Source organism: Theropithecus gelada, chromosome 2 (assembly GCF_003255815.1).
Source record: "Theropithecus gelada isolate Dixy chromosome 2, Tgel_1.0, whole genome shotgun sequence".
Classification (NCBI taxonomy): domain Eukaryota; kingdom Metazoa; phylum Chordata; class Mammalia; order Primates; family Cercopithecidae; genus Theropithecus; species Theropithecus gelada.
The window spans coordinates 51067165-51139253 of NC_037669.1; positions in this window are offsets into that span (position 1 = coordinate 51067165).

A 72089-nucleotide genomic window follows, 5' to 3' on the forward strand; every position below is an offset into this window, starting at 1 on the left:
ACTATATATGTGGATTGCATTAAAAAAGATCTGATGCCCAGAAGAGAAGAGGGACCTTCGCTGGTCTGTGCTATTCAAACTTTCCTCCAAATCCTGTGCTTAGCTCCAGGCCTTCCCCAGGAATAGACCAAGAGTGTCCAGAGAAGGTAGTCAGGGATGTGCGGGGATTGATAATCTCATGGAGGGGCTAACGTAGTGAGGCCTGCTCAGCACAGAGAAGTAAAGTCTCGAGACTCCAGTGCCCATCTCTGATCTCCACCAGGGCAAAGGGAACAGGCAAGAGACCTCAACAAATGTTTGACAGAGATGAAAAGCGAATGGAAGGAAGTTCAATGGGACAGAGGAACTATAATCCCAAGTACATGTGAAGGAGGGTTCCAAAGAGGACCGGTTCCCCAACAGGCCCCAGGAGCCTCAGGACGTGGAAGCCCCAGATCCAGCAGACAATGGGAGTGGGGAGCGAGGAAAAGTTGAAGGTCTCTGCACTGAAATAATCTACCTGTTCCCCAACACCTGCAAGAGACCCCAGGAGCCAGATCCCCATCTATGCTCACTGCCACCCCCCTGGCCTCATCTCCTTGGAGCAGGTGACAGGGAGGGGCTCAGGACCTGAGGTGACAGCAGACAAGGCATTGAAAAGAGGAGCTTAATTACAGTGCAGCACAAAGATGGTCAGACACTTGTACCCTTTCCGCGCCCCACACTGACATCAGCAGGACAACTTCCACACAGGGAACTGAAAGATCTTTCTTCAGGAAAACTGAAGAGTCTCAGAGAAAAACCAGAGAAAAACCTCCACATACTGATATTTGGAAGATGCCCAACAAAATGATCAGTCCCTTGAGAGGAAACTCACCAGAGGATAAAGCCCACCAGAACCTCAAATATTCATCTTTGGAGTGCCTCATTCTCAGATTCACCAGATGGCCACAACTCCCAATGAGAAACAGAGAGACCAGACTCCAGACAATGAAATTGATAATAATAGCTTTCATTTGCTAGGTTCACCCTCTGTGCCAAGCACTGTCCTGAGGGTTTTGCATGGATTATTTCACCTAATTCTCACAATCCTATGAGGTCAGTATTATCATAAGCCCACTTTAGAGATGATGTTCAGAAAGATTAAGTAACTTTTTTTCATTTTTTTATATATATATTTTTTAATAGAAACAGGGTCTCACTACGTTGCCCAGGCTAGTCTCAAACGTCTGAGCTTAAGCAATCCTCCTGCCTTGGCCTCCCAAAGTCCTGGAGTTACAGGCGTGAGCCACCGTACCCTACCTTTGTTTATTTACTTTTTTGTTAAGTAACTTTCTGAGATGACACAGCAAGTTCATTAATGACACAGTGAGTTCAAGTTCAAGTTATGTAGAACTTGACTCCAGTCTGTCTGACTCAAAAGTCCATGCTCCTTCTCACTGGGCTCATCTCACAGACTGCAGACCTCAATGCCATGAGTTGCCTGGGAGGCCATTATTACAGGAAGGTTGTCTGGGGAGTGTAGAAACACAGCCTGGGAGGGGGTGGGGGTTCTAGTCTTAGGTTCCCCTGACTGAGACCAAACTACCCCAGAGCGGAGTGCATGGCTGAACCTGCTTTTCTTTTTTTCCATATGATTAGTTTTTTGCAGGGATTGGGGCAGTAAAGAAAAAAATCCAATCCAGAAAAGGCAGCTAAAGGATGAGTGGCACTTTTGTCAGCTTCGTAGGGATCGGGGACAAGAGTTGGGCTTTACCAAAGGGGAGGACACTGAAACAAAGCCCATACTTTGGAATGCAGTCCTGCATTCAGAACCGCAGAAGCAAGTGTGAACAGGAAGTTGGCGAGTCCAGCCTCCAGTCATCTGGACACCCACAAAATCTCAATCTGTGAAATTGCGTTGAGGTGATGCCAAATTCTAGTGTTCACTAGGATACTGATAGAAGCAAACAAAAATATTATCTGAAAGAGAATACCTACAGTCCTAGGCCTTGAGTTATTTTGGCAAGCAATTTTGCATATAAAATATCCACCACATAGCTAAACATATCCAAGCAAATGAAGAGACAAGACAGCATGAATAAAACCAGCAAAGTCAACAGACAATAGAAATAGACACACAGAGGCTCTGAATATTGGGATGATCAAGAACAGTCTTTAAAATTTCTATGTTTATAAGTCCCAGGAGACAACAGAAAAGACTGATAATTTCAGCAGAGAATTGAAAACTATATTTTTAAAAAATGAATGGCAGATTTGAGCTAAATAGAACTAAATTTCCCAATTTCAAAATATAATCACTGAAATCAAAAACACAGTGAATGGGTTAACGGTGGATTAGACACAGCTAAAGAGAGAATTAAGTTAGATGATAGATTAAAAGAAAATGTCCAAAATGCAGCAAAGTGAGATAAAACTATGAGAGGAAAACGAATGAGGGAATTCGAGAACACAGTAAAAGGTCTAAATAAGTTTCACTGGAATCCAGTAGAAGCTATGAGATAGAGGGGCAATATATGATGATAAAATAGCTGCGAACTGTCCAAAGGTGATGAAAAAAATCAATCTATAGATTCAAGAATTCCAACAAATCCAAAGCACAATTTTTTTAAAGCCTACACAAATATTTCAAAGTAAAACTGCAGAAAACCAGAGACTAAGACAAAGTCTTAAAAACAGGCAAGAAGTACCCAAAACTTACTTGCAAAAAGTAACAATTAGAATGAGCACTAGCTTTTCCACAAGAAATCCAAAATACAGAGGACAATAGAATGATAATACCAATGTGCCAAAGAAAATAACCACCAACCTAAGAACTTCATAATCAGAGAAAATATCTTTCAAGAACAAAGATGAATAAAGGCATGTTCAGATACATTTTTAAATTACAGAATTGTCACTAGCAGACATGAACTAAAGGAAATACTAATAGGTTTTCTTCAAGCAGAAAGGAAATAATTTCAGATGTAATTTCATCAGTTCAATTTTTTTAAAGAAGGGTAGTAATAAAAATAACACGCTGTGGTGGGAATGCGTAAGACTTCCAGCTATGGTTGTGTGAGGATGTGAGCAAAGGCTCTCTGCTCGAAGAGCTGGATAAAACCGACAGACCAACCATTTAGGCATGCTGAAAACAGGCTACATACATACAGCCGTCTGAGATCTGTTATGCTTGAAAACCTACTGATATTCAAATAGTAGCAGGGTAAGACTGTGACCATAGTGCCTAGGGCTGTTCTCAGTCCCCCATTGACAGAGGCTCCTCTAGGGTATGAGAACCAGAAATGAGGCTGCCATGGTTAAAGGTGGCTCGTTCAATGTGGAGCAGTGTGTGATGGCCACTCAGTGAAAGCGATAATCTCAGAATGGGGAAACAGGCGGGCCAATAGCTCTACTATTCTGAGCTGTCATTGTGACTGGGGCAAAGAGAGTCCCAGCAGCATGTGTGAAATAAAGAATGGAGAAGGCTCAAGCTATGCACGCGTATTGGCCAACCCTGAGTCTATGCACAGTTGTCTAAGAGACATGACAGTGCCCAGAAGAAAGTGAAAACCACAGCAGGCTTGAAAACATCCTGAACTTTGAATGCACTCTTTCCCCCACACACATACATCAGCAGAAGACAAAAGCCATACTGGCTCAAAGTGTTTGAGTGCAACCTCTGCACGATAATTTTAAGCTACCCAGACACAAGGATGACCTTTTTATTCTTGTTTGTACTCTTAAGCCTGATTTCCTAGGGATCATCCCTGTGTCTGGGTAGCTTATTGCACTCTTGTGCAATAATTGAAATGAAAAAAGAAATCACTAGAAGGGTTCAACAGCAGATTTGAGATAGAAGAAATAATTCTTAAACTTGAAGAAAGATCAGTAGAAATTATTCAATCTGAAAAACTAAGAGTTAAAAAGACTGAAAATCATAAAAAGAGCCTCAGAGACCTGTGACACAATATGAAGCACACAAATATATGTGTAAAGGGAGTCCCAAAAATACACAGAGAGAAAGAGGCAGAAAGAATTTTTTAACATATTGATATATTGGCTGAAACTTCCTAAATTTAATTTAAATATTTTTAATTACACATTCAAGAAGCTCAACAAACCCCAAGATGAAAATATACAAAGACGTATGCACATAAGCATACCACAGTAAAACGGTTTAAAGCTAAGTGAAAATCTTAGTAGCAGCAAAAGAAAACAGACTCATGTATAGGGGAGCAACAGTAAAATTAATTTTCCTGACTTCTCACTAGAAACAATGGACACCATAAGGCAGTGCGATAACACATTCCAAGTGATGACAGGAAAAGACCATCAACCAAAATTACTGTACCCAAAAAAACTATCCTCCAAACATTAATGCAAAATACAAACATTCCCAGAAAAACAAAAACTGAGAGAATCTATTGCTAACTGGCTTACCTTAGAAGTTCTCTAAGAAGTCTACCGAGCTAAAGAGAAATGACTTCAGAGAATTACTAAAATCCGTAGAAAGAAATGAAAAACACCAGAAAAGGTAAATAAAGGCATACATAAAAGATATTGCAGGTTTCATTCCAGACCACTGCAATAAAGCAAATATCACAATAAAGCAAATTACACAAAATTTTTGGTTTTCCAGTGCATATAAAAGTTATGTTTACATTATACCTTTATACTGTAGTCTATTAAGTGTGCAATACGATTATGTCTACAAATGTACACGCCTTAATTTAAAAATACTTTTATCACTAAAAAATGCTTTAAAAAAAACCATCTGAGTTTTCAGAAGTCATAATCTTTTTGCTGGTGGAGGATCTTGCCTCAATATGATGGCTACTAACGGATCAGGGTGTTGGTTGCTAAAGGAAGGGTGGTTGCGACAATTTCTGAAAATAAGACAACAGTGAAGCTTGCTGCATTGATTGACTCTTTCACTAAAGATTTCTCTGTACCACGTGGTGCCATTTGATAGCATTTTACCCACAGTAGAAATTCTTTCAAAATTGAAGTTAATCCTTTTAAACCCTGCCACTGCCTTAATCAACCAAGTTTATGTATTAGTCTAAATGCTTTGTTGCCATTTCAACAATGTTCACAGCATCTTCACATGGAGTAGTTTCCATTTTAAGAAACCACTTTATTTGATCGTCATAAGAAGCAACTTCTCATCAGTTAAAATTGTATTATGGGATTGTGGCAGTTCCGTCACATCCTCAGGCTCCACTTCTAATTCTAGTTCTCTTGCTGTTTCCACCACAACTGCAATGACTTCCTCTACTGGAGTCTTGAACTGCTCAAAGCTATCCATCAAGGTTGGAATAAACTTCTTTCAAATTCCTGTTAATGTTGGTATTTTGACCTGCACCCATGATTTATGAATGTTCTTAATGGCATCTAGAATGGCGAATTCTTTCCAGAAAGTTTTCAACTTACTTTGCCCAGATCCATCAGAGGAATCACTATCTATACCAGCTATAGCCTTATGAAATGTATTTCTTAACTAGGAAGACTTGAAAATCAAAATTACTTCTTGATCCATGGGCTGCAAAATGAATGTATTAGCAGGCATAAAAATAATATTAATCTACTTATACATCTCTATCAGATCTCTTGGGTGACCAAGTGCATTGTCAATAAACAGTAATATTTTGAAAAGAATATTTTCTGCTGAGCAGTAGGTCTCAACAGTGGGCTTAAAATATTCAGTAAGTCATGCTGTAACAAATGTGCTGTCATCCAGGCTTTGTGGTTCCATTTCTAGAGCACAGGCAGAGTAGATTTAGCATAATTAACAACATAATTAGTAAGAGCCCTAGATTTTTGGAATGGTAAGTGAACATTGGTTTCAACTTAAAATCACCAGCTTCATTAGCCCCTCACAAGAGAGTCAGCCTGTGCTTTGATGCTTTGAAGCCAGGCATTGACTTCTCTCTAGCTATGAAAGTCCTAGATGGCATTTTCTACTAATAGAAGTATGTTTTATCTCCATTGAAAATCTGTTGTTTAGTGTAGCTACTTTTATCAATTACCACAGCTGGATCTTCTCAATAACTTGCTTCAGCTTCTACATCAGCACTTGCTGCTTCACCTTGCACTTCTGCTATGAAGATGGCTTCTTTCCTCAAACCTCATGAGCCAATCCCTGCTAGATTCAAACTTTCCTTCTGCAGCTTCCTTACGTCTCTCAGCCTTCATAGAATTGAAGAGAGCTAGGGCCTTTCTCTGGATTAGGCTTTGGTTTAAGGAAGTGTTGTGGCTGGTTTGATCTTCTATCCAGACCACTCAAGTTTTCTCCATATTAGCAGAAAGGCTGCTTCACTTTTTTATCATGCATATGTTCGCTGGAGCAGAACTTTCAATTTCCTTCAAGAACTTTTCCTTTGCATTCACAACTTGCCTGACTGGTGCAAGAGGCCTAGCTTTTGGCTTATCTTGGCTTTCAACATACCTTCCTCACTAAGCTTAATCATTACTAGTTTTTGATTTAAAGTGAAAGATGTACAACTCTTCCTTTCACTTGAACACTCTCAGGCCATTGTAGGATTATTAATTAGTATAACTTTAATATTGTTGTGTCTCAGGGAATAGGGAAGCCAGAAGAGAGAGAGAAACACAGAATGGGTGGTTGGGGGAGCAGTCAGAATACACATATTTATCAATTAAGTTCACTGTATTATATGAGCATAGTTTGTGGCACTCCAAAACAATTACAATAGTAACATCAAAGATCACCGATTGCAGTCACCATAACAGATAAAATAACGAAAAAGTCTGAAATATTGTGAGAATTACCAAAATGTGACACAGAGACATGAAGTGAACACATGCTGCTGGAAAAATGGTGCCAATAGACTTGCTCAACACAGTGTTGCCAGTAACCTCCAATTTGTCAAAAAACGCAGGATCTCCAAAGTGCAATAAAACAAGGTATACCTGCACGTTAATTAATATAAAAGACTATAAATACATATATCGCCTTTCTTTAACATCTTTAAAATACACAGTATTGCATAAAGCAATTATTGCAACACTGTATTGTTCACTTTATAACATATATGAATATAATAGGTTTTGAAATATTAGCACAAAGGAGAGAGATGGAAATAGAGCTATGCTGGAACAAAGAGTTTATATTTTTACTAGTATTAATAATAATATGAAGTAGACAGGAGATTGCTGCTGGCAAGATGGCTGAATAGGAACAGCTCTGGTCTTCATCTCCCAGTGAGATCAATGCAGAAGGCAGGTGATTTCTCCATTTCCAACTGAGGTACCCAGTTCATCTCATTGGAACTGGTTAGACAGTGGGTACAGCCCATGGAGGGCAAGCCAAAGCAGGGTGAGGCATCACCTCACCAGGGAAGCACAAGGGTTCAGGGAACTTCCTCCTCTAGCCAAGGGAAGTGGTGAAGGACTGTACCATGAGGAACAGGGCACTTTGGCCCAGATACTACGTTTTTCCCATGGTCTTTGCAACCCTCAGACCAGGAGATTCCCTCTGGTGCCTATACCACCAGGGCCCTGGGTTTCAAGCACAAAACTGGGCAGCCATTTGGGCAGACACCAAGCTAGCTGCAAGAGATTTTTTTTTTTTTTTCATACCCCAGTGATGCCTGGAACACCAGTGAGACAGAACTGTTCACTCCCCTGGAAAGGGGGCTGAAGCAGGGAGCCAAGTGGTCTAACTCAGCAGATCCCACCCCCACGGAGCCCAGGAAGCTAAGATCCACTAGCTTGAAATTCTCACTGCCAGCACAGCAGTCTGAGGTCAACCTGGGATGCTTGAGCTTGGTGGGGGGAGGGGCGTCCACCATTACTGAGGCTTGAGTAGGTGGCTTTACCCTCACAGTGTAAACAAAGCCTCTGGGAAGTTCCAACTGGGCAGAGCCCTCCACAGCTCAGCAAAGTTGCTGTAGCCAGACTGCCTCTCTAGATTCCTCCTCTCTGTGCAGGGCATCTCCGAAAAAAAGGCAGCAGGCCCAGTCAGATAAAACCCCCATCTCCCTGGGACAGAGCACCTGGGGGAAAGGACACCTGTGGGCGCAGCTTCAGCAGACTTAAACATCCCTGCTGGATGGCTCTGAAGAGAGCAGTAGATCTCCCAGCATAGCATTCAAGTTCTGTTAAGGGCCAGACTGCCTCCTCAAGTGCGTCCCTGACCCCCATGTCTCCCAGCAGGGACCAACAGACACCTCATACAGGAGAGCTCCAGCTAGCGTCTGGTGGGTGCCCCTCTGGGATGAAGCTTCCAGAGGAAGGAACAGGCAGCAATCTTTGCTGTTCTGCAGCCTCCGCTGGTGATACCCAGGCAAACAGGGTCTGGAGTGGACCCCCAGAAAACTCCAGCCTCCAGAAAACTCCAGCAGACCTGCAGCAGAGGGGCTGACTGTTCGAAGGAAAACTAACAAACAGAAAGGAACAGCATCAATATCAACAAAAAGGACTTCCACCCAGAGACCCCAGCCAAAGGTCACCAACATCAAAGACCAAAGGTAGATAAATCTACAAAGATGAGGAGAAACCAGTGCAAAAAGGCTAAAAATTCCAAAAACCAGAATGCCTCTTCTCCTCCAAAGGATCACAACTGCTTGCCAGCAGTGGAACAAAACTGGACGGAGAATGAGTTTGATGAATTGACAGAAGTAGGCTTCAGAAGGTGGGTAATAACAAACTCCTCCAAACTAAAGGAGCATGTTCTAACCCAATGCAAAGAAGCTAAGAACCTTGAAAAAAATGTTAGAGTAATTGCTAACCAGAATAACCAGTTTAGAGAAGAACACAGATGACCTGATGGAGCTGAAAAACACAGCATGAGAACTTCGGGAAACATACACAAGTATCAATAGCTGAATCGATCAAGCAGAAGAAAGGATATCAGAGATTGAAGATCAACTTAACAAAATAAAGTGAGAAGACAAGATTAGAGAAAAAAGAATGAAAAGGAACAATCAAAGCCTCCAAGAAATATGGGACTATGTTAAAAGACCAAATATATGTTTGATAGGTATACCTGAAAGTGACGGGGAGAATGGAACCAAGTTGGAAAATGCTTTTCAGGATATTATCCAGGAGAACTTGCCCCACCTAGCAAGACAGCCCAACATTCAAATTCAGGACATACAGAGACCACCACAAAGATACTCCTCGAGAAGAGCAACCCCAAGACACATAATCATCAGATTCACGAAGGTTGAAAATTCACCTAGGTTGAAAATGTTACGGGCAGCCAGAGAGAAAGTTGGGGTTACCCACAAAGGGAAACCCATCAGACTAACAGTGGATCTCTCAGCAGAAACCCTACAAGCCAGAAGAGAGTGGGGGCCAATATTCAACATTCTTAAAGAATTTTCAACCCAGAATTTCATATTCAGCCAAACTAAGCTTCATAAGTGAAGGAGAAATAAAATCCTTTACAGACAAGCAAATGCTGAGAGATTTTGCCACCACCAGGCCTGCCTTACAAGAGCTCCTGAAGGACGCACTAAACATGGAAAGGAAAAACTGATACCAGCCACTGCAAAAACATACCAAATTGTAAAGACCATTGACACTATGAAGAAACTGCATTAACTAACTGGCAAAATAACCAGCTAGCATCATAATGACAAAATCAAATTCACACAAAACAATATTAACTTTAAATGTAAATGGGCTAAATGTCCCCATTAAAAGACACAGACAGGCAGATTGGATAAAGAGTCAAGACCCATCACTGTGCTGTATTCAGGAGACCCATCTCACCTGCAAAGACACACATAGGCTCAAAATAAAGGGATGGAGGAAGATGTACCAAGCAAATTGAAAGCAAAAAAAAGCAAGGGTTGCAATCCTAGCTCTCTGATAAAACAGACTTTAAACCAACAAAAATCAAAAGAGACAAAGAAAGGTATTACATAATGGTAAAGGAATCAATGCAACAAGAAGAGCTAACTATCCTAAATATATATGCACCCAATACAAGAGCACCCAGATTCAAAACGCAAGTTCTTAAAGACCTACAAAGAGACTTAGACTTCCACACAATAATAGTTAGAGATTTCAACACTTCACTGTCAATACTAGACAGATCAGTGAGACAGAAAATTAACAAGGATTTCAGAACTTGAACTCAGCTCTGGGCCAAGCAGATCTAATATACATCTACAGAACTCTCCACCCCACATCAACAGAATATACATTCTTCTCGGGACTACATTGCACTTATTCTAAAATTGACCACATAATTGGAAGTAAAACACTCCTCAGCAAATGCAAAAGAATGGAAATCATAACAAACATTCTCTTAGACCACAGTGCAATTAAATTGGAACTCATGATTAAGAAACTCACTCACAACCACACAACTACATGGAAACTGAACAACCTGCTCCTGAATGACTACTGGGTAAATAACAAAATTAAGGCAGAAATAAATAAGTTCTTTGAAACCAATGACAACAAAGACGCAACGTACCAGAATCTCTCGGACACATTTAAAGCAGTGTTTAAAGGGAAATTTATAGCACTAAATGCCCACGAGAGAAAGCAGGAAAGATCTAAAATTGACGCCCTAACATCACAATGAAAAGAACTAGAGAAGCAAGAGCAAACATAAAAATAAATATAAATAAAAATAAATAATTTTTAAAAAGGAATTTTGGAACATCAAGAAGGAAAAGAAAGAATGAAAGTACGGGTAAATACAGTAGATGTTCTTTCTCTTCTTGAGTTTTCAAAATTTTGTTGGAGATTGAAACAAAACTTTTAAAATTATCTGATGTAGTTCTCAATGTATGCAGAACAAATATTTAAGACAATTAAATTATAAATGTGAGAGGGCAAAGGAATGTGAAGAGAAATAGGTTTCTGCACTTTACTCAAATTGGTAAAATGTCAATACTAGTAGGCTCTGATAAGTTATGTATGTACCATATAATATCTATAGTAACCACAAAAAAATCTATACAAAGAGATATACACAAATACACTGTAGATAAATCAAAATGTGATTATAATAATTGTTTAAGTAACCACAGGAAATGAGGGAAAAAATGGAGAAATAGAAACAGAGGGAAAAAATAGAAAATAAAATGGCAGACATAGCCCTTACCTGGCAATAATTACATTAAATTTAAATGGCATTATATTAAATGTAAATTAAAAGACAGATTGGCAGGGTAGATACAAATATTATCCAACTATATGCTTTCTACAAGAAACAGATTTGCCTAACATACAACATTGCATCTACAAGTACAAAATGTTTGTTTTTTACAAACACAGACAAAGCATTGATAAAAAAATATTGATCATATCTTAAGCTGCAGAGCAACTTTTAACACAGGTCAAAGATTTGAAATCACCTAGAATACATTCTGTGACCAAAATACAATTAAGGTAGAAATCAATAATTTGGGAGGGAGGCAGGGAATAATATATTTCTACCTTAATTGTATTGTAAATTCTACTTTTTTGAAATTAAAAAATACACTTGCAAATAACCAATAGATCAAACAAGGAATCACAATAAAATTGGAAAATATATTTAACTGAAAGGTAATGAAAATGACTAAAGCTAATGCAATGATTAATGGTTAATGCTTCTAGTATTCATAAAGAAGAAAGGCTGAAAAGAAATCAGTGACACATCACAAGAAGTTAGAAAAGGATAATAAACCCAAAGAAAGTAAGAGAAGGAAAATAATGAAGAAAATACCAGAAATTAATAAAACAGAAAACATAGCAAAGATGATCAATAATGCCAAAAGTTTATTTTTTTGAAGAAAGCAATAAGGTCAATAAACTCTTTACAAAATTGATCAAGAAAATGAGAGAGTGAATACACAAATTATTAATAATGGGAATTAAAAAGAGGATATTTCTACAGATCCTATAGACACTTAAAAATAATAACATGATGTTACAATTTTATGCCTGTAAATTTGAAAATTAGGTAAAATGGACAAATTTTTCTTTAAAATGCAATGTATCAAATGGAGACAAGAAGAAATAGAAGTGTCATTTAATTATTTTCAAATTTTCATCTGTATTTAAATATTTTTCTTGAAGAAAATAAATATACTGGCAAATTCTACAAAAACCATGAAGAAACAAAGTAATTTTCTACAAATTTTCCAGAAAATAGAAAATAGAAAAAGCAATAAACTCCCCCTTTAGTTTTATGAGATCAGTATAATCTTGATGTCCAAATCCTAGCCTCAACAAGGGAATCATAAGAAAGAAAACTACAGCCCAATCTTATTTACGAACAAAGAAGCAAAAATCTTAAAATAATAGCAATGAAAATTGAGTGATATGGTCTCTTTCACATGTTATTCTTTTCATATAAAAAAGATTCTTTTAAAATTAAAATGATGCTTAGCTCCAGGGTCATACAAAAACAGGCTATCTGCAAGATTTGACCCACTAGTCATGGTTTGCCAACTCTTGACCTAAATAAAAGGAGAGAACACCATGTTCAAGAGTTTACACCTAAGTAATCTAAAGAATCAATCAATGCAATTCCAATAAAAAATACAACAGGTTATTTTGTGAAACTGATAAAATAATTTTAAATTTTGTATGAATATATAAGAGGCTAAGAATAGCCAAGCTCAATATAAAAATTGATCACAAAGTTTTTGTAATTAACACAATGTGCTCTTGGCACAAGAATAGATAAATAGATCAGTACAACAGCATAGAAAGTTTAGAAACAGCCCCAGCCATATTTGAACATTTGAGTTATGACAAAGGAGACTCTTCTGGGCAATAGGGAAGGGATGGTCTCTTCAATACAGGAGAAAAAGGAAACCTGACCCCTACCTCACATCATATACAAAAATATAAATTCAGGAGAATCGTAGACCTAAATATGAAAGGTGAAGTAATGTAGCTGCTAAACACTACTATGAGGCATTATCTTTGTGAGTTCTACTTCCTGCATAATAACATGAGATGTCCTATGGACCACAACCGGAATGACTGGTGAAAAAAAAAAAAATTTTAACTATCATTTAATGTATCTGAAAGTAATGCTAAGGGTGTACAGCTCATTAATAAACATTTTTTTAAAATACACTAAAATTCAGGAAGAACAGCAAGAGTCTGTTGGGTTTAAACCCACAGTAACTGATACAACAAAAAGACAAAATATCACTTTATTCTTCCTCTCATCCAGCTCAGTGAGACAGAAACTTTATTCCATATGAGTACAGCCAAGAACACAGGGTTTCCTCTCTTTCCAGCTCCTAGTCAGGAGGTAGCTTCCCAAGAGGAGCACAATGTCAGCATTTCTCATCCTGCCCACAGCTGCCTGTTGCTGACTCTATGTTCCAGGCAAGTTCAGCCAGGCAGTGAGGGCTCCCTTCTTCTACCCGGCCCAACTCATGGCATGGAGGTTCTACCTTGGGCACAGATCCACAGAGACTACTGGAGACCCAATCACTCTTGCCCCACTGAGGGAACAAGGATTCCACAGAGAGAGGCAAGCTGAGGAGACCTGAGGCTGTTTCCCCTATATGCTGAGCACTCAGTTCCTAAATCTGGTGTGTCATTCAGAGAAAAGTTTACCATTGCCACACTTCCAGCACTAGAGCTTTGCTTCAGAGATTTTTGCCTGGAGGAAGAAGCAGAATATAGAACAGAGAGCTCCAAATTTCTCCCCAAAGGAACTGACTTCATTTGCAACCAAATGTGGACAAGTTAAGCCTAAGAGCCCTCTCAAAAACATTGCAGGTTGTGGTGAAAGGCAATTGGGAGGGAATTGATGGGTTCATTGGAGATACAGGCTAAACTATAAACAGCTATTTTACTGGAGAGAATCAAGGAAAGAGACAGCTGGAAAGAGCCCTCCTGGGGGTCACAACAGATCTCAAACACTGACCCCAGGAGCTATCTGTTCGAAGGAGTCTGGCTTTGACGGGATCAGTCTTTAAAGAAATGTATGTAGTGTTGAAAACAATAGGGCAATCAGCCACCAATTAGTGGAACTTAACAGATGAGTGTGGTCAGAGAAAGAGGGCACTGCAAAAACCACTGTCATCTCAGGGTGACTGGGCATTCCCAAGGATGTACCCTCTAAGAGCAATACCAGAGGCTTCATGCAGGAAAATCAACTTAACTAAAATAATCCAGCAAGTCACAAAAAAGTAAACAAGTAAATAAGTTCCAAAAGGAAGGACTAATTTATCCATAGTTGCTACATTATTTACAATGTCTACTTTTCAACAACAAAAAACTTAAGAGACATACAAGGAAACAAGAAAGTATGACTTATACACCAGAAGGTAAAAAAGCAAGCGAAAGAAACTGCCTGTGAGAGAAATCGTATGTTTGATTTAACACACAAAGACTTAAAAGTGGTAAATGTAAATATGTTCAAATAACTTTAAGGAAATCTTGATTAAAGGAGTAAAGGAACATATGATGACAAAGCCACATGAAGCAGAGATATTAATAAACAGATAGAAATTATTTTTTAAAGAATCGATGGAAATTTGGAGTTAAAAGTACAATAACTGAGATTTTTAAAAATTAACTAGAGGAGCTCAACATTGTATTTGACCTGGCAGAAGAATTAGTGAATTTGAAGAAAAGTTGATAGAGCTTATGAAATCTAAGAGCAGAGAGAAAAAAATGATGAAAAATGAACAGAGCCTGAGAGAAATGTGGCACATTGTTAAGCACAACAAATATATGTAGTGGGAGTATTAGAAGGAAAGAAGAAGGAGAAAGAATCAGAAAAGATATTAAAAGAATTAATGGCTGAAAACAACCCAAATTTACTGAAAAGCATTAATCTATACATCTAGGAATCTCAATGAACTCTGAGTAGAATAAACACAAAGAGATCCACAAACAGACAAATCAGAGTAAAAATGTTGAAACCCAAAGACAAGAAGAAAATCTCAAAAGCAATGAGAGAAAAATGATTCAGTTTACAAGAGAATCCTGATAAGATTAACAATGAACTTCTCATCAGGAATAACGGAGGTCAGGAGGCAATGGGATAACATATTCAGAGCACTCAAAGAAAAAAACTGTCAACTAAAAATCCTAGATCCGGCAAAGCTGTCTTTTGAAAATGAAGGTTAATTCAAGACATTACAAGATAAACAAAACTAGGATCATTTATTTGCTAGCAGATGAGCCTTACAACAGATACTAAAGGAAGTTCTTCAGACTGAAAGCAAATGACCCCTGATGATTACTTGATTCCACATGAAAAAAGCAATTATGCAAGTCTAAAAGGCAGTACAAATGTATACTTTTTCCTTCCTTCTATTAATTGATTTAAAAAGTAATTATATAAAGCAATTTGCATATAATGTATTGTTGGCCCTATCATACAGAAATCTAATATGTTTACCAATTACAGCACAAGGAGATGTGCGAGAGAGCTGTACTAGGATAAGAAAATGACTCCAGATGGTAACCCAAATCCACAAGAACAAATGAAGAAAACAAGAAATGACCAACAAGAAGGGTAACATAACAAAAGCTATAAACATATACTTGTTCTCCTTTCTACTTAGCTTCTCCAAAAATATAAAATTATATAGAATAATAATTCTATAATAATGTACTATTGTATTTGTAATATTTATAGATGTAATATGTGTAGCAACAATATCACTAAAATAAAGGGAGAAATAGAGCTGCATTGCAGTAATATTTCAATTTCTAACTGAATTTAATATAAATCTAAAGTTGATTCTGAAAATTTAAGATTATCTATTGTCTTCAAAATATAAAATTATACAAAATAATTCCATAATAATGTATTATTGTGTTTGTAATATTTATAGATATAATATGTATAACAATATCACTAAAAGAAAGGAATACAATTGCATTGAAGTAATATTTCAATTTCTAACTGAATTTAAGTTAATATAAATCTAAAGCTGATTCTGAAATTGTAAGATGTATGTGGAAAGCCCTAGAGCAATCATTAAGAAAATAACTAAAAAATATGTAGTAAAAATGATTAAAGAGGTATACATGCTACATTTCAAAAATCACTTAATAGGAAATAAAGTAATAATGACAAATAGAGGAACAGAAAAGACATGAGAAAACAAAAAGTAAAATGGTAGAATGGTGGATGTTAATTCAACTACATCAATAATACCATTAATGTGACTGGATTAAACAATCCAGTCAAAAGGCAGAGATTTCCAGACCAGATTAAAAAAAAAAAAAAAGAAACACCAAGATCCAACTATATGCTGTCTATAAGAAATACTCTTTAGATCAGGAAGACATAACAATCATAAACATATGTGCAGCCAACAACAGAGCCCCAGTGTACGTGAAGGAAAAACTGACAGAATTGAAGGGAAAAATAATTCAACAATAGAATTATATATTCTAATTCTAGAATATCTAATCTAGAAAGATAATTCAACAATATAAATTACAATTTCCTATTTTTAATAATGTACACCAAAGAAATGGCAAAAGATCAAAAAGGAAACAAATGACTTGAACAATACTATAAACCAACTAGCCCTAACAGGCTTCTATAAAACACTCTACCCAGCCAGGTGCAGTGGCTCACGCCTGTAATCCCAGCACTTTGGGAGGCTGAGGCGGACAGATCACGAGGTCAAGAGATCGAGACTATCCTGGTCAGCATGGTGAAACCCTGTCTCTACTAAAAATACAAAAATTAGCTGGGCATGGTGGCACGTGACTGTAGTCCCGCCTGTAGTCCCAGCTACTCAGGAGGCTGAGGCAGGAGAATCGCTTGAACCCAGGAGGTGGAGGCTGCAGTGAGCCGAGATCGTGCCACTGCACTCCAGCCTTGCAACAGAGCGAGACTCTGTCTCAAAAAACAAAACACAAAAAAAACCCACTCTATCCCCAACAACAGCAGAATATGCGTTCAAGGGTACATGGAACATTCTCCAGGATAGACTGTATCTTAGGCCACAAAATAAACACCAATACGTTTAAAAGGACAGAAATCATAGAAAGTATGTTCTCTAACCATAAAAGAATAAAACTGGTTAACATTAACAGAAAGAAATTTTGGAAACTCACAAATATGTGGCTACTAAACAACACACTTCTTAACTAATGGATCAAAAGAAAAATCACAGGGGAAATTAGAAAATACTTTTAATGAAATGAAAATAATTGAAGTGAATGAAAATTAAGACACAGCATTACACAATTTATGAGATGCAGTTAAATCAGTGGTTAGAAGGAAATTTATAGTTGTAAGTTCCTAGGTTCAAAAATCAGAAAGATCTCAAATTAATAATTTAAATTTCCACCTTCAAGACAGTGAAAAATGAAAAGCAAACTAAATTTAAAGCAAGCTGAAGGAAGGACATCATAAAGATTAAAGGAAATTAATGAAACAGAAAACAGAAAAGCAAAAGAGAAAATTAATGAAACCAAAAGCTGAAAAATGATTAACAGAACGTATAAGATTGACCAAGAAAAAGTATATAAGACTCAAATTATTAGAATCAGAAATTAAAGAGGGGACATTACTACCAACCTTAAAGAAATAAAACAGAATATTAAAGAAATAAAATGGAATACTATGAACAATTTTATGCCAACAAATTAGATAATATACGTGAAACTGTAGAGGTTCGCTAAATGAAAATTTGGGGTTGGGGAGGGGGCTGAGGAGGAGCAGGGATTGGGCACATTTGTTTCCCAAAAAAGCCCATTTGCCTAGTCCCGGGGGCTGTAGATAGGGTCCTGGGAACCTGAGATGTTGCCCAGGCTCTGCACCAACTAGCTGCATCATTTTAAGTCCTCCACCCTTTCTGAGCCTCAGTTTACACTTCTTTAAAATGCCAGGGTTGTTGGACTAGATGAGAGTTTCCCAAAGTGTGGACTTACACCACTGTTGGAATGGCAATGCTGCTATACACGGGGGCCAGGGTGAGGAGAGGCATTTCCTGTCCAAATCTTTTTTTTTTTTTTTGAGATGGAGTCTCGCTGTTGCCCGGGCTGGAGTGCAGTGGCCGGATCTCAGCTCACTGCAAGCTCCGCCTCCCGCGTTTATGCCATTCTCCTGCCTCAGCCTCCCAAGTAGCTGGGACTACAGGCGCCCGCCACCTCGCCCAGTTAGTTTTTTGTATTTTTTTAGTAGAGACGGGGTTTCACCGTGTTAGCCAGGATGGTCTTGATCTCCTGACCTTGTGATCCGCCCGTCTCGGCCTCCCAAAGTCCAAATCTTTTATTCGTTTTGATTACTTCCTGGCCAAAGTGTCAGCTTGGTGTTGGGTGTCTTCAGTTTCCCACCAACAGTTGCTAGTCCCTCTGGAACTAGGAACTAGAGGTCAGACCTTGAGATCAGGGGCCCCCCAGACAACAGGACCCCACTGGAATGTAGTGGCCTTGCTCCATCCCCATGTGCTATTATCATAGCTACCTTCTGTTTACAGAAGGTGGTGGTGTATTTTTTCATTTACATTCACTTATGCAGAGAAGTTAAAAATACTAAGTGAGAAAAGCGTGTCGTAGGATAGTGTGCATTGCACACTAAAAATTGTCTTTGAATTGGAAAAACGTATCAAATACATATAGTTCACGTTCGTTGATGTAAAATAATAATCATGGCTTTGCAGGAGGGGCCAGAGGAGGGAGACAGGATGGGAGGCAGACTCCTCTCAAAGCACTTACTAAACTTTTTGATTTTTGAACCATGTGAGCACAGCTCAGATCCAAACAAAAATTAAATGTAAAAATAAATTAAAAATTAAGACAACCATGAAATAAATTATAGTAATGCTCACTCATAAGGCAAAACTCTCAAAGGTGGCGCCCAACTGACTGAGACTGGGGAGACACCGGGCTGGCTGGGGGCTGTAGTCCCCTCCATTTCCGGCTGTGGTGGTGGGGCCGCATTCCCGGGCACGCGGCCCACTCCCCACCCTCCACTGCCGCCTGGTTCCCAGCGGGTGCCCAGGCACAGCTCCCTCAGCCTGTAGGACTCCTATCAGTGCACAATGTGCTGTCTGTTTCTGGTGCCTGGTCAGGTCAGGCCTGCCCACACCAGACATGCCCTTCAGACTCCAGAGGCCCCCACCTCACAGCAAACCCCAGGTCCTGGGCTGGGACTTTGGCCTGAAGATAGGAACTGGCTGGAGTCAGTGTTCTATGTGAGGACCTCCCTATCCAGGACAGGCTGCCTCCTCCCTAAGTCGGTTTTCTCATGTTTCCCCTAGAAGATAATAACAAAGAGCACAGCTTTTCCGGGCACCTCTCTAAGCATCCATCTTATATTCACTCACTTCATCTGCACAGCAGCTCCAAGAGGGAGTCCCCGTTATCATCATCACCATCTTCATCATCCCATTTTCCAGGTGAGCACATAGAGCCAGGCTAAATAACTTGCTCCAAGGCCACACATCTGAAAAGGCAGAGTCTGGATTTGAACCCAGGCCCCCTAACCCTGAATCCACCACAGAGCCGGCTACAGAGGCGAGGCTCTACAAGGGCCTTGAGTCTCAGCCCTTGGAGTTCCAGCTGGGGCACCACAGCCCAGAGAGGGAAGGACAACGCACAAAGTCAGCCAGCCAGGAGGCCAGATCCCATCCTGTATGGTGAAATTCCTTGGAAAAGGCTGCCCCATCCATAGGGATGTATTTGCTTGGTGCAAAATTAATTACGGTTTTTGCCATTACTTCAATAGCAAAAACTACAATTACTTTGTACCAACCTAATAGTTTGTGCACCTGTTTTCTTGAGCGAGAGAGAGAAAAAGCACGTGCATCTGAGTCTAGTGAGCCTACCTAGCAGGTTCTGCTGCCAAGTGTCCATTCCCCCACCCCACCCACAGCCCCTGCCTTCATAGCCAGGCCCCCTCCCTACATTGTTCCCATCTCACCTAAAAGAACATGCACATTTTTCTGCGGAAGACACACCTCTTTCCTTGCTGCAATCTAAGGAGGGTGGGGGGACTGAAAAGAAAAGAAAAGAAAAAAAAAAAAAACAGGCAGGCAAGAGATTCAGATTGGAACCGATGTACTTAGGAGACCCAGGCAGGCAGTGGAAGAGGCTAAGGTTGAGGATCAGGTGGACAGATTGGGTCTCAGAGCCTGTTCTGTCGTCAGTAAACAGGGTTCCCAGCATGTCATTTGCATATCTGTTGTCAGGGTTAAACAAGATTCATGTAAAATGGCCTAGCTCAGTGCTCAATTCAGAGTAGGTGCTAATATGCATGCATTTCTTTTCTCTGCGCCTCAGTTTCATCATCTGCAAAGTGGGGATAATAACAACCTCCTTTTTGAGGTTTTCAGGAGGATTAAATGGGTTAATAATTATCAAACTCATGAGAGGTGCCATGTAATCTGTGTGACCAAATGTCTGGATTTGCACCTATCATCCTGGGGTAGCTGTTAATCATGCCCCTGTTCATTCCCCAAATGCCCTAGCTTGGAGCAAAAACTATTTATGCCCTATGTCAAACCATTGACCAGACTAAGAGTGAATACAGAAGGGAATGTGGTCACCAAAGCTGCATCCCCCCAAGCTGTTCATCTGCACAGGCCCTTGTCACCCCAGCCTATCCCTGTGTCTTTCCCAGGGCAGGGCTGCCCCTCACAGAGGATCAGGATCCTGAGAGGGTTGGGGGAGGACCCTGGGGCTGAGCAGCCTCACTGTCACTTCCCATTTCGACCAGGGTTAAATTGCAGAGATGGTTTCTCAGGCCACTCACTGCCCTCCCAGCTCCTGCAGTTCCTGCTTCTGTCTCTTAGGCTGTCATTCCATCTTTTGCCTGGCTCTGGTACCCAAGGACAAGGCAGACCCAGTGTGATGTCTCTGGCTGGGCTCACTCTGGTTTCTTCTTGCCTCGAGCCTACACACATTTCCATTGTCTCTCTGCTTAGTGGATTCCTAAGCATCCTTCAAAGACCACGTCAAATGACCCCTCTCAAAAAAAGCCTTCCTCTTTCCTCCTGGCAGATAATTGCTCCCTTCTCTGGGCCTTTCTCTGGGCTGGGCTCCCTTGCTGCTATGAGATCCACCACTTACCAGCTGCCTAACCTCTCTGTGCCTCCGTTTCCTCATCTGTGAAATGGAAATGAACATAACAAGATCTTCTTCCTAGGGCTGCTGTGAGAATTATTTAAGCTGGTACATGTGAAGTGCTTAGAAGCATGCCCAGGGCATGGTGGACATGTAACTTGTTGTTATTATTGCACTCTATTTACTATTGTGAAGTAATCATCCTATCACCCTCACAGCCCAACTCACACTGTCATTGGTGGTTTTCCTGTCTGTCTCCCTTATGAATTGGGGAATACATACAAGGGTAGAGGCTGTGACCATCTCTGGATTCTTAGCCTGCAGCCCCGAGTTGGGCAGAAAATAGATCCAAATGAATAAGTTCATGAATAACCAGATCCCAGTTACCGGATCCCTGGGCCTCCCTTTGAAAGGGACACCACTGATAGGCCAGCCTGCTGTGGGAACCTGGGTCCTGTTGCAAAGCCGGGCCTGCCTCAGGAGCTCCTAGTTTTCTAACTAGGAACGTGGACCATGAGCAGTGATCTATTGAGCAACAAACTGCCCCCAAATGGAGCAACCTAAAACACTGATTTACCATTACTTTCTATTCTGTTAGTCAGCAAATACAGGTAGGTTCCTGGCTGGTCTTGACTGGACTCACCCATGAAGCTCCATTCAACTGGGCTGAAAATTTCAAGACACAATGGGTGCTAGCTGTCTTCTGGAGTGACAGTTCCTCTCCCATGGCCCCCACCACAAAGGCCAACCAGGATCCTCACACGGGGCCCCCTCAGTTCCCTCCACATGACTCCCACAATGGGAAACTAACCTCCTCACATGGGCCCCAAACCCAGTAGTAGACCAGCCCCCTCACATGGAAGACCCCAGAGTTCCCTCCAAGTGTCCCCCCAATGGTAGACCAGCCTCCTCACTTTATGGTCACCTCAGTTCCCACCACATGGCCCCCCAGTGTTAAACCAGCATTCTAACATAGAGGTCTCCTCAGTTCCCTCCACATGACCTCCCAGTGGCAGACCAGCCTCCTCACAAGACAGGGGTCCCCTCAGTTCCCTCCATGTAACCCTGTCAATGGTAGACCAGCCTCTTCACACAGGAGTACTCTCAGTTCCCTTTATGTGTCCCCACCCCAGTGGTAAACTAGCCTCCTCACAGTAGGGTCCCCACAGATTCCTACACGTGCCCCCTCACCTCCAGTGGTGGACCAGCATTCTCACATAGGGATCCACTCAGTTCCCTCCATGTGGCCCCATCAATGGTAGACTAGCCTCCTCACACAAGAATCCCTTCAGTTTCCTTCCGAAGCCTCCACCCCAAAGGTAGACCAGGTGACTCACTGGCCCCCACCACCTCAGTTCTCTCCATATGCCCACCCCAATGGAAAAACAGCCTCCATACACAAGGGTCCCCCCAGTTCCCTCCACATGACCACTCAGTGGTAAACCAGCCTCCTCACACAAGGGTCTCTCACTTTCTTCCATGTGCCCCCACCAGTAGACAAGCCGCCTCACACGGAGGTCCTTTCAGTTCCCTCCACCTTGGGTCCCTCAATAGTAGATCAGTCTCCTCAGATTGGGACTCCCTCAGTTTCCTAAATGTTTCCCCACCCAAATGATAGACCAACCTCCTCAAACAGGGTGCCCATCAATTCCCTCCACATAGCCCTATCAATGGCAGACCAGCCTCCTCACACAGTGGTACCCTCAGTTCCCTTTTTGTCCCCCAACCCCAATGGTAGACTAGCCTCCTCACATTGGGGTCCCCATAGATTCCTACACATGCCCCTCTCAAAGGTGTACCAGCCTCCATACAGTTCCCCCCATGTCCCCCAATGAATGGTAGACCAGCCGCCTCACATGGGGATACAAGTTCCCTTTACATGCCACCACTAATGGTAGACTAGCCTCCTCACACGAGTGTCCCATTAGTTCTCCTCCATGTGGACACTTAATGGTAGACCAGCCTCCTCATATAGGGGTCCCCTAGATTTTCTCCATGTGCCCTCCCAGTGATAGACCAATCTCCTCACACACGGGTCCCCTCTCTTCCCCTCCAGGTGGCCCCCTCAATAAAAGATGGGTCTCTTCAAATGGGGGCCCCCTAACTTCCCTCCATGTAGCCCCTGCAACAGTAGACCAGCCTCCTCACATGGGTTTCCCCTCAGTTCTCCTCCATGTGGCCATGTCAATGATAGACCAGCTTCCCCATATGGGGATCCCTAACTTCCCTACACATGCCCCACACCCCAGTGGTAGACCAACCTCGTCACACAGGAGTCCCCTCGGTTACCTCCCAACCAAATAGTAGACAAGCCTCCTCAAATCAGGTACCCTCAATTTTCTTCATGTGGACCCCTCAATTATAGACCAGCCTCCTCATACAGGGGTTCCCTTGGTTTCCCTCTATGTGACCCCCTCAACAAAAGATCGCTGTCCTCACAGAAGCATCCCCTCAGTTCCCTTTATGCGCTCCCACCCCAATAATAGACAAGTGTCCTTACATGGGTGTCCCCTCCAGTTCCTCCAAAAGCCCCCACCACAAAGGTAGACCAGCCTTCTCACACAGGGGTACACTCGGTTCCTTCCATGTGCCCCCACCCCAATGGTAGATGAGCCTCCCCAGATGGGGGTCCTATCAATATCCTTCACAGCCTTCCCAATGGTAAACCAGCCTCCTCACACGAGGAGGTTCCCTCGGTTCCCGCCATATGCCCCCACACCAATGGTACACCAGCCTCCTTACACGAGGGTTTCCTCACTTCTTTCTACTCGGCCACCTCAAGGGCAGACCAGCCTCCTCACACGGAGTACCCTCCACAGGTCCCCCTCAATGGTAGACCAGCCTCCTCACATGAATGTCTTCTCAGTTTCTCTCATGTGCCCCACTACAGCAGACCAGTTGCCTCACATGGCGGTCCCCTCAGTTTCCTCCAGGTGGTCCCCCAATGGTAGATCAGCCTCCTCACATAGGGGTTTCCTCCACGTGTCCCCACCACTATGGTACACCAGCCTTCTCACATGGGTGTCTCCCCAGTTCCCTCCAAGTGTCCCCACCCCAATGGTAGACAGGCACCCCTACAAAGGGGTGCCCCCAATTTCCCCCATGAACTCCCATTCCACTGGCACACTAGGCTCCTCACACAAGGGTTTCCTCAGTGCCCTAAACGTGATTCTCCCAATGGTAGACCAGCCACCTCATATGGGGATTCCCTCAGTTCCCCCTAGGTGGCCTCCCAATGGTAGACCAGCCTCCTCACATGAATGTTCCCTCAGTTCTCTCCATATAACCCCACCCAATAATAGACCAACCTTCTCAGATGGGAGTTCCCTCAGTTCCTTCCACATGTACCTACACCAATGGTAGATCAGCCTTCTCATGTGTGGTTCCCATCAGTTTTCTCCACATGGTTCCCTCAATGGTAGATCAGCCTTCTCATGTGTGGTTCCCATCAGTTTTCTCCACATGGTTCCCTCAATGGTAGGCCAGCCTCCTGACATGGGGGTCCCCTCAGTTCCCTTCATGATCCCCCACCCCAAAGGTAGTCAAGCCTCCTCACAAGGGGTTTCTCTCAGTTTCCTCCACATTCCCCCACCACGATGGTAGACCAGCCTCCTCACATGGGCGTCCCCTCAGTTTCCTCCACTTAGCCGCCCCTAATGCTAGACAACCTTCTTAGATGGGGTCCCCTCAGTTTCCACCACATGCCCCCACCACAGTGGTAGACCAGACTCCTAAAAGGGGGTGTCCATTCAATTTCCTCCACATGGCCCCCCAAAGATATACCAGCCTCCTCACACCAAAGTCACCTCAGTTTTCTCCATGTGGTACCACCAGCCTGCTTACAAGGCAACCCTCTCAGTTTTCTCCATGTGCCCCCTCAATGTTAGACCAGCCTCCTCACACTGGGGTCCCCTCAGTTTCCTCCACAAGACTCCACCACAATGGTAGGCCAAACACCTCACATGAGAGCCTGCTCAGTTTTCTCCATTTGCCCCCACTCCCATGTAGGCCAGTCTCTTCACATGGTGATCCTCTCAGTTTCCTCCACATGCCCCCTCAATGAAAGACCAGCCTCCTCACACAGAGATTCCCTCAGTTTTTCTTCTTATATCCCTACCCCAATGCTGAACCAGGCTCCTCACACAAAGGTCCACTCATTACCTCTCCAGGTGCCCCCATCTCAGTGGTAGAACAGCCTCCTCAAACAGGGTTTCCCTCAAATGTTAGACCAGCCTTCTCACTTGAAGTTTCCTGCAGTTTTTTCCACATGCCTCCACCCCAGTGGAGGCTCCACCCCACTGGTTAAACAGCCTCTTCACATGGGGGGCCCATCAGTTTTCTTCACATGGCCTACTGAATAATAGATCAGCCTCCTCAAATGGGGGTCTCCTCAGTCCCCTCACCTCAGTTTTCTCCTCAAGCCCCCACAATGGTAGACCAGCCTGCTTACAAGGGGTAGGGGGAAGGATCATTTCCCTTCACATGCCCCTACCACAGTAATAGACCAGCCTCCCCACATAAAGGTCCCCTCAGTTCCCTCCACATGCTCCCATTGCAGTGGTAGATCAGACTGTTTGCATCCTCCACATGCTCCCATCGCAGTGGTAGATCAGACTCTTCACATGGGGGTCCCCTCAGTTCCCTCCATGTGCTCACCCAGTGGTAGACATGCAGCTTCACACCAGGTTTCCTCAGTTCTCTCCACATACCCGCCAACCGCAGTAGTAGAGCATCTTTCTTTCATGGGGGTCCCCTCAGTTCCCTCCACGTGTCCCCAAAAATAATACACCAGCTACCTCTCAAGGGGTTCCCCTCAGTTCACTTCATGTGGTTCACTCAAAGGTAGACCAGCCTTCTAAGACAGGGGTCCCCCCACTTCCCTCCATGTGGCCCTTTTAATGGTAGAGAAGCCTCCTCACATGGGGATCCCCTCAGTTTCTCTTCACATGCCCCCAGCCCAATGGTAGACCAGCATCCTCACACAGGAGTCCCTCAGTTTCCTCCATGTGCCTCCACCACAATGGTGGACCAGATATCTCACAAGGGGAAGTCCACTCTATTTCTTCCACGTTCCCCCAACAATAGTAGACCAGCCACCTCACACAGATGTCTCTTAGTTCCTGTCCATGTGGACCCTTAATGGTAGACCAGCCTCCTCAAATGCAGGTCCCCTCTGTTCCCTCCACATCCACTTCCATGGTAGACCAGCCTCCTCACATGCTGATCCCCTATATTCCCCCCATGTGGCCCCCTCAATAATAGACCAGTCTCCTTACATAGCGGTCCCCTCACTTCCCTCCACGTGGCCCCTGCAAAGATAGGCCACCTTCCTCACACGGGTTTCCTCTCAGTTTCCCTTCATGTCACCCCCCTCAAAGGTAGACAATTCTCTCCACACAAGGGTTCCCCAACTTCCCTTCAGGTCAACGCAACCCCAAGGCAGACTACTCTTTTCAGTTTCCCTCAGTCCCTTCACACGCAGGTCTTCTCACTTATCTCTACAAGGCCCCAACCCAAATGGTAGACCAGACACCTCACAGCGGGGATACCCCCAGTTTCCTCCATGTGCCCCCACCACAATGGTAGACTGGCCACCTCACATGGGGGTCCCCTCAATTTCCTCTACATAGCCCACTGAGTGGTAGACAAGCCTCCTCACACAGGCGTCTCTTCAGTTCCCCCAATGTGCCCCACTCAATGAAAAACCAGCCCCCTTATATGAGGGTTCTCTGTTTTCTCCACATGCCCCCACCCCATGGTAAACCAGTTTCTTCAGTTGGGTGTCCACTCAGTTCCCTCCACATCACCCCCATCCCCAATAATAGAACAGCCTCCTAGCACAAGGGTCTTCTCAGTTCCCTTCACTTGCTGCCAACCCAATGGTAGACCAGCCACCTCACAAGAGGGACCCCCTAGTTCCCTCCACGTGGCCCCATCAATGGTGGACCAGCCTCATCACACAAGCATTCTCTCAGTTTCCTCCACATGGCCTTTTCAATGGTAGACCAGCCTCCTCACACAGGGGTCCCCTCAGTATCCTTGTGGCCCCCTCAATGGTAGACCAGCTTCCTCACCCGGGGTTTCCTCAGTTCCCTCCACATGGTCCCCTCAATGATAGACCAGGCTCCTCGCTCAGGGATCCTCTCAGTTCCCTACACGTGACCCCCAGTGGGAGACCTGCCTCCTCACAAAGGGGTCTTTTTAGTTCCACTCCAAGTCTCCCCACCCAAATGGTAAATCAGTCTCCTCACACAAGGGTTTCCTCACTTCTATCCACATTCCCCAATCCCAATGGTAGGCCAGCCTTCTTTCATTGGCATCCCCTTATCCCCTTAGTTCCCTCCTCATGCCCCCCACACCATGGTAAACCAGCCCTCTCACATGTAGGTCCCTCAGTTCCATCCATGTGACCCACTCAAAGGTATACAAGCCTCCTCACATGAGGATCCCCTCAGTTATCACTGCATGCCCCCTCAATGGTAGACCAGCCTCCTCACTTGGGGATCTTCTCAGTTCCCCTCACATGCACCCTCAATGGTAGATCAGCCACTTTACACGGGGAGAGGTCCCCTCAGTTCCTTCCACATTCCCTCACGCCAGTTGTATACTAGCCACCTCACATGGGGGTTTTCTCAGTGCCCTAAGCATGATTACCTTAATGGTAGACTAGACTCACATGGGGGTTCTCTGAGTTTCATCCATGTGATCCCCAGTGATAAACAGTCCTCCTCAAAAAGTTTTCCTCAATTCCCTCCATAACCACCCTCCAACGGTAGACCAGCCTCATCACAGGGGGGTTCCCTCGGTTACCTCCACATGCCCCCACCACAAAGGTAGACCAGGCTCCTTACATAGGGATCCTCTCAGTTTTCCCCATGTGCCCCCACCACAATGGTAGACCAGATGCCTCAAAAGGGGGTGCACTTACTTCCCTCCACGTGGCCCGCCAAAGGTAGACCAGCCTCCTTACATGGGGGTTTCCTCAGTTATGTCCACGTGGCCCCCTCCAATGGTAGACCAGCCTCTTCACACAAAGATCCACTCAGTTCCTCTCCAGGTGCCCCCATCACAATGATAGAAAAGCCTCCTCTCATGGGGATCCCCTCAATTTCCTCTAGGTGCCCCAACCACAATAATAGATGGGGGTCTTCTCAGTTTCCTCCTCATCCCCCTCCTCAGTGGTAGACCATCTGCCTCACATGAGGGGTTCCCTCAGTTCCCTTCATGTGCTCCTGCCTCAGTTGTAGACAAGCCTCCTCACAAAGGAGTCCTCTCAGTTTCCTCCACATCTCCCCACACCAGTGGTAGACCCACCTCCTTAGATAGGGATCCCCTCACTTCCCTCAGTGTGTCCCCATCAATGGTAGACTAGCCTCCTCACACAGAGGCTCTCTGTTTCCTTTTTATGCTTTAACCTCTATAGTAGATCACTCTCCTCGCTTTGGTGTCCAATCAGTTTCTTCCATATGACCCTCTAATGATATATCAGCCTCCTAGCACAAGGGCCCCCTCAGTTCCCTTCAAGTGCCCCCAACCCAATGGTAGACCAGGTACCTCACAAGAGGGTCTCCTCACTTCCCTCCACATGATTCCCTCAATGGTAGACCAACCTCCTCACACAGGTGCCCCTTCAGTTCCCTCCATGTCGCCTTTTCAATGGTAGACCAGCCTTCTCACACAGGGACCCCCTCAGTTCCCTCCGTGTGCTACCCCTGCCAATGGTAGACCAGCCACCTCACATGTGAGCCCTCCACGTAACCCCCTGAAAGGTAGACCAGCCTTCTCACAGGGGGGTTCCCCCAGTTGCCCCCACATGCCTCCATCGCAATGGTAAATCAGCCTCCTCACATGTGGGTTCCCTCAGTTTTCTCCAGGTGGTTCTCTTAATGCCAGACAAGCCTCCTAACACGGGGGTCCCCTCAGTTTCCTTCATGTACCTCCACCCCAATGGTAAACATGCCTCCTCACATGGGGGTCTCCTCAGTTACTTCCCCATTCCCCCACCCCAGTGATATACTAGTCTCCTCACATGGGTGTTTCCTTGGTGTCCTAAATGTGATTACCTCAATGGTAAACTAGCCTCCTCACTCGGGAGTTCTCTCAGTTTCCTCCACTTGCCCTCACCTCTATGGTAAACAACCCTCCTCACATGGGGTTTCCTCAGTTTTCTCCATGGGAGCTCCCTTAATGGTAGACCAGTCTCCTCACACAGGGATTCCCCTCAGTTACCTCTACCTGCCCCTATCCCAATAATAGACTAGCCTCCTTACATGGATGTCCTCTGAGTTTTCTCCATGTGCCCCCACCAGAATGGTAGACCAACCTCCTTACATGGGTGTCCATTCAGTTCCCCTCCACGTGCCCCCAACCCAATGGTAGACCAGCCTCCTCAATGGAAATCCTCTCAATTCCCTCCATGTACCCCCCAATGGCAGACCAGCCTTCTCACACTGGGATTCTTTTAGTTGCCCTCCGTGTTTCCTAACCCCAATGGTAAACTACCCCTCTCACATGGAAGTTTCCTCAGTTATCTCCATGTGCCCCACCCCAATGATAGACAAGCCTTCTCACCTGGGCATCCCCTCAGTTTTCTCCACATGCCTCCCAATGGTAGACTGATCTTCTCACAAGGGGGTCCCCTCAGCTTCCTTCAACATGCCCCCACCCCAAAGGCAGACCAGCCTTCTCACACAGGAGTTCCATCACTCACCTCCATGTTACCCTACCCCCAAGGGTAGACAAGCCTCCTCACATGGGCATCCCCTCGGTTTCCCCCATGTACGTACCCAATGGTAGACCAGCCTCCTCACACACAGGTTTTCTCAATTATCTCCATGTGGGCTCTATCACAATGATAGACCAGCCTCTCCACACAAGGGTCCCCTCAGGTTCCTCTATGTGTCCTCACCATAATAGTAGACTAGCTGCCTCACACAGGGATCCCCTCAGTATTTTTCATGTGCCCTCCTTACAGTGGGCATTTCAGTTTCCCTACACATTTCCTAACCCAAATGGTCTACCAGTCCCCTCACATGGGGGTTTCCTCATTTCTCTCCAAGTGCCCCCACCCTGATGGAGACCAGTCTTCTCAAAAGGGGATCTCCTTAGTTCCCCTCTATGTGCCCCCACCCCAAAGGGGTACTCTCAGTTTTCTCCATGTGCTTTCACCCCAACGGTAGACCAGCTTCCTCACAAAAGGGTCACCTCAGTTCTTTCCACATGATTCCCCCAGTGGTAGACAAGCCTATTCACACAGGGGTACCTCAGCTTCCTCACAAAGCCCCCATCACACAGGTGCCTCCTCAAACCAGGGTCCCCTCAGTTGCCTCCAAGTGCCCCAGACCCAGTGGTAGGCCAGCCTCCCAACATGGGGGTTCCAACCATACCCTCCATGAGACTCCCTAATGGTAGGACAGCCTCCTCAACTGGGGGTTCTTTCAGTTTCCTCCACATGCTTCCACCTCAATGGTACACCAGTCTCCTCCCACGATGGTCCCCTCAGTTCTTTCCGTTTGCCCCCCTTCAATAGTAGACCAGCTTCCTTACATGAAGGGCCCCTTAGTACCCTCTACAGGTCCCCCTCAGTGGTAGACCAGCCTTTTCTCAGTTTTCTCCATGTGCCCACATCCCAATAATAGAAGAGCCTCCTCACATGGGGGTCTCTTCAGTACCCTCCATGTGGACCCTCAATGATACACCAGCTTCCTCACTTAGGGGTCTTCTCAATTCCCTCCATGTGTACTCCCATTGGCAGACCAGCCTCCTTACATGGGGTTTTTTTTAGTTCCATTCCAAGGCTCCCACCTCAAGAGAAGACAAGACCAGCCTCCTCACATGGGGGACCCCTCAGTTTACTCCACATGCCCCTATCATAATGGCAGACCAGATGTCTCACAAGGGGGCCCACTCAGTTTCCGCCACACAGCCCCATCCAATAGTAGACCAGCCTCCTCACAGGGGTGTTTCCTCAGTTCCCTCTAGGTGACCCACCCCCGCCAATGTACACCAGCCTCCTTACACAAAAGTCCACTTAGTTCCTCTCCAGGTGGCCCCACCCCAGTCATAGAACAGCCTCCTCACATAAGGGACCCTCATTTCCCTCCACGTGGCCTGCTCAATGGTAAACCAGCCCCCTTACATGGAGGACTCTTCGGTTCCCTCTACGTGCCCCCACGCCGGTGGTAGACCAGCCTTTTTACATGGTGTTCCTCTCAGTTTCCTCCACATTCCCCCGCTCCAATGGTAAACCAGCCTTCTCACACAGTGCTTCTCTCCATGTGCCCCAACTACAATGGTAGACCAACCTCCTTACATACGGATTTTCTCAGTTCCCTCCACATGCCCTCTCAATGAAAGACCAGCCTCTTCACAAAGGGATTCCCCAGTTTCTCTTTATGTGCCTATGCCCCAATGATAAAGCAGCCTTCTCTCACAAGAGTTTCCTCAGTTCCCTCCATGTGCTCCCACTCTGGTGGTAGGCCAGCCTTGTCACAGTTGTTTCGACTCAGCCTTCCCTCAAGTGGCCACCCAATAGTAGACCAGTCTCCTCACATTGGATCCTCTCAGTTCCCTACCTTTTTAATGTTAGAACAGCCTCCTCGCATGGGAGTCCCCTTGTTCTCACCACATAACTTACTCAATGGTAAACCAGCCTCCTCACACGAGGGACCCCTCAGTTCCCTCCATGGGCCCTCATCCCAGTGGTAGATCAGCCTCCTCACATTGGGTCTCCTCAGTTGCCTCCACATGGCCCCCTCAATGATAGACAAGCCTCCTCACACGGGCATCCCTTCAGTTTCCTCCACATGCCCCAACCCCAATGGTAGACCAGCCTCCTCATTCAGGGGTCCCCTCAGTTCTCTATATGTGCCTCCACCCAAAGGGTATACAATCTTTCTCACATGGTAGTTTCCTCAGTTCCCTCTATATGGCGCCCCCAATGGTAGACCCACCCTTCTTACACAGAGTTTCGCTCAGTTCTCTCCCTATGCCCCCATAATAGTAGACCAGTTCCTCACATGAAGTTCCCTCCATTTTTTCCTTGTCCCCCTACCCTAATTGTAGACCAGCCTCCTCAAATGGGGGTCCCCTCAGTACTTTTCACTTGTCCCCCAAAGACAGGCCATTCTCCTCACACGGGAATCCCCTCATTCCTTTCCATGTGGCACCACCAATGGTACACCAGCCTTCTCACATGAAGGTCTCCACAGTTCCCAATGGTAGATCTGCCTCCCCACCAGTGATTTCCTCTGTTCTCCTCCATGTGCTGCCACCCCAATGAAAGGCCAACCACCTCACACAGGGGTCTTCTCAGTTCTATCTACATGCCCCCACCCTAATGGTAGACCAGCCTTCTCACATGAGTGTACCCTCAGTTTCCTCCACATGGCCCCACTACAATGGTAGACCACTTGCCTCATCCAGGGGTCCCCTCAGCTCCCTCCATGAGACCTCCCCAATGGTAGACCAGCCTCCTCACACAAGAGTCCCCTCAGTTCCTCTCTACATGCCCCCATGCCAGTGGTAGACCAGCCTCCTCACATGGTTATCCTCAGTTCACTCCACATTGCCCTTTTCATCCCACATTTCATGCCAATGGTAAACCAGCCTCCTCACCCAGGAATTCTTTCAGTTCTACTCTAAGTCCCCCTACCCCAGTGGTTGACTAGCCTTCTCACACATGGGTCTTCTCAATCATCTCCACATGACTTTCACCCCAATGGTAGACCAACCTCTTAACATGGGGTCTTCCTCAGTTTTCTCCATGTGCTCCCACTATGATGGTAGGCCAGCCTCCTCACACAGGGATCCTTTCAGTTCAACTCCAAGTCCCCCTACCCCAATGGTAGACCAGCCTTCTCACATGGGGGTTTCCTCAGTTCTCTCCAAGTGTCCCAACCCCAGTGGTAGACCAGCCTGTTTTCACAGACATTCCCTTGGTTCCCTCTATGTGACCCCACCTTAATGGTAGACCAGTCTCCTCACATGGGAGTCCCCTCAGTTCCCTCCATATAACCCCCACAATAGACCAGCCCTCTAACACGAGGGTCTCCTCAGTCCCTTCCACCTGCCCTGCCCCTATGGTAGAACAGTCTCCTTACATGGGGGTTCTGTTTCCTCCACGTGTCCCCCCAAATGTAGAGCAGCCTCCCCATGTGGGGGTTCTCTTGGTTTCCTCCACCTTCCCCCACTTTTATGGTAGACTAGCCCCCTAACTTGGGTGTCTCCTCAGTTTCCTCCATGTGTCCCCACCCCAATGATAGGCCAGCCTCCTCTCGTGCTCCCACCCCAGTGGTAGACCAGCCTCTCACACCAGGCTCCCCTTGGTCTCCTCCATGTGCCCCAAGCACAGCTTCTGTGCATGGTGTCTGAGGCTGTGCTTCAACAGTGAAGCAGAAGTCCCAAGGTGTCTTGAGGCACAGCCAAAATCAGTTCCCCAACCTTCTATTGGCCAAAGAAAGTCATATGTCCAAGGGGAGGGGGAGTACCCCCAGGCTATGTGTGGGAGGAAGGGACATGTCCCACCTTGGAAAGGCATGGGCACCAGGAAGGGAGGAATTTGTGGGGGCTGTCTTTGCAAACACACTGCCACATTGACTTATTTATTGTGGATTATCGAGCACATCATCTGACATAGACCTGATGACAGGTGCTGGGGGCACATAGAAGGACAACAGATGTCCCTGCCCTAAAGGAGCTCCCAATTTGTTTGGTGCAAGAAAGGTACAAAATGATGGTGATGAGGCATTTTAATGAGGGCCACATTAGAAGGTTCTTCATACATTTATTCACTCAGTCATCCAGTGGCTGTTTCTTGAGTGGGTCTCCCATGCACTGGACACTGGGGGTACTAGTGTCCCCCAGTGGACAAGCCAGACATGGCCCCCGCCCTCCCAAGCTCCCACTCCAGCAAGGGAGACAGGCAGTAAATACACATCAAGAGAGTAATATACATAGGGAAAAATAAAGCAGGGTAAGAGCACAGAGTGACCGTGGGGGCTATTTTAGATACGATGGTCAGAGAGGCTATCTGAACTCAAGGAGGAGCACCTGCTATGTGCTAAGACCTTTATCTTGCTTAATTCCCAGAGCTGCAACACGAAGCAGGGACCATCATTAGCCCCTTTCATGGATGGGGAAACTGAGGCTCAAAGGTTCCTGGTCTCCCCTGAAGCAGGGACCTTGGAGTGGAGGTCTGTGTGGAAGAACACTCCCAGGGGTGAGAACTGAAAGTGCAAAGGCCCTGTGGCAGATGTGTTGGGTGCTCTCAAGGAACAGTGAGGAGGGCAGAGTGGAGGGAAGGAGGGGAAGTGTAGTAGGAAATTAGACTGGAAAAGGTCCATTAGGTTGACAGAGGAAAGGGGCCTTCTGGGCTGGGCACAGCATAAGCCAAGGCCTGGAGATGGGGAATGCAGGGTGTGCTCCAGCAGGAAGCCTGGCTCAGTGGGACTGGGGCTTCAGGAATGTCAGAGTTAACAACCTGGGACACTGACCTTGGGAAATCTCGCTGGCCCTGTAGGCAGGGGCACCCAGGACCCAGGACGGTGCCTGAGCAATGCCAGGCCAAGGTCCGCCTTGAGTTGGGTTGCCCTCCCTGTAAACGCTGAACTCCTCCTCACCTGGGCGTCACCCCTGCTGGCAAGCCCCTGTCGCTGCAGCCTGGGCTGTATCCTACCCCGATGGCACTCACAGCACCCAGACGCCTCGCCACTCTCAAAGGCCTGGCTCTGACTCTCAGCCCCACTGCTGGCCTACTCAGTGACTACAAATGACTAATTTTCCTTTGCTGGGCCTCAGTTTCCCCACATCTAAAGTGAGCAGGGTCGGGGACTGTGGGCGGTCCTTCCAGTCATACCTGAACCTCAGCTCACATCACAGAGCTTTGGGAGCAACAGCTGTGTGCTTACAACCTGGAGCAGAGAAGCTGAGGCCTTTGTACAGATAGGGAGACTAAGGCCAGGGAGGGTGGGGTTGGCCGAGGTGAGTCTGTTAATAATATCTGTGGAGGGAGCATGCAATGATGCATGATGCTCCAGACTCTCAGGCTGTGGGACACCTAGTCCCCACTGTTTGGACAGATGGTGATCTCCCTAGCGGAGGTTAATGGGATTCCCATTGTCTGAGAGCCAGGCCCGCCCGACAGTAACAGGATCCTTGACCCCTCTTCCCGCCTGCAGGGCAGCCTCTCTGGCACCCGAGCCTCAGGATCCAGACAAGGGGACATAGGCAGGCTTGCTGGTGGGGAGATGCAAACTCAAGGAGGACAAGCACCTGCTGTATGCTAAGACCTTTATCTCAATCCTCAGAGCTGCAAAATAAAGCAGAAACCATCATTCTCCACTTTTCGTGAATGAGGAAACTGAGGCTCAGGGAAATCACAGAGGCAAGAGGAGAAGGCATCCCAGGACTCCAAGGAAAACAGATCCCAAATGCACAGGGGAACAAATTGCCTTTTGTAGAAATGCCTTTTTGGTTTTTGGTTTTTTAATGTTTCCCCTTCTCATATGCAGGCCTTTCTCAGATGAGCCAGGTAAAATGATGCCTCCCCAGACAGCCTTCCCACCCTCCTGGCAGGGATAACCACTCCCATCTCTCGGCTCCCAGGATCTGGGAGCCACCACTTCGCAGCTGCCTAACCCAGGAAGTCTCCTAACCTCTCTAGGCCTCAGTTTCCTCATCTATAAAATGGGAATAAAAATAAGACCTTCTTCCTAGGGCTGCTGAGAGAATCACATGAGACAGTAGGTGTAAAGCACCTAGAAGTGTGCCTGGGGCATGGAGAACATATAACTTGCTTTTATTAGGATACTCTAATAGCTATTATCACCGCCACTATCATCCTCACAACCCTCGCCTTCATATTCAGGCCCTTCCCAGAGGGAAACTCTTGGTGGTTGCAACAACTTGGGGATGCAATTTTGTTCCATTTCTCAGATGAGGAAACTGAGTCTCCAAGATGTTTGCTGACTTGTCAGTTGGCAGAGGAGGGAGAGAAAGCCAGAAGGATCTGACTCCAAAGCTCTGCCCCACCCCATCTTTCCAGCCATCCCATGGCAACCACAGACAAGATGCTAGCTGTGCTAACCAGCTCCCTCCATTCATGAATTTCTGACTTACTCTGAGCAGTCCACAGCCTGGACCTAGGGAGAGACCCCTTGCTCCTCTTCCCTTGCAGCCAGGCGTGGAACAGGGGCATCTGAGGTGATGGGGTATGGGTTCAGAACCCGAGCCAGTCTCCAGCTGGGCCATGTCTGCAGCTGAGGGCAATAGCAGCTCTTCCCAACTCTAGATACCAGGGTCAGGTGCAAGTCCAGCAGAAGCACCCAGCAGCCTCACTTACATACCTCCCATGCTGGGAAGGTCAGTACTGGTCCCAGCTCTGCCCTCTGCCTGCTCCACGCACCCCAGGACAGCCCTGCAGAGGCTGGGGGACAGGAAACCTGGGCAGACAATCGGGCTGATGGGAAGGGGTGAGGAGGGCACCCAGCCTCCCGAGGAGCTCTGCACCTGCCCCCACTAGCTGAGCCAGGGAGGGCGGGGGATGGGGGGCGACTGGCAGGCAGTGCAGTGGTTGGGGCATGGCCTTTGGGGACCTGCGTTCAAATTTTTCCAGCTAGTAACTGCTGCCCTTGGGCATCTTCCTCTGCCTCAGTTTCCTCATCCATAAAATGGAGCCAAAATGAGGTGAAACATGGAAAGGTTTTCTGTGTCTGGCACAGATTGAGTGCCCAATATACAAATGTGGGTTGTAGTTTGCATAGTCCCATATTTCTGGATTGAATGAATGGTGCACCCAGGCAACGGCTGGCATGGGGTGGGATAGGGCAGGACCTAGGTAAGCCCCTCTGGAGCACACTGGGGAGCTCCAGGTCCCCTGGATGGGGCAGGAATTCCCATCCCAAGCCCGGCGATGAGCTCACCCACTCAGCCTGCACCAACAATACATGGTCAGCCCATAAATGCCCAGAGGATGCTGGGGCTAGGCTGGTATTTGAATATGAAAGGGTGAGAAACCAAGCAGCATTCTGGGGTCTGGGGCAGGGAGGCAGTGCGGCTGTGCACAGCCAACCTGGGTGCAGGCAACACAGCATGCACGCCTTGCACACAGACACATAAAAACACACACGTGCACGCAAAGACACATACACACAGTCATGCAAATACATGCAAAGGCAAATACAAACTCACAAGCACACACAAAACACACATACACACACAAAGACATACATGCATGCATGTGACAGGCACACATACAAACACAACTCCCTTTCGCCCTCACAGCGGCACAGAAACAGCAGTAAGACCAGAGTAATGGACATGCATTGAGCACACCGCCTGAATGGCACTCCAGCCACAGCCTCAGATGTTCAAGAAATTTTTAATGAAGATTTCTTCTTTTTTCTTTTGTTTGAGACAGAGTCTTGCTCTATCACCCAGGCTGGAGTGCAATGGCGCAATCTCGGCTCACTGCAATCTCCACCTCCCATGTTCAAGTGATTCTCGTGCCTCCACCTCCCAAGTAACTGGGATTACAGGCATGTGCCATCGCACCTGGCTAACTCTTTTTGTATTTTAGTAGAGACAGGGTTTCACCATGTTAGCCAGGTAGGTCTCAAACTCCTGACTTCAAGTGGTCTGCCCGCCTCCACCTCCCAAAGTACTGGGATTACAGGTGTGAGCCACCGCGCCAGGCAAAAGATTTCTTTTATACCCCAAATTCATTTATTGAGTCCTACTGTCATAGAAATTTAATCTTGGCCAGTCTGGTATGCCCATCTTCCCCCAGAGCACCTCAGGTGGGAGCCATTCAATCTGGCCTGGTCTGCTGAGGACCCCACAGGCCACCAGGCCGTCAGTCCTGCAACTCTCCTGCATGTGCCTGCAGCTCCTATGTGCCCCTCCAGGTCCCCCTGACCCTCCAGTGCCCCACCCAGGGAAGCTCTCCACCTAGCCACCACTCCCATGGAGTGGCCAAGTAAGACCTGCCTGCTATCAGGGCCCACAGCCCGCCTGAGCACCCAGAGCCCAGTCGGCTTCCCCATGAGCCTCCTTCCTCCTCTCCACCACCCCCAAGTATGGGAAACCTCCCTGTGAGCTGGAGCAGGCAGGGAGGAGACTGGGGAGATTCAGACTCTGGGCTCACCACAGTCTACAGCAGAAGAGCACAGTGGTGAAGAATCCAGGCCCCCGAAAGTCACCACCCTCTGACATCGCTAGCTGTGTGCCCCTGGGCAACACACATAACCTCTCTGTGCCTTGGTTCTCTCATCTGTGAAATGGAAATAATGAGAGCACCTGCCTCATGGACTGGCCTTAAGATTCCAGGAGACCACGTGTGCACAGCAATGGGAACAGTGACAGTGCTCAGCACATGGTGAACTCTCACTACCTTTTTAAAGACCTCCTGTGGGATTTTCCATTCCCAGTGGGTCTAGGCTTTAGAAGCCAAAAGCTAAGAAGCTGGTTCACTGAATTGATGAAGAAAAGGAAAAAGCAAAAAGGGGCCAAGGGGTAGCACAAGCTATTTGGGGAAAAAGAACTATTCATTAATATTTCAAAATAGAAGCCCTCCAACTCTCCTACTGTAGCCAACAGCACATTAAGTTACCTGTAAGCCTCAGCTTCTTTAAGCCTCCTAGAAAATCCATGGGGTCAGTACTGTCCATCACTACCTCCGCTTTGGAGATGAGGAAACTGAGGCCCAGATGGGTGGCACATCTGACCCCAGGACCAGGGTCAGAGTTGGGAATTAGACTCAGCCCTGAAGCCACTTGCCCAGGGCCACACAGTCAGGCTTTGGCTGAGCCTGGCCTGGAGCCCAGTCCAGAGCTGGGACACTGGACCACCGAGCATCATAGCACATAGGTGTCTGGGGGCTGACCTTGGCCATGAGAGCTCAAATGTCCCAGGAGTCTCACTCAGTCATATGTTTCTGTTTTACTGATAGAAAAGGTGCTTTAGAAGCCTCTGTTGTTCACTCCAAATTTCTTTAGGATTGTTCTGGGATGGGGGGAGAACGGAGGGAGGAGGGGACTGACAACAGGAGGAAAATCAGAGCTCCCTATGACGAGCGCTTTCTCCCAGTCAGGAGGCCAAAGAAAGGGATGGGTATCCAGGAGGGAATGAGCTTCCCATCAGAGGAAGCATGCAAGCCAGGCTGGAGGAGCAGCTGGTGGGGCTGCAGAGGGGATTTGGGGACTCTGCCTGGTAAAAACATGCAGGAGAATCTCCCACAAGGCCCCATAATCAGGCTTCCCAGACTGAGTAAGAAGCCAACTTGCTTGCTAAAATTAACCACTCATTTGTGGTTCCCAGAAGACCTTCCATACCTAAACATGCTATGCTACATGTCTTGGGACGTCATGAGGGAGATCCTCCTGGGCTGTACTGCATGGCTTCCTGTGCCCAGAGTACAAGCCAGAGACCACAGTTATCCACAAATCTCCACATTCTCCTTCTTCTGAACAATAAGGAACCCTCTCCCACTTATCTGGGATCATGATGCCCCACCATCCCCCAGGAGATTGCATCTCCCAGCCTCCCTCGTGGCTAGACACGGGCATTGGAGGAAGTCCTGGTCAATGGGAGCTGAGCCAAAGAGGCGCATGCCACTTCCAGGTGCACCCGTGAAAAAAACTAGTGCCTTCCCAATGTCCTCTCCTTTCCCAGCTGGCTGAGGGGAGGCGGGCACAGGAGCAGCCACCTTGAACTCAGAGACAGAGGTCTTGACACCAGAGTCCCCTCTAGCCCTGAAACAGCTTACTAGACGATAAAGCCAAAGAAATAAAAAACCTGTTCTCAACCTTGCTGTGTCATCTACTTGACCCTTTTGGTTAAGCTGCTGTGTTTGGGGGTCTCCTCATCACAGCAGCTAAGCCTATACCCCATGTGATACCAAGAAGGAGGCACAGGGGCCCCAGTGGACCATAAGCTTTAGAAGTCCAGGAGGGGTTGAGCCTCTGTTTCCATCCCCCGCTCAGGAACAGGCATGGAGAAGGGGTCTAGAGACAGCGGTGGAAGGAGTAGGAAGAATGAGAAAGCAGACCTCTCCTGGGCCACAGACCAGCGTATCCAAATGCCTGTTTCCCCCTCCCCTTGAAACAAGGCAAATCTTGTGTGTTCCAGACTGAACTGCGAGTTTGTTCATGCTTTGGTCTTCCCCATCGCAGTAAATGGCACCCCTGGCCACCTAGGGGTCCACGCCAGAATCTTAGGGTATCACCTTTGTCTCCCTCATCTCCTCTCACCCTCCTCAAGTTATCACCAAGTCTTGATTTTACTTCTTAAATTTCTTCCAATCCGTGGCTTCCCACTAGTTCCACCACTGTGTGTCCTAGCCTCAGCCTCCATTGGTCTCCCTGCCTTCACCCTCACCCGCTACAGTCTCTCGTCCACTCAGCAGCAAGGGTGACCTTTTAGAAACATCATCAGAGAATGTCCCTCCCTGCCCTCAACCTCCTGTGGCTCCCAATTCACTCAGAGGAAACCCTGCCTGGTCTAGCTGTGTTACCCCCGACCAAGCATCTCCCTCACTGAATGTGCTTCTTCCACCGGGCCTGCACTTGGTCCTCAAACACAGGCAGCGTGCTCCCCCAGGGCTGCAGCCTTAGCCCAGCCAGGACTTCCCCCAGGACCACTCTCGTCTTCACTCTGCTCATCTGACATCTCCCTGCAGGATGGCCCTAAGGGTGGTTTGGACCCACCCGCTCTCTCATGCCATTCTTACTTGCAGTTTTAAGAATCACTGTAGAATGTGCTGAGGATGCAACATCCGGGGATAAGAAGGATCTGGCCAGAGCACCCTGGGCTCTGTTCCTGTCCCTCCTGAAGCAGGATGTCCTACAGAGATTTAGCTCAGCAAGTTGGATTGTCCCGGGGATATGAAACCCAGGACCAGCTGCTTTCCAGAGTCCTTCAGCTGCAGTGCAAGTAGGACACGTGTAGACAAGACTCCATCCACCCTGGGCAGCTTTCCCGAGCCTGGGCGACCAGCTCGCCATGCATCCTAGGCTCTGCTGTCCCTTGCTACCTATCTCTAAGTAACAAGTCTGGTTTGCGTAACTTGCCGTAGGTGAGTGTTGTCTCACTGGACTCATGCAAGTGAAAAATTAACACAGCTCAAAGTGCAGTGGGCGAGATGTTTAGAGTCCTCCCCTGGGATTAACATAGTGCACAGTGACCCTGCTTCACACTCCCCAAGCACCAGAAGACTGCTTGACGCTGCTCTGCACCTCTCTCCCCGACCTATAGCAGGTTTCCGGTTACTGTCTCTCTCTGCACCATTTCACTGTCTTCATAGCCCTCCCCACACCTCCACAGGTTATAACTTCTTGTGTGTGTTTGCTCGCGTGTGCGTGTGCATGCATGTACATGTGTGCATGCGTGTGTGTGTGACATCTGGTCTCCTCCCAAGACCATCTGCTCCAGGCAGGCAGAGTCATGGTGGATTTGGCTCAGTGGTGCATCTCCAACACACAGCCCTGGGCCTGACACATTGTAGGGACTCTTATGTTTGGGGATGAAAAACAGAAATGTAGGCTGCCTTAGGTTGAATAACTTCATGCAAGAGCAGAGGGGGACCCAGGGATGGCACCGACGCTCTGGAGCAAGGCGGGTCAGGGGGGCTGGCTGTCCGGATGGGAGTTGATCTGGACAGAGCACACCCAACAGATCTAGCACTCACACCCAGGCTGCACACCACACGGGCACCCTGGACACTCACTGCAGGTGTGAGACAGGTTCACTGTGCACCAGTATCAGTCCCAGGGGAGGACTCAACACCTTGGGCCGGGACATCACAACTTGGGCTGTGCCAGTTTCTATCACTTGCCCCACTGCAGCGAGACAGAACACTTGCACACACTGGCCCCCTTGGCCATGCATTTTACTGCCACCATGACCGGCCCCACCACTTCATTATCTGAGAAATGGGAGGGCTTATAAACCAGTTGCAAATCCAGTGCTCCCTGTGGCCCTCAGTGTAGAGGGTGGACAAGCCTCGGGGGTTGATGGGGTGTAGGCGTGGGAAGATCAGTGAGGGAACCTGACTCCAGAGAGGGAGTCTTGGAAACGTGGCCTCACCACCACCAGCAGCAGCATATAACAGCATTCAAGGTGTGCCCACCTGGGGTTCCCTCCTCCTGGGAGCCTTCTCCAACCAATCCCCTTCCACCTGCCTTCAGGAGCCCCACACCTTTTCTTCCCCTTCCTGGGCTCTTGCTCATCCCCAGCTTCATGGTTGCGGCAGCCCATGGCTTATAATGGGCGTAATAAAAGCACAGGGAATTATGAGAGCACCAAGCAGGTGGGCAGCTGGACCTGGCCTCCCACTGTAGCATTCCAGGGGCCCAGACATTCCCTCTGCCTGGCCCTGACAATGTGGGCATGTCACCTGGATGTGGCCAACCAGATTGTCCTGCCCAGAGTGTGGATTTGGAACACAACTCAGAGAAGCAGGGGCATTTTGGATTCATTCCGGGAACCTCAGGAACAGCATCCTGACGCACAGCTCTCGAGGCCCTGACCAAGGCTGTGTTCCCTGGACTCAGCAGCTTCGCTTCCATGTATACCAAGCATGGTTCTCCAGCCTTCCTGTAGACTCTGTGAAGCCTCTAAAAGCCATCTGCATTAGTTAGGAGCATGTTCAGCAGTGTATACCAAAAAAACCCTGCTATAGTTTGAATATCTGGCCCCTCCAAAAATCATGTTGAAATTAATCCCCAATATGACAGTATTGAGAGATGGGGCCTTTAAAATGTGATTGGGCCTCGAGAGCTCTGTCCTCAAGAGTAGATGAATCCATTCATGGATTAGTGAGTTAATGGCTTAATGGGTTATCATGGGGGTGGGACAAGTGGCTTTCTAAGAAGAGAAAGAGAGACCTGAGCTGGCACACTCAGCCCCCTTGCCATATGATGCCCTGCACCATTCTGGGACTCTGCAGAGAGCACCTAGCAGCAAGAAAGCCCTCGCTAGAAGCAGCCCCTTGCCCTTGGACTTCTCAGCCTCAAGAACTATAGGACATAAATTCCTTTTCTTTATTAATTGTCCAGTTTCATATATTCTGTTATAAGCAATAGAAAATGGACAAAGATGACCCTGTTTCCATGCTTAGCCAAATAGGGCTTTGGCCTTCTCTGGAGGTTAGCAGGCCAGGGCTGGGGCAGCTGCTTGCGGCTGTCATCTAGAACACAGGCTCCTTCCAGCTCCTGGTCCTCCATCCTTAGTATGTGGTTTTCATCCTCATGCAGGCAGCGAGAAGATGTCAGGGTAGAGAGGGAAAGGCCTGTACCAGCCTTTTTAGGAAACAATAGCCTTTTAGGAACCCACCAAGCAGAGTCTCACATCCCTCTAGACAGAACTGGGTCTGGTGGCTACCTGTAGCCAGAAGGACATCTGGGGAAGGAGCTTCAAGGACACATCATTCCTCTGAACTAAACTGGTGTCTGTTAGGAAGAAGGAAGGAGGAGAATGGATGCAGGGTCGATCAGCAGCAGCAGCAGCTGCCGCAACTACCCAAACTTTTCTCTCTGCCCAAGCCAGAGCCATTTCTGGGTGATTGTAACTAAGATCCACATGGGGGGAACCCAATCCACCTGAGGGTATTGGGAATCTTCCCTGACGAAGTGACATTTGAGCTGAGATCTGAAGGAGACTAGGGGTGACCCTGACAACACAGTGTAAGAGGAGAATTCCAGGCAGAAGGAACAGGAGGGAAATGCTGAAGGAGAAGACAGCATGGGATATTTGAAGGAAAGAAAGCAAGCCAGCATGACCAGAGAATAGACAACAAGAGAGAGAGGGCAAGGAGAAAGGGCTGGAAAGATAGGAGAGGGCTGGCCCTGGGCCCTATCGGCTGTAGTAAGGGTTTGTGACTGCTCTATGAGCAACAGGACCAGCCACAAGTTTTCCACAGAAGATTAACATGACTTTTAAAGATCATCCAGGCTTGGAGAGGGTCAAGAGAAGTGTGTATGAGTCAAAATAAATTAATCCTATAACAAAGAGCCCCAAGATCACAGTGGATTGAAACACCAAAGGTTTATTTCTCATTCATGTCACATCCAATGCAGAGTGGCCCAGGGACTCAGCTCCACAGAGTCATTCAGGGATCTAGGCTCCTCCCACTTTGTGCACCTCCATATTTGACATGTGGCCGCCAAGGTCACCTTGGCATCTTCCAGCTAGCAAATGAAAACAGAGAACATGGGGAGGAGGATGCAGGGTTTTGGAGGTCAGGCCTGGAGGTGGTGTGTGTCCCTTCTGCCCACATTGCTTTGGCCATGATTCAATCACATGACCCCAGCTAACTGCAAGGAGCAGGGAATGTGGCCTCATGCAGTGCTCAGGAGGAAAGGAGGTGACATGGATATTGCTGTCCACTAGCAGTCTCTGCCACAATCCACCCCTTGCCACCACATACTCATGAGGCCCTCCTTCCTACACATAGAAAAAGCTCATCCTCTCCCCTAAGGGATACAACCCAAAACTCATCCAGCCACTGCATGGTCTGCTGGCCTGTGGACTATAGAGAAAATATGTTCATCATCCGCTTACACACACTCCTGCACACACATACACACACACACGCACACACATACACACAATATGATGGTGAGGCAGGGATAAGATAACCTCAGTAAAAACTCCTCTTCCGAAGAGAAAGGAATGGCAGCCACTCAACAGCAAGCAGTCCATTGTGCAGGGTCCATTGCACAGGGGCAGGGACTGAGAGATTTCCCTACCCTGGCAGTCAAGGGTGTCTCCTGACTAGACTCTGGCTTTGCTCTCTTAGAAAACTCCTTGTCCAGGTGGGCGCAGTGGCTCATACCTGTAATCCTAGCACTTTGGGAGGCTGAGGCAGGCAGATCATTTGCAGCCAGGAGTTCGAGACCAGCCTGGCCAATACATGGTGAAACCCTATCTATACCAAAAATACAAAAATTATCTGGGGTTGGTGGTGTGCACCAGTAATTCCAGCTACTTGGGAGTCTGAGGCAAGAGAATCGCTTGAACCCAGGAGGCAGAGGTTGTAGTGAACCAAGATCCCGCCACTGCGTTCCAGCCTGGGTGAAAAAGGGAGACTCTATCTCAAAAATGTAATAAAATAAAATAAAATTTTCTCCATTCCCACCCACCCCCCACCGAGTTCACCCTTTATGAGCTCTTTCTTGTTAATTTTTCTTCGCGGCTGCCTCTGATGTGGGAGTGCAGTGGAGTTCCTTCCTCAGATGCCACAGAGTTTTCGGAACCTACTTCCTGCTTGTGGATAGTAGGGGACCCCAAGGATATTTCAAGTTTCAGTCAAAGACTCTTCTTAGTCCAGGATCATTGTGTCCTTATCAATGCAATTCCCTCCATAGCTAACTTTCTGATCTCTTCGCCTCCTGTCAGTCCTATGTGCCAGTCAATGATCACACCCGTGGTTCTTTCCTAGACTTAATTGTCCAGCCCCATTTATTTTTTCCCTGCTTCCTTGCCTCCCTGCCTTTTCCTACCAACATAATAATGACAATCTCGAGGCTATGTAATTGAGTGGAAATGTCACATCCTTCTTCTAATCTTCACTGCAGCCTGAAGTGTCTCTCACTCTTATTTCCTACTGTTTCAATTCCAGATGTGCTTAATTTTCCAACCCTGAAAAGTCCCTCTTTCTGTTCTCTTTTGTTTCTGCTTCAAATCAGCTGGCTGTGACTCTCCTGAGCTCATCTCTTTCCTGTAAGACCTTGCCAAATGCGGCCCATGGTAGCCAAGACACACTAATCTGTTAATTCCTTCCAACCATTTCCCCTGGAGCTACAGGCTCAATGCTGGTGTGCTCTGTCTTCCCAGCTATCATAGGCAATTGTTCTCCCAAATACTTTACCACTTCGTAACATGGACTGCCATATTTCACAGCCTTTAATATCATTTTCCACACTGTCACTGCACAGCCAATGCCACACTTTACAAGTTCTTCTGGTAATGCCCATTTCAGATTACCAATTTTTGTATTGGCTAGAGAAAGCTAACAGCCCTAAGTCTCAGCAGCTCGTCACCATGAAGGTCTATTTCTCGCTCCCTTATAGTTCAAGGAGGCTTGGCCAAGGGGCTCAGCTTCACGCAGTCAATTCAGGACTGAGGTTCCTTCCGCGTTGTGCACCAATGTCTTCACTGTGCGGCCTGGCGGCCACCCTGGCATCGTCCAGCCAGTGAGTGGAGACAGACTGTCTGCAGGAGGAGGTCGCCTTTTCTGGGCCAGACCTCAAAATGGCAGGCATCGCTTCTGTCCACAGCTCAGGGGCCAGAACTCAGTCACTAACAGGAGGTCAGCCTGAGGGATGTGCTTATCCGTGTGCCCAGGAAGAATGGCAGCACCCCAGATTTCAGATCTGGGGTTTAGCAGGTGCCCACAGGGGCCTCAGTTCGTGCTCCCTTGCCTGGATGCCTCCATTCTGCCTAGAGCATGCCTTCACAGCCTCCAGGGTTCTGATCCATGGGTGACACTTCCCTCCCCCCGGCAGGAGGGGAGGAGAACAGGTGCAGGGTAGACCAGCAGCAGCAGCTGCTACAACCACCTAAACCTTTCTCTCCGCCCAAGCCAGAGCCGCTTTTGGGTGATTGTAACTAAGATCCTCGATTGATGTGGGGGGACCCTAACCACCCCATATCCACCCCAGGCAGAAATGGCAAGTGCCTGCCCTGTAGTCTATACAGGCCTCTTCCCAGCACTCCTCAGTGAGGATGGCAAGGGTCCCCTTAATTGACGTCCAGAGCTCAGGATACAATAACAACATCTGACTCACCTCCATGTGCCCAGCGTGGCACAGCACGAAGCCTGGCATGGAAGAGACACCCGTTCGTGTCTGTGAAAAACCAAATGTCAGCCAGGACATTGGCTCGGAGTGACAGGTGGCTTGCATTAGTTATACTTGCCAGCTTGGAAAATGTATCCGACATCTCATGTCCCCCACCTCGCATGTGCTGGGCCATGCCTGCCCTCCAGCTGTGGCTGCAACAACCAGTTCTGCATAGGATCAACCCAGAGTGCCTCACATCCCAGCCCTGATGGTCTCTCATGGGTCTGATGAAGCCACCACATGAGACAGGGTGCTTTCCCATAGAGCCGTGCTGACACATGGGCAAACCAGAAGTGCGGGGAGGGAAGGGACGCTCCACTCCACAAGGACTTAACCTCCTCCCTGGGAGGCACAATCCTGAGGCACCCAACACACTCCACAGAGGGCCCCCAGCAGGCTTGAGCCTTCATTGCCCACAGCAGTGACTGGCTCAATAATGCCCCCTTGGACTGGCCTTGGGGGCTTCTATCTCACTCGCCTCAATCCTTCTTGTCCCTGGGATTGTGCCTCAAAATAAACTGCCAAGTCCTAAACCCTTGCCTCAGGCTCTGTGTTTAGCTGGGAGCCCAAAGCTAAAAGACACATTTTTCAAACTGACAAGAAGTACAACAAACAGAAGCCACCTGCTGCTCAAAGCCAGTGTCCTGACCGACATTTGGTTTTTGACTGACACCAGTCAGTGCCTCTTCCATGCCAGGCTCCATGCCATGACAGGCTGGGCACACGGAGATGAGTCAGATGTTGTTCTTGCACCCTGAGCAAGATTGGTGACTTTCCCCAGACTGGAGGGCCCCTACACCCCCAGAAAACTGGCCTGTTCAAAGAAGACCTGACACTTGAGCTGTGTGCTGCTCCTGGAAAGATGGCTGTCTCCCTTGGTACCCCCTACCCAGTCCAACCCAGCTGTCACCAGCCTAGTTGACTTCCAACATCCTTTTCATCCTGAAACTCCCTGCCATGGAGACTGTGGCATGTGTCCATCACACGGGAGGAGAGGACCAAATCCTCAGCTTGCCCGGCAAGGCTCCCAGAACCAAGCTCCCCCCAACCCACCCTCTTAACGTCTTCCTTCCCTCCTCAGTGTTCCCACCAACACCCACATGACAATTTCCACTGCTTTGGGTGCATTGTGTCACCCTCCAAAATCCACATACTGAGGTCCTAACCCGCAGTATCTCAGAATGGAAACTGTATCTCAAACAGGGCCCTAAAGAGGTAATTATGGTGAAATGAGGTCCTTAGGGTGGGCCCTAATCCAGGCTCATTGGTGTTCTTATAACAAGAGGAGATTAGAACACAGATGTCCAGAGGAAAGACCATGTGAGGACCCAGGGAGAAGATGGTATCTACAAGCAAGAAGAGAGGCTGCAGGAGAAACCAACCCTTCCTCTTGTTTAAGGTCCCCTATTGGTGGTTCTTTGTGATAGCGAATACACCCCCTCCACACCTCCATCCTCACCCTGGAATGCCTTCTTCTCCCGCTCAGTTCACCAGGTCCTGTGCGTCTCGGGGCCTTCACACACTTCCACTTTCAGGAGCCTATGTCTCACTGGAGCCCTTCCCTGGCCATGAAGTAAGTGACTTCCCTTCTTCATCCGTGGAATAGGACAATCACGTCTCACTCATGGGAGAAGGCGCCATAACATACATAAAGCACCTCGTGGTGCTCACAAAAGTTGAGGATTTTTCAGAAACAAAAAACTCCATCTCAACAGCTCTGCTTTGAGAATATTCTGGCTGACTGAGCTAGAATCTGCTCTCCACCCCATTGAGCCCAGCCTTGTGTCTGCCTGTGTGCCCTGTCCGGGGGCAGCCTGCAGAAGCCAGAGCTTAGCCACAGAACCCCTACCCCCCACAAGGCTCAGCAGCCTCAGACCCTCCCTTCTGACAACCAACAGCACAATTTTGAGGCCTTTTATCCCGTCAAGTCAGGCCCCAGAGACAACACATTCACTGTGTCAGCTGGCCCATTTGGGGAGAGTCCAGAAAAATTACTGAATATGCAAAGAGAATGCAAATGAGCTGCTTCTGAGCCCGAAGTGCTCCCTTTGGCATTCTTTAGGGGCCTGCTTTAGCGAGTCAATATAAATGCCTGTAAGTGGCACAGAGCAGCTGTTGGCATGGAAACGGGGCTTCCATGGTGCTTAAGGAGACTTCAAATCAGCCCTGGAACCAACTATGCTAAACATCCTCTCCCTGCGATCTTGTTCACACTCAAAGTTCCCACTTCAGCTGGAGAGAGGGTGAGCGTGGCTTCAGATGGTGAGTGCTGAGTCGAGATTCAAGAGATTTGCCCCAAAACGGACACAAGCTTTAAAGTCACACAGGCCTAAGTTTAAACCTTGGCTCCCAAAATGCCCAGCGGTGAGACTGTGGGTGGATTGCCAGATGCCTCTGGGTCTTCATTCCTCACTGTAAAATGGCTAAGTTGTGGGGGAGCTGTCCTGAGGATGCAACCACTTAGAGGGGTCCTTACAACCCCACCCAGCCCCGGGCAGAGGCTGCCAGGGGCTCCCACCCGCCCAGAGCAAGGCGCAGGACACGTGAACACTCGACATTCTGTCCTCCCTGCGTCCTCCCTCCACACCAGGAGGAAGGAAGAAACTTATCTCAAGTCAATCCATACATCTTGTGGGCTATTTTTATTTGTGTTCCAGGTGAAATAAAACAAGTTAAAGCAGAGCATGAAATCTGAGGATTCCACCTTAAGGGGAAAAAAATCAACCTTTGCAATAACAAATAGTTGGAGCTGGTGCACTACTTGGGTGAAATTGTTACCCCTCGAGACAAGTCTAAACTCTTCAGCGTTATGAAAAGTCGGAGGGTTGCTTTGCCACCGAAAATTTATGGCCCCCAAATCATTTCTAAAAGACAGCACACATTCCCAACTGAGGGTTTCCTTCTGGTACAACCAGCTCCCGTCTCTGGGTGAGCTGGGGAGGCCCTTGGCTGACACATTTGGGGACACGGGGCAGGTGGTGCTTTTCTGTCTGAGGGGTCTACTCTATGGGGCCCCCCACAAAACCCAGCACATAGTAAACACTCAACAAATATTCTGTCTTTGTGTATTTCTGCCTAGTGGCAGCACCGAAAGATGGATTGGGAGGGTTTCCTCTCCCTAGAATGCCCTTGCCACACCCCCCCAACCAGACACACAAATAGAACCTCAGCTCTGGCTGCTCGCTCACCGCTCACCAGCAGGAGGTTGAAGGCAGTTGTCCCCATACCCCTCCTCTAAGGAACACATTCACTCTTGAAGATGAAGAACCAGAACTTGCCTACAATGAAGGAAACTTCTAGACCAGGTGGTTTATCCCTGAGTTTTTTTTTTTTTTTTTTTTTTTTTTTTGAGACAGAGTCTCACTGTGTCTCCCAGGCTGGAGTGCAGTGGCGTGATCTCGGCTCACTGCAAGCTCCGCCTCCCGGGTTCACGCCATTCTCCCGCCTCAGCCTCCCAAGTAGCTGGGACTACAGGCGCCCGCCACCGTGCCCGGCTAATTTTTTGTATTTTTAGTAGAGATGGGGTTTCACCATGTTAGCCAGGATAGTCTCGATCTCCTGACCTCGTGATCCACCCGCCTCGGCCTCCCAAAGTGCTGGGATTACAGGCTTGAGCCACCGCGCCCGGCCATCCCTGAGTTTTATGGATGTGGAAACCAAGGCTCGAGGGCTACAAGGGAATCTGCCAGGGCCACATGGAGGTGGAGCTGAGACCCAAAGTCCTGGCTGACTCACCTGGGCAGGGACAGCTTCACATCCAGGGTGGGCAGGTTTAAAGATCCAGACCCACTGGCCTGTCCGCGGGCCCCAGAGCCTCTGAGGAGAGGTGCTAGCTGACTGCATACTTTCGCATCTCTGTTGACTTTGGAGAGTGGAGGTGCCCCCAGCTCAAGAGCCTCGATGGGTCCCCATCTCCACCGTGTGGTCAGTGGGCCTTGCTGGCTTCCTCTGCCCTCTGCTAGCCAGCCTGCCACCTCTGCGCCCCCTCCCAGATGAGCTGCGGTCTGACCGGGCTCCTCTTTGTCCCCCTTCAGGGGGGGTCATTCTCACACTGTGCCCCTTCCCTGGCCTCCCAGCAGCCCTCTCAGTGCCCAGCCTCTCTCCTCAATGGCACCTCTTTGGGTCTCTAATTTCCCAGGGTTCTACTTGCTGGTCCCTCTGGCTTCACAGCCTGAGCTGCTCCCCATAGCCCACTGCCTCCATCTGACACCATGCCAGAGGGCAGGGCAGAGCTCTCCTTCCTCTGTCCCCACCGAGCCTAGCAGCAGTCAGCCATGACACTTCCTGAGCACAGACGAAATGCCAAGAGGCCTGTGCTGAGCCCGCTCCAGGCACCACATACTTTAATCCACTCTGAGGCTCAGAGAAGCTAAGTGACTTGCCCAAGGTCACACAGCAGGTAAGAAACAGAGCAGGGAGTCCAAGAAGGTCAGACGAGTTGGGAGTCACAAACGGATGCAGCTTAGGGGCCAGTCGGAGCACATTAATGAGGGCCCCGGCTCCAAAGGGGTGTGGTGGGGGAGGACATGTCCTCCTCCTTAGTGAGGCGTTGCCCCCAGCTCCATCTGGAGGTTAGCAGCTTGGGAACACCAGTACGATCAAAGTTTCTGATCCTTCAAGAGAAGGTGGAAACCCAAATTTGTATAGGAAACCTCCTACATTTGAACGTCAACACCTGCCCTGATGTTTTATGTAACACAAGACAAGGAAGATACATCTGCAGGCCTGACCCAAGCACCGGGGCTGCCAGTATGGGGCTTGGGGTTCTTTCCAAATAACAGTTTCAGAGCACGAGTGTACAGCCCCTTTCTACAGACAAGGAAACTGAGGCCCAGAGATGGGGAAGGTGGCTGTGGTTACATGGGGCTCAGTGCAAAGCCCAGCCAGCCCGTCCTTCAGCAAAAAGGATGAAAAACAGCAAACCAATGCTGCCCGGCTCCCATCCCTGTGTGCACAGGACCTGGAGCCATTTCGGGCAGAGACTAGGGACAGGGCTAGAGAGCTCTCTGTGTGGTTAGGAGGCGGACCTAATGTCTCTGGGCCTCAATTAACCCACCTGCAAAATAGGGAAAGAAAAAATATGAATTCTTCCCTTCGTTTCTGACTTTGTGAAGATGATAAAGGAATCATGGGTAGAAGAAACACATAAGTAAACCTAAAATCAGGAGAGGTGACAGATTCCTCTGTGTCCTGATCAGAGCTTCCTAGACTAAGAAATTAGAACAGGTTTCTGGGTGTCCCAGCCCTTGGCATTTAAAACAGACCATGGAGGTAAATCTTGTCCTCCTCTCAGGGGCTGGGAGCTAGGACCACATTTCATAGATGAGAAGATGGAAGCTTGGCAAGGTTTGGTGCATGTCCATAGACCCAGGACCCGAGGCTTCTCTGGCTGACCAGGGGACGGACCCCTGGGCTCAGCAGGCTGTCACCCCAGTATGGCTGCACTCACTGCTCCCTTTGAAGTTCAAAGAATGGGCCTCACCCCTCCAAAGCAGGCAGTAAATCAGGCAGGAGAAAGGAAACTGTCCGTCCCGGCTGAGTTATGGCAGCCACGTCGAGACAGCCCCCACCCTCCGGGACCGCCGGCCCCACCCTTACCTGCCCCCGCCCACCCTCTCCTGCCCCCTCTGCCCTGGCCCATCTCCCCTACCCCCACCTCTGGCTCCCAGGGTGTCTGGCTGCAGACTTCTGCAGGACTCTCCCTCCAACCCCATCTACCTCTAAGGCAGTCTGGAGGCCCTTCCATGCCTTCTCTATCAAAGAGTGGTTTGGCCCGTGCTTGCATACCTCCTGTGATGGGAAGCTCTCTCTCATGCCCAGTCAGCTTTGACCTGGACAAAGCTCTCCCTTCCGTGGGTTTGGAGCGGCTCCCCAGTGCTCTCCCATCTCGCTCCCATGGGCCGGCCCTACACTCTCAGTCACAGGCCCCTCTCCTCCCCCAGCCCGATATAGCCCTGCAGAGATGGGGGGACAACCACTGCAGTCACCACAGGTGGCTCTCAGTGTCCCAGGCTACCCAGGGAGGCAGACAGAGCCCTGCCACAGGGGGCCTGAGGGTTCTGGTGGAAACTCTAGAGTGAGGGTGCATGTGAATGATTCGCACTTGGAATTGTGTGAACTCGTGGGTTAAATGCACGGGTCGGGGCAGCGGGGTGTGCACCTGCGGGAGCTCAGCCAGTGTGCGGCTGTGTGTGACCCCAGCCTCTAAGGACGTGGCCATGAGGTAGTGCATCAGTGAGTGTGCGTGCACATGAGCGTGACTACAGTGTGTGCAGAGGGGGCCGGTGGGGCAACAGGGGGAGCCCAGGGTGCAGCACAGTGAGGAAGTGTGAGTGTGGGAGGCTGTGAGCCTCTGAGCATGTGTGAGAACACGGGAATGTGTAAGAATGTGTGTGTGAGTGTAAGTATATGAGAGCTGTGTGGGTGCGAGGATGTGTGTGTGAGAGTTGTGAGAGAATGTGGGATGAGAGTTGTGACAGTGTTGGTGAAAGTGTGTGTGTGTGGGAGTGTGCGTCTGTGTGTGTGAGAGTTGTGTGGGTGTATGTGCCTGTGTATGAGGATTGTGAGAATGTGGGTGTGAGAGTGGTGAGTGTGGGTGTGGGAATGTGTGTGTGAGAGAGTGTGTGAGAATTGTGTGGGTGTGAGGGTTGTGAGACTCTGGATGTGAGTTGTGAGTGTGTGTGGGATGTGAGTGTGTGTGTGAGCATGTGAGAGTTGTGTGGGTGTGAGGGTTGTGTGTGTGAGTTGTGTGGGGTGTGTGTGTGTGTGAGAGAGTGTGTGAGAGAGTGTGTGAGAGTTATGTGGGTGTGAGGGTTGTGTGTGTGTGTGAGGGTTGTGTGGGGGGTGTGTGTGAGAGAGTGTGTGTGAGTTGTGTGGGTGTGAGGGTTGTGAGATGAACTCTGGATATGAGTTGTGTGTGGGGGTGTGAGTGTGTGAGTGTGTGTGTGAGGGTGTGAGAATTGTGTCGGTGTGAGGGTTGTGAGATGGACTCCGGATGTGAGTTGTGTGTGTGTGGGTGTGAGTTGTGTGGATGTGACTGTGTGCCTGTGTGTGAGTGTTATGAGAGAGAACGTGGGTATGCGTTGCAAGTATGTCTTGTGGGTGAGTGTGTGTGACAAGGAGGTTGGCGGCTGAGGTGGCGGGTGGGCTGCCTGCCCCAGCCCGGTGGGACAGCCTGGTGGGACAGCCCTGGGCCAGTGGCAGGAACAGTGCTGGGCTCCTACCTGGATGCGATCTGAGGAGAGGTCGAGGGGGAGAGGTGAGGCACTGGTTGTGAGCCTCAGGCTACTCGGTTGGGGGTGCTCAGCCACTCCAGGGCGCTCCTCTCCTACTCAGGGCCTCCTGAGGCAGACGGAGGGGGCTGGTTCCTGACTCACCCAGGATCCCTGGGTTCCTGGGCCGGGGTGGCAGCCGAGGGGGCAGGTATGGTTCCTTCTTTGAGGGCTGACTGCAGGCCCTGAACAGGTGCTGCCCCAGAACCCACCTCTGGAGAGAGGCTAGCGCCTTCCTTCCAGGCTGCCATGAAGGCCCAGTGCCTTCCTGCTGTAGTCCGGGTCCAGGGTCGCCCTTCTCCCTGTGGGGCAGACCCAGGGGACAGTCCCGGGAGGCCCTGCTGCCTCTAGACCCTCACCTGCTCTGCTGCAAGTCAGCCAGGGCCCCGAGCCAGATGCCTGGGCGCCGTCCTGACCAGCCACTCTCTGGCCCCACATCCAACCCATGGCCAAACCCCTAGGTTCTTCTCCATCTCTCAGCGACCCATCCCCAGCTCTTGGTCTCCACCACAACCATCCGGCCAAGCCACCACCACCTCCCACCCGAACCACACAGCAGTTCCTTCCATGACACATTCCTGGAGACACATGCATGTGGCTGTCCACAGATGTGCACATGTGCACATGAAGGCGCCCACATACACACGCGCACACACACACACACGGACACATGCATGCACACACATGCACACACGGACACGCACATACATGCACACACATGCATGCACACATGCACATATACACATGCACACACACATACACGGACATGCACATACATGCGCACACATGCGTGCACACACACACATGCACACACACACGGGCCTGAAAGAGGAATTAAGCAATGCCACAAAGCTCAGAGCAGGGAAGGTATTTTCCGCGTAGAGTCCCCAGAAGAGGAAGAGAACGCCTGGCTAGAGTGTCTTTCCTCATGAGAACGCTGTGAGGCTGCAACACTCACCTCTGCTTTACAGACGAGACGGACGCTCCAAGCAGGAAGCAGCTCCCCCAGGCTGCACACTCCAGGGCCTGGGGTGTGGCTGTGACACTGCCCAGCAATCCACATCTGGCTTCTGCCCTCCTGGCGTCCAGGGCCTATGGGGGTGATGCACAATGCCTTGATGCCACTTCCAGCCAAAGGTGTGGGGGCTCAGAAGTTCAGCTAGGGGTGGACAGGCTTCTGGAAAGAGGTGTCCGTGAGCTGGCCCTTGTGTCCAGCCACAGCCCTGACCCCTGGGCACACGCAGTCCACCCAACCCACTTGCCCCTTACACCAACAACTCACAAGACCAAACCGACCCTTCCCCAGCACCTCTGGGGGCAGTAAGGGTTCCCGCGCCCTCTGGCTTCAGGCTGAATGCGGCCAGGGAGCACAGGAGAAGGGAGGCCGGAACTTGTCCCAAGGGCCCTGTCTCGCGGCCCTCTTCTCTGTTCCTGTCTTCCTCTCTCCTGGCTCCTCAGGCCCAGGAGGACTACCCTTGTGGCCACCAGCCCTGACGTCCTGCACAATGGGCTCTAGACACTGTGCCCTTTTCTCTGGAAATAGTCCCTTGATTGAGTATCTCCCCTCCCCACCCCGGCCTGTGCCCTTCCAGTTCAAGTGGGCCTCTGTTTCCCGCTGTGGTCCTGCACCCACTCCCAGGCCTTCTGCAAGTCACTCACACGCTCCCCTTCCTAGGAGGGCTCCTCTCTGGCCTTGCTCGGGCCAGGTTCTGTGTCCCCACTAAGCTACCACAGGCCGGGGGTGGGGGTTACTATTTGGCCACAGTCTGCACAAGGCCCGGGGTCAAGGGAGGAGCCAGCAGCCCACGCAGGCCACTGTGGCAGGAATGGACTCCATGCAGACAAGTTCCCCCTCCCTCCCTCCTGAGCTTAGCCTCGGTGTGCTGGGTCTGGGGCGTTCATGGCACATCCCAGAGAAGATGCAAAGAAGCCACTGGACACAGAGGCCTGGGGTTCAGGACAGAGGTCTGGGCAGCAGGCAGAGCTCCAAGGGTCTCCAGGGTGTGGGAGATTCTAGAAATAGTTCCTTGACGTAACTACCCAAATCTGTGTGCCTCTCTCACTGCCCCCTGCTCCCAGCAAGTGGAAGCTTTGTGCAGGCAAAGTCTGAGAGTCACTTGCTACCTTTAGACATAGAGCAGCAGGCTGCAGTGCCACACACAGTAGGTGCTCAGTAAAGAGATCCTCACTCAAAGCACAGAAACACAATATCTGAGCCCAAGGGTTTTTGGAGATCAAAGACTCCCAGAGGAAGCTGAAAACTCAGAGGTCCACAGGGGCCCAACAGTTGCCATAAATGAAGGGAATGGGCCAGTGTGGGTCATGGGGAGCTGGAGAGCCCCTGTTCTGGATGCAGGGACTCCACTGCCAAGAGCCTCTGACCGTGGACCTGCAGGGGTGTGGGCCCAAGGTGCACAACGGGCTCACATCAATGGCTTCTCCCCTCATCTAAGGCTGTCTTTCTATTGAAAACAAATTGGAGTCTCCAAGAATCTTAGTGGCCCAGCTATGCACAGCACTAGGACAGAAGTCTAGCCCAGGTCCCCAAGGAGCATGGGAGTGGCCGGGCTGGTGAAAGCAGCAGGTGCTGTTGGTGCTAAGCCCAGATCTCCCTTGTCAGGAGGTGCACCCATCCCTCAGCCATTGCCAAGGTCTCCATCATTGACTCACAGCCACGCTTTACTGGAGAAGCACCCACAAGCGCCCAGAAATACCAAAAAGGTTTATGTATCATCCCACCCGCACCCCCAGGGCTGCCTGTAGCTGTTACAAGATCCTGTAGGACTGGGCTTCAGCTCCACTGTGCCCTTTACTCCCCAGCACTCCCTATGGGGTCAGGTTGAGTCTAGACTTCTCCTGCACCCTCATGCTTGCTTGGTGTCATCCCCCACCTCACCTGCTTCTCTCCATCAGTAACCACAGGCACCCAACCCCTGTCTCAGGCTCTGCTCCTAGGGAAGCAACCTGAGCAGCAAGGGTGGCAGCGCGAAGACTGGGTGGGCACGGCGAAGGCCTGAGCACACCTGAAGGTGAGAGGAGGGAGACAGATGCGGTGTGCAGAGAAGGAAGCTGCTGGGGAGAGGGGTCCCCATGCAGCGGCGACCAGCAATCTCCAGGGGAAGTGTCCAAAGACACCAAGTGGATTGATAGTCATTGTCAATGTGGAGGAAAACCAGGGAACCGTCGTTATCACCATCTTGCCTAAGGAATTCCGCAGTCAGCCAGTCAAAACAACTCATTGAGGGCCTGCTGGGTGCTGCGGCTGTGGGGGACACATACAGGTGGGTGAAGCCACAGCCTCTTCGGCCTCATGGAGGTGCCTGCCTGCTTCTATCCTTCCTTTTGCCCACCTGTCCTTTCTCTCCAGATCTCATTTCAGCCCTTACATTCTTCCACATTCTGTTTATAATAGATTTCATGTGTGCAGAACAGCTAAAGTTTCTCGAAACTCTAAGAGAGGAATCAAAGGAAAGCAGCTCTGGAAAAGCCCCAGAGAAGGAGATACTGAGTCAGAATGCAAATCCCAGAGGGCTTCAGAGAGAAGGAGACCCCCTGAGTTGCCCTGAGGGAGGAGCATATGAAGGGTGAAGCAAGATTTGATCTGGATAAGGGGAAGTCTGTGATTTTTTAGCTGGCAGCATCTAATCTCTCTCTTCAAGCCCCCAGATGTTTCTCAGAATCTCCCCTTTGCCATTCTAGGGGCCCTCTTGGCAGAAAGAGGCGCTCCCACCATGGAAGTTCAAGGCTCCAACTCCCTGCCCCCTGCCCTGTGGCAGCTCCAGGTGGGCATGGATATGGGCTGAGCTGGTCAGATGTCCAGCCCAGGACTCTATGTCTTGAGAGAGCCACCCACAGGCTGCAGAAGACTGAGGAAGGCTGAAGGAAGGCCACATGGTCCCTGCCAGCTCCCTAGAGAGCCCTTCAGACTGGCCCCTTTTTGTAAACATAATGCCAGATTCGGTGGTGGTTGAGCCCCTCACTTTTCTGTCCCTTTGCTCTCTGTAGGCACGTATCTGTGAATTACACATAGTATTATTTTGACTGATTTTGCATTTTATACAGAATTATCAATGGCAAGTATCCTTCTCGCACTGTGCTTAGTCTGGCTCAGTGTTGTATTTTTTGAGATTTATCTATGCCGACCTTGGTAGCTCAAGCTCATTCATTTTAATAGCTGTATAGTTATTCCAAAGTATGACTACCACAGAACTGCCCAGATGAGCCACAGATTTAAGCGCAATAACAAAAGCTTACATTTTAAGCAAGCAAGTTTTGGGTTGTTTTGTCATGTAGCAATAGCTAACTAATGCAGACAACATGTGTCTTCGGATTTAGCCACTACAGACAGAGAAAGCAGGCTAACGTGTCTCTTGGTGCCCACACATGTGAGCAATTCTTAGAAGTGCACGCAGAGTTGGTGTCACAGGTGGGGAGAGTTTGTCCATCATCAGCTAATCTGGATCTTCTGGCCGCTTTCTGAACTGACCCCAGTGATTCTGTGCCCTCCCACTATCTCTTCAATGAATTCCCATTTCCCCTAGACAATGAGAGGAACCAACCAGCAGACCTGAACTTGTAAACAATAATCAATGGTTATTTTCTAACTTCGTTTTTAATTATTATTACTGATTTGGGGGATGTTTTGTTACATGGCAATTGCTGATACAGCTACCTAAATCCAGCTGCAATTGAAAAGCACCCATCAGCCAGGCGCAGTGGTTCATGCCTGTAATCCCAGCACTTTGGGAGGCCAAGGCAGGCGGATCACCTGAGGTAAGCAATTTGAGACCAGCCAGGCCAACATGGCAAAACCCCATCTCTACTAAAAATACAAAAAAAAAATAGCCAGGCTTGATGGCAGGCACCTGTAATCCCACCTACTCAGGAGGCTGCGGTAAGAGAATTGCTTGGACCTGGGAGGCAGAGGTTGCAGTGAGCTGAGATCATGCCACTGCACTCCAACCTGGGCTACAGAGCAGGACTCCGTCTCAAAAAAAAAATAAATAAATAAATAAAAATAAAAAATAAAAATCCGTCCAGCTTCTTAGATCCAAGTTCTTTAAAATCAAGAGAAGGAATTCCCAAGCAGTCACACTCACACCGGCTGGTTGGAGCATCCTCATGCAAAAAAGTGACTATCAGAGCTCTTTAACCCCTCTAAACTGGGGCTCAGAATAACTGGTCCCATTGCTCCTGCTGGAATATCATGCAAAGTAGGGCAGCTCCCCTCCCATCTCTGAGTCTCAGTATTCCTTGTTGTCTGTAAAAAAGGGCACTAATTTCTGACTCACAGGCATATTGTGAAAATGGAGTAAAATGGTGAGATCTAGCACAGTTGCTCTATTTCAGTTCCTCTCCCCCTGATGGACTGAGTAAACTGGGGTACATCTCTGTCACTTTTTGGACTTCTTCATCTACAGTTTAGGAATAATCACTACTATCTCAGGAGAATTTGTGGAATAGATGACAGAATGGATGTCAGATATTACATCAGGAAGGATGCCTTTTGTGACAAGTCACAGAAGACCCATTTTAACTAGTCCAAACTATAAGGGGAATTTATTAGATCACATAACAGAATATTCCAAAAGTTGACGGTTTCAGGCATGGTTTGATCAAGGCTCCAACTTTGTCTCTCTACAACTCTTTCTCCTCTACAGCCCTTTGGATGTTGGCTGTGCCTCAGGGTGACTGTCCTCATGCAGTGATTGACTTGGGCACTCACTATGGCTCCATCACTCTGACAATAGAAATGAGACTGTGCCTCCTGGTTCAGGCTAAGCAGTGCTCATGGTAGAACTAATGTAAAGACAGTCACCTTCAACATGTCATGATCACTGCATAGTGGGGTAAGGAGAGGATTGGGTGTGAAGAGGCCACACTAGGACCCTGACAGGTGTCCAGCCCTATGACAGACATATGGGTTAAGGTACCACCTCCTCTATCACTGGCATGTCCCTACCTGGGCCTCAGTTTCCCCTCCAGTAATATAAGGGGGCTGCCTGGATGTTGCCTCTTGATTTCCACCCTGCCCAACTCCCAGAGCCCAGGCCTTGATGGACTAGTCTGAGTCTTAAGTCGGAAGGTAGGGCCCACTACCTGCCACTTGGGTGGAGTGGGCTCCATGGGCAAATGCGTCTGAACAGAACAAATTGCTAGGGCATTGTTTCTCATTCTTTCTCAGGGTGAATGATTTCCAGCAGCCGACTGGGTGGGTGAATGATTTCCCAACCCTGCCAAGCCCTTTCCAAGACCATAATTGCATTTCTCGTGACAGGTTCCCAGTCGGGTCTCCCCCTCCAGGGCCAAGGTGTGGCAAATTCATAAAGCCATCTATCTGTCTGCTGACGGCCACCTTCTGCCCGCAGCCTGGGGTCTGGACCCTTGGGCTACAACTGAAGAACTGAGAGTTCCAATACTGGCTCTCACACTGCATCATCCAACATAGGGTCGCTAGCCGCATGTGGCTGTTTTAAAACCCAGTCCTCAGTTGCACTAGCCACATTCCGCGTGCTCAGTGGCCATATGGCTAGTCTACCATATCAAACAGCGCAGCACGGAACATTTTCATCGCTGCAGAAGGTTCTATTGGCCAACTTGTCTCCAGCAGAAATTCGGTGGGAGACCCCAGGCAGTCCCCTCTCCCTTCTGACCCCCGATGAATGTTTCCATCCTTTCCAGCTCTGACCCTCAGTTTCCTCCTCTATAAAATGGGGGCGACAGTGCTAAGGGATATGTTTGTGAGATAAGGGCTGTGAAATGCTGAGCCCTGGGTTCAGGCTCGGGCCACGCCAGGGGAGGGGGAAGATGTCACAGGGGAAGGGCCTTTGAGCAGGCTTCACACAGGGAACTTGCTTGGTGTCCAATGCAACAGTCACTCCTTCTTCCTGTGGGGCTAAAATGCATAGTCCTAGGGAGTAAATGATGACTGCCCGTGCCAATCATGATGCCCATAATCATTTGTCTGCAATGGGGCAAGGGGTGACCATGTGACATCAGGGGAAGTCTGCTGGAGGCTTCTGGGAAAACATGTCCTCCCTGATAACAGAGAAGCACATCCAAAGAAGGCCCCTTTGTAACCTGCACTCCCACTTCCTGCTTTGGCTCTATAATGCCTGATGCTTTTGCAGCCATTCTGGGGCCACGAAGCACCATCCAGAAGGGGAAAGTGAGCACGCTGGGGAAGCTGCATGGGAGGACGGCGAAGGCTGGTCCCTGATGTCTTTGTCTGCCCCCTCACCTCCTGGCTACTTTAAGATAAAAATGAGTGTCCTTGGTGGATGGATTATTGCAGCCAAAAGCATCCTTAGTAATCCTCTTTCAAGGGTGAGTCAGTTTGCCAGGTGAGCAAGATGCAAAAGAACATTCCAGGCCAAGAGAGCAGTGTGCTGAGGACACAGGGGTGGGGGTCAAGTGCTGCGTCCTAGGAATGGAGAGTGGTAGGTGAGTGCGGTTGTGGGTAGAGCTGGAGTTGGGTGAGGGCAGCTCAGTGCCAAATGACAGAGTTCAGACTTGCATTTGCAGGCTGGTGGTGGAGTGGGGAACACCGGAAGGCTTTAAGGGATGGTGCTGAGTTACAGGGTGAACAATGGGTCAGGACAGGTTGGCAGGGGGAGACTGGAGGCAGGGAGGCCAGGGAGGAGGCGGGGGTGCTGATTGTGTGAGGCCAGAGTGGGAAGGAGGTGAGGGAATTGGGAGGGAGGGAGAGGGGAGGAGCAGACAGGTGTTGGTGACTGAGCTACTGAGGTGATGAGGGGAAGAGGAGCTGAGGATGGAGAAGGAACCAAGGACAGGGCCCTGAGGATGTGGACACTGATGGAGACTTGGGGAGCAGAGGGAGCAGTCAGAGAAAGCCAGGAGACGAATGCAGAGAGGGTTTCCAGAAGGAGGGCTGGGTACCTGCGTGGAATACCGCTGAGCCCTGGGTGCTGTCTTCACAATGCATCCAGAGCTGCCCTCACTAGCGCCACCTCCCACCTCCCACCTGAGTCCACACCACCAGCCTCTCAAGCAGCTACAGCCTCCTGCTTCCTCCCTCACTCCTTGCACTCAGTCCTCCCACAGCAACCAGAGGGAGCCTAGCAAAACCTAAGCCAGTCACACTCCTCCTCCGCTCCACAACCCACAACCCCCATGACTCCCACCTCCCTCAGAGTAAGCACCAAAGTCCTCACCGCCACCTTCAATAGCCTGAAGACCTGCCACCTCCCACCCCACCTCCCCAGTCTCATATTCCCCTACTCTCTCCCTACGGTGTTTCAGCCACGCTGGCCTCCCCACTGTTCTGTAAATAAGCCAAGCATATTTGCACCTGCGGGACTTTGCGCTGACAGTGGGCACCACCTGGAACTGCTTCTTCAAGATTTTGCAAAGCTCCATCCCAACAATGAGCAGAAAACACAGGTCTTCCCTAGCTACCTCATACAGCACCCTGCCTCCCCACAGCACCCTGCATCCTCTGCCCTGAGTTATTTCTCTCCATAGCGTAAATACTGGGCGATTTAGCAGCTCGAAGCAGCTCCCTGTGTCTTTTCTGTTCGTTGTGGTGTCCCATGCCTAGAAGACGCCTGGCCTATAGTAAGTGGTCAGTGAAATTGGTAGAATGAATGAATGAACGAGGTTCAAGTAGGATAATGACTGCAAATAGTCCTCTGAGTTTGGTGATGAATCCAGAAAGTGGGAGGACTATCCAGCAAGTGTAGAGGACTCATTTAGCAAGTTTGGTGGTGAATGGGAGAAAGAAACAGGACGGGGAAAGGAAGTGAGGGAGGGCTTTATTTTTCTGATGCATGTTGTTTACACATGTTTAAAGGCTGAGTGAAGAAGCCAGTAGAGAGAGAGAGTTCAAGACCCAGGAGAGGGGTGACTGACAAAGCTGGCCAGGGGAGGTGGGAGGGAGACAGACCCAGAGCCTTGGACGGGGGCTGCATGCCTTTGGCGGGGATAGGAAGCGGGGTGTAGAAGGAGGCCCAGTTTGATAATGTACCTCTGAAAGTGGTCCCTGCAGTGGGCAGGGCACATAGAGGATGCACAATGACAAAAGTAATTCAAAGTAGTTTGGTTTATCCAAAGGTGGTTTTGACGGGCCGCTCACATTCCACATAAACAGAAGAGTCAACAATAGCACCTAACAAACCAAACATTGATCAGGGGCCCACTCTCTGCCGGGTACTAGGCCCAGGCACGGGGCAAAATTCTGTTTGTGATGTAGCCCAACTAAGTAACAGGAAAAATGGAAACTCTGAAACTCTATTTTCAACACCATCTCTTTTTTTTTTTTTTTTTTTTTTTTTTTTTTTTTTTTTTTTGAGACAGAGTCTCGCTCTGTCACCCAGGCTGGAGTGCAATGGTGCGGTCACTCACCGCAACCTCAGCCTCCTGGGTTCAAGCGATTCTCCTGCCTCAGCCTCCTGAGTAGCTAGGATTACAGGTGCACACCACTGAGCCCTGCTAACTTTTGTATTTTTAGTAGAGGTGAGGTTTCACCATGTTGAACAGGCTGGTCTTGAACTCCTGATCTCAGGTGATACGCCCGCCTCAGCCTCCCAAAGTTCTGGGATTACAGGCATGAGCCACTGTGCCGGGCCCAATGCCTCCTTTTTAGGGATGATGAGAATGAAATCCATGCTGGCCTTTCCTCCTTTACTTGGCCACTAGGATGCTCAAAGCCAAATTTGCAGGTCAGCTTGTAAAGCGGTGTAGAATTCTGTGACCCAGGTGGGTGCATTCCTACTGCCTTCCCAGACTTGATTTCTAGTTAGATTTTTATTTTGCCTTTCCCTGAAGTTTTTGTTTGCCATTGCATGTCTGTGGGGCTGCATAGCATAGAAAACCTAAACAACAGTGGCTTAAAACATGATAGAACTAGAAGCCAGGAGGTATACAGAGCAGACCTAGACACTTACTCTACACTATTCCCAAGTACTTGGGCTGCATTCCACCCTACTCTACCTTATTTCAGGCGTGCCCCTTTCTCATGCTCATAAGGCAGCTACAGAGTTCCAGCCACCACATCCACATCCCAGGCAGAAAGGGAAATAATTGCCAGGGAACAAACAACAAAATGAGTTTCCCAGAAGCCTCTCCCAACAACATCTGCTTAGAATTCATTGGCTACAACTGTGTCCCATGTCCACTTGTAGCTGCAAGGGAGGCTGAGAAATGTTTTCTTTACCTGGGCATTGGGCAGCTCTGAACAAAATTGAAGTCCTATTACTGAGAAGAAGGGGAGATGAGTATTGGTTAGCTAAATAGCAATGTCTACCATGGTCACCTATATTTTTCTTTTTCGTCCTTTATAGAATAAAGAAACACACAAACGTTGGAATGAGCACTTAAGCCCTACAGTTTTCAGGGCAGCTATAAACTCAGTCTGTCTTGTTTGTGGCTCTGTCTTCAGTTTCTGGAGCAGGATCCGGCACATACAGCTGGCACTCAACAAATAATTGTTGACTTGAAAAGGAACCGAGCACCTCTTGTGTGGAGAAGAGTGTCATTATCCCCATTTTATAGGAGAGAAAGCGGCCTCTTCTCCAAACCTCAAAAAACATCAGTCCACAGAGTCATCGGGCTTAAGGTTGTTATTTCACAGAGGAGGAGATGTGGCCCAGAAATGTTAAATGACTTGCCCAAGATCACACAGCAAATTCATGGCAAAGGCTAGAACCTAGGTCTTCTGAGTTTTCTTTCAGATTAAACCTGGTCCAGACAGAACTCAGCCTGAAGGTTGTCTAAGGCAGGGTTTCTACAGTCCCCAGGACACCAGAATTCCAGTATCCACAGTGAACTTAGACATGGGGCTCCATGAGGTGGGAGACTGGAGGCATCTTTGACTCATACAGCTGCCACAATGCCAAAGGAATGGTGAAAATAATTTAAAAATCACTTTCGATCAAATTCAGGGTGAAACTGGTAAACAATGAACTTGAGGCAGAGAGGGGGGTTGTTTTCCACTAAAAGTCCATTTCCTTAGGTCAAAAACATTTTTGGCAGGATGGTTTTCCAGTAGACCATGAAGACCTGAACATGCCCAAAATATGTAATCCCTTAATAAGTGCCAGAGAAATCCCACGTTGGCATCCTGACAAGTTGCCACCCAAATCACAATACAGTTTCAGCCCCCAGAGAGGAATCAAAGTCCCCCTTATTAAAATGCATTATTTATGGCTTCCAGAAAGTCTTCCAGACCCCTGACAGCTTAGGAATGAGCTCAGAAATTAACTCTTTGATATTATCAGGGTCAATCCATCTCTCTGGATTCTTTGCACCGTGTTCTTTTTTTTTTTTTCTGAAAGGCATGTACTGGAGAGGAATTTCATTCAAGGCACAAAGGAATGACGAAGTCAGCTGGGGAATTACATTAGTCCCTTTGCTGAACAGCCCTCTGATTCATCTGTCCTTTCTGTAAAGACAGAAATGACTTCTTGTCTCATTAAAGGTAACCATGAGGACAGGAGAACCCAGGAGGTGGCCAGGGATGCAGAGAGTGAGCCTGGTGCACTCCTAGAGACCACCTCATCCCCACAGAAGCTCAAAGGGGACCTGAGGTCTTGCCTTTGTCACACAGCAAGCCAGTGCACCAAGGCTGTGGGAGGGGAGAGAAAATCAGAATCTCAGAGCCAGTATGGCCCTCTTGGAAGTCCTTGGCAAAATTCTGACTGCTTGGAGCCTCAGTTTTCTTCCCTGTAAAATGGCTGTAGACCCAAGCCCAATGTATTACAATTGAACCCCTATTTATTTTTCAAGCAAAACCATTCAAGGAAACCTTTTAAAAAAAATGTAAAGTGTAGTCGTTCTTCTCCCAGTCCACCTACCATAGATGCCAAGGGACCCCCTGGAACTCTGCGGCTCCATGAATAGCTGAATTTCAGCAAAAGCTCGGCACTGACACACCTCCGATGTGGAGCTCTGGGTTCTGCGGTGGTGGGAAGATGCCTTCACCACTGAGCTCATTTCTGACTGTGCTGGCTCCCTTCTTACCCACAGGTGCCCCCATGGCAGAGAGGACCCCTGCTGGAGGGGTGAAAGAACTGGCCCACCCTGCCCTGCCCAAACAGGGGCCTCCTGCCCCCTCCTGGCTTCTGCCTCCCAGAAGCCATACTGTCCAGGTTAAAGCATGGGAAACCGTGGGAAGCGAGGGCTGGCTACAGACAGGAGACTTCTGGCTGGGTCTGTTACCAGTTCACTTGATGACTTTGGGCAAGTCACTTTCCCTCTATGGGTCTCAGTTTTCCCTACAGGGACAATGCCAAAGAATATATAGGTCAAGATTATTTTAGTTGCAAAAGGACATCCAACTCAAATTTACTTTTTAAAATGGAGACATGGAACATATTGGCACCAAGTACATGAAAAACTCAGTAGTGGTTGCAGATCCAGGCAAGGTTGGATCCAGGCTCCAAAAGATGTGGTCAGGACCCTGTGTCTTGCTTCTTTCAGCTGTTTCCATTCCTGTGCTTCATCCTAGGCTGGGTTCCCCACAGTGGCAAGACACCTGCAGTAGCTCCGGACTTAAAGCTGCATGGCCCCAAGCCCAGCACATAGCAGGAAGTACCGCCCAGGGGATACCAAGCAGAATCTCAGGATCCATGCTCATTGGTTTGTCTCATGTCATGTGACCATACCAGGATCCCAATCACTGTGCCCAATTGGGCAATCTCTTCTCTGATTGGCCTGGCCCACCAGGCAGGCCAAATCCACAGATGCCCGCTGAGGGGACCACGGGCTCCAATTTCTTTGTGCTGTGGAACCCTGTCTTCAAACGAGAGCTCACACAGGTACCCATCACCTAATGCAGAAGAGGGTTCTAGTTGCTCTGATAGAGGGAACTGGGCAGTCCAGGCCCCATTCACACACTGTCTCGCCTTCAGCTCGCAGGAGTGATGCACCACCCTGCTCCTGGCCTAGCTGCAGTGGACCCCAGTGGGGTGGTGGAAGGACCTCTCAGCTCCCTGGATGAGATGCTCTGGATGGCCTCTAGGGCTAGGAATCAGGGTCTGTAAGGCCAACGACAGCTTGAGGTCAGGGACCCCGCATGACCTTCCCCTTCCTGCTGACAGAACCCAAGGTCAGTCACCCACCCTCCTAGCTGACTGACAACTAAAGCCCTCCTCAGCAAACCGCCTCTCCACCTCCACAGGCAGGTGCTTGCCTACTAGGTGTTATTGCTTGCTCAGTCTTCACTCCAGTTCAACGGTGTGCTTTGTGAGGGCAGAGGTGGTGCCAATTTTCATTACTCTCCCCAGGCTAGTACAAAGTATTGATAAATATTAGATGGATGAATGGATGGATATGGATGGATAAACAGGTGGGTGGGTGAGTGAATGGATGGATGACCAAGTGAGTGGATATGTGGGTGAGCTGGTGGATAGGGAGGTCAGTGGGTGGATGAATGGGTGGATGGATGGACGGACACGTGGGTAGGAGAGTGGGTAGGAGAGTGGGTGAGTGGGTGGGTGGGTGGATAGATGACTGGATGGATAGGTGGATGGGTGGATAGCTGAATAGGTGGCTGAATAGGTGGATGAGTGGGTGAGTGGATGGATGGGTGGGTGGATGGATGGAATACATATCTTCCTAGATATACCTTCTCTTTCCCAGAAACTAGGACTAGGAACAAGCATGTACTGAGGCAGAACTCCCAGCTTCCTTCCGTGTCAGACACGTACACATAGAGGGTCCCAGCCCACACACTTTCCAGCTCCTCCCACCTCCAGCCCCTTCAGGGCAGCCCTGCAAACACTGGAGGAGGTAGTGACCAGGACCCCTGAGGCTGCCTCTCCAAGTTGAGTGACCCAGTTCCTCCAACTGCCCCTCACAAAGTGAAGACTCTCCTGCCTGGCCGCACTCTCTGGACACAACCCAGTCTATGCCTGTCCTTTAGTAAAGGATCCCAGCTGCAGCATTTAGGGAGTTCTGAAGAGTACAGAGGTGGAGGCAGCAATCAGCTCCCTCCTTCTAGGCTCTATGCTCTAGGTAATGTGGCCTCTGGGCACATTTGCTTTTCTGTGCCACACGGGGCTGAGCCCCTGAGCACCATGAACAGTGGTAAGCCATATCTTCCTATCCTGGCCACGTGCAGTTTGCTTTTTGGACCCAAGTGCTGGAACTGACATTTATTCCTAGTCAAATTCACTTTGCATGATTCCTGCCAATATGACAAGGCCATTGTGAGTCCTGAGTCAGGGTTTTGCACCATTTCCACCTCAGCCCAACTGCCCCTCACCATTCTTTGTGCAGCCAGGAGCCAGACATGGAGGCATTTCTCCCTGAGGAGGCCATGGTGGGCAGGGGGAGTGGAAAAGGGGAGGGCAGCACAATGACCTCATGGTGAGTGCCTGAGTTGGACCCTGGCCCTTGCCCCTCATCCCAGTGTCTTCATTTTCCATCCTTTGCTTCCCCCATTATCCTGGGTTGGGGGCTGCAGTCCCCCTCCAGCCAGAAGCTTCCCAAAACCTCAACCCTACTTCCCCCCAAGAACCCTGAAAGTGGACATGACACGAGTGTGTTGTGTGCTTTACAGATGAGGAAGCAGAGGCCTGTAGAGAAGATGGGCTGGTCAAAGGTCTTCCAGTACATCTGTGGCCAGACTGGATTCCAGCTCTATCGAGGCATCTCTACCACTTACTCGTCTGGGCCATGCAGTGGTTACACAAGGGGGATGTGTTTCTGGGGTGGAATATCAGCTCCATCCCACACAAGCCAGGTGTCTTTGGACATTGACCTCTCTGGGTTCAGTTTGCTGAGTTGTAAAATGGGATTAATATAGAGCTCACCCCACACCACACAGTGTTAGAAGGATGAAATGAGGTAGTCTATGTGGAGTGTGAAGAACGGTCCCCCTGCCTGGAAATGGGCAGCAGCTCTGCATGTCTGCCCTACGGTGTGCTAGACAGAGTGCTGGGCACACCACACACGTCCTCACCTTTCTTCCTCACAGCACACATGCCAGTTAGAAAGTTGTTCACACAGCTGGGGAAACTGAGACTCAAAGAAGGAAGCCCAACCTGCTGCACTCCCTGTCCCAAAAACAGCCACTAAGTGTTCTATTGAACAAGAAAGCAAAGGTGCCCACACTTGGGTCACTGCCCACCTGTTTCCAAGTTCACGGTTATTCTAACTCTCATTTCCAGGCACCAATCTGGGCTCTGAGGAGCCATGGGGAGCAGCAGAGATGAGGTCCCTGCTTTTTCTGTTATGGAGAGACCAGGATTGACCTTCAGCCACCACCCACTACTACCTTTACTTGGTGCCACACTGCACCCCTGAGAGATCTGGACCTTAAACAAGCAAACAAATATGTAAAAAGACACATTCCCAAAGTGATCCTGCCGTGATGAAGACAGACGGGATACTGAACGGATAGGAGCGGGGCAGGCACATTTAAGCCAGCATGGATAGCCAGGAAACCTCTTTGGAGATACAGTTTAAGTTGTGGAGAAAAAGATAGATGGTGGCTATCTGCGGGAAGAGATTCCAGGTGGAGGAAATGGCAGGTGCCAAGGCCCTGAGGCAGAAACGTGTTTGGCATACTTCAGGAGCAATGAGCTGGCCGGCATGATGCAACCCAGAGTGAACTCCAGTTCAGAGGGCGAGTGGAGATGAGGCTGGCGTTAAGGATCCCAGGAAGAAAGCCTACCTCCCCAAAGGGTATCAGCTCTTCCAAAGCATGGGGAATTCTGTTTGAAGGAGGAAACAAATGTAGCATGGATCACTTTTAATCCTAGAACATTTTGCATAAAAACTCACACACAGCTCTGGGAGTAGGAACTGGTATCACGAATCAAACATCAAAAATGCTCACTCTGAACAGGCAATTTTGCTTCAAGACACTGATTCTCAGGAAGCAGCATTAGATGTAGACAAAGATTTAGTGGCAAGGGTGATCAGGGGCATGTTCACCACAGCAGGGAAAACCTAGGAAACACTGCAGTGTTGATGGAGGGTTTGGCTGCACATATTACACCCTGCCAAGGCGCCGGATACTATGCGGCCATGTGAAATGGTGTTATAGAGAAATGTTTAACAGCACAAATTCATGAGCACTATATACTGTTAAAATGAAAAACAGCATGGTCCCTTCTTTCTAAATATACATATGTATGTATGGGCATGAGAAAAGAGATTAGCAATGCTAATGACCATCTCTGTGAGAGGGGCTTGCAGGCAAGTATTCTTGTCCTCCTTTTGTTTATCTGAATATTTTTTCACCAAAAGCCACTTCAGTTCCCGAGTTAAGTTCACAGGGAAAGTTTAAAGAGATGCATGGCTTTGTGGTCCTATAGCCAAGAGGGGTCCCAGAATGGTGGCCTCATGATTCTGGTCACTGGGATGGGTCAGTCTGCCATCTGCAGTCCTCTGGTGATGCAGTACCTATCCTTTCATGCCCTCATGTGCCAAGCCCTGTGTCCAAGCTTACCCCACACAACTTCCAATCTGGGAGATACTACTGACATCTGACAGATGGGGAAACTGAGGCTCAGGGAAGGGTGGCAGCCTACCCAAGGTTTCACAGTTAAGCATCGCCAAAGCTGGGGCCCAAACTCAACCAGAATCTGGAAGCCTATGATTCGACGAGAGCACAACTTACTCTAGCCACCCGCTCACCATTTCTCAGTTCCAACCATGTGCCGGGCCCTGTGTAGGGCAGCTCTACACATGCCCTCACCATGATGGGAAACTAGGCACAGAGAGGTTAAACAATTTGCCTGAGGCTACCCAGCCTAGAAGTGGCAGAGCCTGGAGACCTGACTCCCCACTGCACACTCCAGCCTCCATATTGGGGGAAGTCCAGAGGGAGCCAGGAGGATAACTGCCTTCTATTCCTAACGACTTGGTGGGGAAGCTGAGGCAGTTGTGAGTGATTGCGGGGAGCTGCTGATGACCCACTTTCCAGACAGTCCAGTCTCCCTGTCTGAACCTCCCAAGAGATTGAGAGGCTTGGGTGGGAACTGATCAAAGGTCTCCATTAGAGGTGCTGTCAGAGCCCTGGAGTTCCAAGGAAGCCCAGAGAGGGGTGGTGACTTGTCCAAGGTCACACAGCCCAAGAGCAGCAAGGCAAGGCCTATAAGCCTCCCTTCCCCAGACACAACAGGCTGGAGTAAGGGGACTGTCAAGGAGAAGGAAGGAGAGAGCCTGCATCTTCCAGGCAGAGATTCCTCACGTCTGGCAATCACGTCATCGGCGGGGACGCCGCAGCCCCCGGAGTCACCGTCCCCGTCCTTCATGACCTCATCTCTTGGCTGGGACCCAGCCCAGAGCCTGGTGCCTGGAATCAATACCTCTTGGCAGCACCTAAGGCCCCCTTGTCTTCCTGCCCCCACCCTGGGCAGCCCGGCCTAGCACCTCGACCTCCCTCCCACGCCCATCACAGCAGGCTGGAAGCCAGCACTGAAATCCTCAGGCAGCGCAAACTCTTTCCCTCCCCAGCGGCTTGCCTGTGCTGAGCTCACTGTAGGTGGGAGGAAGGAGGCTCTGCTCAAATCCAGACATCTCCCCGCAATTGCCACCCCATGGGGGCAGCTCACATAGCCTCCTTGAGCCTGGGTTTCCCTGTGTGACTAAGGGAGGGATGAATCCAACTTACTGGATGGCCATGAGGTTCCACTGTCAAACACAGAGCCTGGCAAACAGCAGGGACTTCATACACACTAAGTCCCTCCTCTCCTTAGTCTGGATGCTTAATAAAGCAAGTTCAAGGCTTGCTTAATAAAGGCAAGTTCAAGTTAATTGTTATCACAGTTAACAGCAACCATGTGAGGGAAGCAGGGGAACCAATGACTCCTCTTTACAGATGGGAAAGTGGAGGTTTGGGGAGGGTAACATGGAAACAGGCTTTGAACGCAGCACTTTATGACTTCAAAATGCGGCTCAGGGCTGTGTCTCAGCACCTGGGCTGGAGAGCTCTTACAGAACATGTCACCCAACCCACACACCTGTTCACAGGTGGGGAAACTATGGTTCAGAAAGGTCAAGGGAGCGCTGAAGGTCAGAGAGCTAGTCAGAGATGGGGCTGGGTGTCTACACTCCAGGCCTGTGG